This window comes from Ammospiza nelsoni, chromosome 5, assembly GCF_027579445.1.
Source record: "Ammospiza nelsoni isolate bAmmNel1 chromosome 5, bAmmNel1.pri, whole genome shotgun sequence".
Lineage (NCBI taxonomy): Eukaryota > Metazoa > Chordata > Aves > Passeriformes > Passerellidae > Ammospiza > Ammospiza nelsoni.
In genome coordinates, this window is record NC_080637.1 from 50,026,344 (window position 1) to 50,095,776 (window position 69,433).

General features: G+C 50.9%; 4 protein-coding genes across 5 annotated transcripts in view; all 4 read right to left on the minus strand.

Annotated features, from left to right (window-relative positions):
• Positions 1 to 542: 542 nt before the first annotated feature.
• On the minus strand, positions 543 to 10,013 carry MIEF1 (mitochondrial elongation factor 1). Its single transcript, XM_059471932.1, has 5 exons — positions 9,933 to 10,013; positions 8,462 to 8,610; positions 8,144 to 8,324; positions 5,886 to 6,148; positions 543 to 4,828 (listed from the first exon to the last, which is right to left on the minus strand). Exons 2-5 carry the CDS (start codon positions 8,603 to 8,605, stop codon positions 4,022 to 4,024), a joined length of 1,395 nt encoding a protein of 464 aa, XP_059327915.1. The 5' UTR covers positions 8,606 to 8,610; positions 9,933 to 10,013; the 3' UTR covers positions 543 to 4,021.
• A 100-nt stretch (positions 10,014 to 10,113) lies between these two features.
• On the minus strand, positions 10,114 to 10,539 carry LOC132073138 (mitochondrial ribosome and complex I assembly factor AltMIEF1). Its single transcript, XM_059471933.1, has one exon. It carries the CDS (start codon positions 10,324 to 10,326, stop codon positions 10,114 to 10,116), a length of 213 nt encoding a protein of 70 aa, XP_059327916.1. The 5' UTR covers positions 10,327 to 10,539.
• Positions 10,540 to 17,835: 7,296 nt separating this feature from the next.
• Positions 17,836 to 40,747, minus strand: MGAT3 (beta-1,4-mannosyl-glycoprotein 4-beta-N-acetylglucosaminyltransferase). 2 transcript variants are annotated; one of them, XM_059471728.1, is made up of 2 exons: positions 40,560 to 40,747; positions 17,836 to 24,497 (listed from the first exon to the last, which is right to left on the minus strand). In XM_059471728.1, exon 2 carries the CDS (start codon positions 24,494 to 24,496, stop codon positions 22,988 to 22,990), a length of 1,509 nt encoding a protein of 502 aa, XP_059327711.1. In that variant the 5' UTR covers position 24,497; positions 40,560 to 40,747; the 3' UTR covers positions 17,836 to 22,987. The 2 variants fall into 2 exon arrangements, with proteins under 2 accessions (XP_059327711.1, XP_059327712.1); XM_059471729.1 differs by lacking the exon at positions 40,560 to 40,747 and adding an exon at positions 25,158 to 25,223.
• A 21,639-nt stretch (positions 40,748 to 62,386) lies between these two features.
• Positions 62,387 to 69,433, minus strand: part of TAB1 (TGF-beta activated kinase 1 (MAP3K7) binding protein 1) — an 8,775-nt gene continuing 1,728 nt past the window's right edge. The window contains exons 4-11 of the mRNA XM_059471478.1: positions 69,155 to 69,241; positions 68,462 to 68,600; positions 67,882 to 67,995; positions 65,367 to 65,478; positions 65,116 to 65,260; positions 64,514 to 64,736; positions 64,070 to 64,226; positions 62,387 to 63,069 (exon numbers count right to left, since the gene is read on the minus strand). Of these exons, the coding sequence (XP_059327461.1) occupies positions 62,862 to 63,069; positions 64,070 to 64,226; positions 64,514 to 64,736; positions 65,116 to 65,260; positions 65,367 to 65,478; positions 67,882 to 67,995; positions 68,462 to 68,600; positions 69,155 to 69,241 (1,185 nt within the window). The 3' untranslated portion in view covers positions 62,387 to 62,861. The remainder of the gene's footprint in view (positions 63,070 to 64,069; positions 64,227 to 64,513; positions 64,737 to 65,115; positions 65,261 to 65,366; positions 65,479 to 67,881; positions 67,996 to 68,461; positions 68,601 to 69,154; positions 69,242 to 69,433) is intronic.

Here is a 69,433-nt window from a genome sequence, read left to right on the forward strand (position 1 = left end):
TACTCCACCTTCCCAGGCAGGCACATAAAACTGGGAATTACTGTAAAGAACTTCACCATACCAGACATGGGCCCCTGGCAAAGCAGCTTCCTCGCTGCCTCAAGGCTGATGCCTGGATAAGAGAGGCCTGGCACACAAAAACCAGGGTGTGGCTGAACAAGGGTCGGGGAGCCCGCCCAGGAAAGTTTAATATTCCAGAGGCACGGAAGCCTCTGAAGTCTGGGGAGCCACATGAAAAGCAGGTTCCTGTCCGAGCACATCGGGGAGAGGAGAGGCTCAGCACCACAATTACACATCGTCTTGTGACTGCTGTGAAAGCTGCCAGGGCCAGGACGCTGCTGCAGAGCTGATTGCTCCCTCGAGACAAGCTGCAAAGTGCTGAGCGCCCAGAGCTGCAAAGGGAAAGCAAGTGAATCAGCATGGGGCAAGCCAGTCCCCAAGCACTGCTGTGGTGCAGGATTGTATCAGCATGAAGGTGATGCACCGAGATGAAAGCAGAGAGAGAGGTTCCTTTGTTTATAAACATGCCAGAGACAACCAGGTTACTGTGGAAAGTAATTTTATTTCAGAATTCCACACACTCTGTCACAGATCATGCACTTGGACTTTCCCCTTTGCAAATCCACAGCCTCCAGGCCTGGGAGAGATGAGGCATCATCTCTTCACTTCTCACTGCTGTGCCCACATGCTAAGAATGAGGGCCCTGATGGCAGCTTGCCAGGGGGCAGAAAGCAGCCTCTTGTTTCCATAATTGCTTTTAAACACGAGAAAAGAAATCCATCTGACTTGAAAGATTAAGCAGTGGAGCTCAGCAGCAGTGAAACCCACAGCTGAGCAAGTTGGTCCTCACCCTGTGGTTACAGGGAATAAGACAACAATCTCATGGGAAGCTTGTGTGAGCTAAGCTAGAGCAGAACACAGGGAGACATTCTTGGAGCTGAGCAGCCACCAGCCCAATGGGCGTGCCCTGGGCTTCTTACAATCAATCTGTCTGAGCCGCTCTGCCAGGAAGGGGGCCTGGAGCTGCCCTTTCACATTCAGCTTTAGGTTCTCCTGCTCTGTGCTACAGATTTGGCCAGGAAGCAGCCCACCTGCAGGTAAGCCAGCCCTCCAGGCCATACATCAACACATGTACTGCATTTAATACTGAAAGGTGCCAGTTTGAAAGACTCTGCAACATTCTGTTTGACCCAAAGGCTGGGTGCAGCATTAGTGGTTGTTTCCTGCACACTTTGCCTACACCTTCTTCCCTGCTTCTATTGCCTCTTATACCTGACCTTGCTCTTAAAATATTCCTAGTTGCAGTGTCCCTGTGACCCATCACATCTTTGGCCTTTGTCAAGACTGCCACTGCCAGGGCAGCTATTGCCTGCTGTGGTGGCTGCCTGTGGGAAGTGATCCTTTGCCTCCTGAGAACAGGCTCATAGCCAGCTCAGAAGAGGGCAAAAGTGAAGGGAAGAAATTATGGAGATGGTTGATGCAAGTGAAGTGGAGCAGAGTCTACAAAAAAGGCAAAAAGGCAGCTTCAGTCTCCATTTGATACACAAATTGAGCTCAATAGCAGCAAAAAATGGCCATAAAATATTAATTCATTAGGTTGTCAGGAAGAAGTAAAAGCATTCATGTAAAAAATTATATATACAGATATGTATGTGACAACTGTTCTCAGGTCATATCTCACCTTTTCATTTTTGTATCTAGAGTTTTAATCATTTCCAACCACACTGCTGTTAAAATGTGAAGACCACAGTACTGGAGTCAGCACCAAGTGAGGGGTGACATCACACTGAAGAAATGAGCTTTGGGGGAACTCCTGACAACCCAGATATTTTAATATTTTTGTTGACCTTCAAGTAATTAAAAACAAGGGGAATTCCCCCCAGTAGCCTATAGGCTCCAAGTCTCATCTGTCTGCTTTTAGGGTAGAAAGGCTGACATCAGAAAGGCAGTGGGGAGCAAGGGAAGGAAGAGGGGGAAAAAGTCTGGGAACCAGAGTGAAGAGCAATCAACAGTTGAACAACACTGACTGCTGCAAAACACAAAGTCATACAAATGGGATTCCTGTTAACCTTTGATAGACTATAGACTTTATATACACACACAGACTCCAAAGTACACATCTGGCAGTCTAGAAAATACCAGTACCCTAAAGATTAAATAATTTAAAATGCAACGTTGCGTTATCACTGTTTACAGAATGCTGTCTGACACACTGGCTAAAATGGACGGATTGTCCGAGAAATTGCTCCCTCCCTCACCTCACCAGCACTGCCTCTAAAAAAAACCCAGGGTGAAAGACTTCCCTCCGTGCTTCCACTCTTGAAATTCACCTTGAAACTTCTCTTTCAAAGATGGGGGAAGTCCTGAGAGGAAGGGAGGAGAAAAGGAAAAAAAGGATTCCTGCTCCCTCCAAACTCTGCTGCTACAGTACTCCTCTCCACTGGCTAAGGAGGCTGGACAGCAAGGGTGAAAAAAGCTCCTACAGCAGGGAAAAGGCAAACATGCTTCTGAAACAATAGTTATGCTGGTCTTTTGAGATACATACAGAGCTCCACACTCAGGGGGACACCTTCTCTCCCACTTTTTGAAGACAGCAGGTGGCTAAATGCAGAGTATAAAGAGTCTACAGCCTGAGAGCAGCAACAGACAGGAGTGAGCACAACTGCACTGCCAACAGGTCCAAAGAGATGGAATGGGAAGGTATGCCCTCACCAGCTTTCTAAGAGTATTTGTTAAATGGGAGCACTGGAAAGTCAGCACATGGGAATGAGGAAAGGGATGGACAGCCTCAGTTCTGGGGAGGAGACTAAAGCACACAGAGCAGATGGCAAAGCTAATACATCCCTAAATGCCAGCTTTGTATATGTACCCTAATATCACTATATGGGACAGAACCTTGCTGATGTCACCAATTCAGTTCTATCACCTTCACAGCCTTAAGAGCTGGTGAGAATCTGGCTTGTGTGTGGCTCTTCCAAAGCCCTTTGAGGCATGCAATCTTTTTTCCACCTCCAGTAAACCAAAACAGCCATAAGCTCTTGGGGGAAAGATGAAAAAAAAAAATCCCCATTCCCATGTGTGTCTCCCACCCCTCCCCTATGATCACCCTCTCTTCCTCTAGGCCAGAGACAACTGAAGAGCTGCCTTGTTCTCTGCTCCCGAGGCCATTCCCAGGAGATCTGGCTAGGCAGGAACAGCAAGCTCTGCTCCTTCAGCCTCATCACACAACCAGACCACAAAGGCTCCTTCCTCCCCTGTGACAGCCTCAACAATTGTCTGTACAGGACGTTGTGTGGCAGCAGACTGGACAAATTTTGGCCCTTAATCCTGAACCCAGCTTCCAAAGGATGAGAAGGCTCCATGGGAGCAGGAGCTGCGGGAATTCTTCAATTTCAAGCTCTGCAGCCCTAAATATTGCCAGTGTAATCATTATCCACTCAGAAATACAAAAACAACCCTATCCAAAATATCTCACTCAGTCTGCCCTGCATGACTGGGCCAAAAGGACATAAAAGAAAGGAAAGTGAGACAGTGTAGGACAGCAGAGAAAAAGAAACATAGGGCAAAATCAGGCTGGAGGAAATTAAACAACCTCAGTGCAAGTCTGCTAAAGTCATTACTGGATTTACCAGCCCAGTTCCACCTTCTTCAGACCAAAAAGGGTTTGCTGCAGTAAATGTACTACAGAAGAAAGAAGTGCATAGTTTGGTTTATTTTTTTTTGGTAGACACTAAAAACTCATCAGAATTTATGTGAAGATCTCAGAGCTGCAGTTTTAGCCTCTCCTCCCTAGCCAATGGGCACCTATTGGGGCAGAGATGGTGGAAATGGACCAGTAGCACCAAGAAATTCAGTGGGAGCACCAACTCCAAAGCAGGAATTACTAATGAACCAAAAGGGGGGGAGTGGTGAAGAGAGAGAGAGAGAGAGGGAGACAGGGAGAAGTGGAGGAGACATAATTCGCAGTAATCAAAGTCTGCATTGGCTGAACTCTATCAACACTTCCCTAGGTAAGGCCCCATTACGTCTGCAGCAAGACCTCTGGCTCTGACAGAGAGCTGTAGAGGGTGTAGCCCAACTCATCCACTTCTTCAGGGGTGAGCTCTGAGAACAAGTTCACCTTGGGGTTCAGGGCACTAGGGAGGACACCAGCCTCCAGGTGGCGGATCAGCCCCTTCAGGGCCTGCAAGAAGCGGTCAGCCAGCATGTCCTGGGACCAGTCAGACTCCTCCTGGGACAGGTGCAGGATGACGTTGGTGAGCTGGCTGGCAGTGAGGTGTCCCAGAGCCGGGTTCAGCTTGCACACTGCTTTGAAGATCTTGAGGCACAAGCAGCGGCAGCCAGAATCCCCCTGGTCCAGGGCGCGGAGGCGCGCCGTTTCCGCCGGCCGCAGGCTCAGGCGCCACAAGTTGTCGTTCTGGGCCAGTCGGTGAGGTTTGGCAACGAGGACGATGTCCCCCAGTGTCAGGGATGGCAGAAAGTCAATAAAAAGATGCCGATCTGCATCATACTGCACTTCCAGAGTCAAATCTGCTGGGGGAGCTGCCGGACGGATCACGTAGTCCAAGAGACTCCCGATTGCTGGCCAGTTGATGGACCCAGCTACAACTTTTTCAAAGGTGTCTGCTACAGTTTTGGGGGAAAGGTAACCTCCCACCACACAGCGGTCCCAGTAGCTGCTCCCGCGAGGAAAGTACTCTGGGTTTTCTCGACGCACCAGGTAGAAGCCAGGAATGTTCATGATGGTGTCCTCCCCAGGGATACACGACCACAGGTTCTGCTCCAGCATGAGAGGTACAATGAGCTGGATGTGGTCAGCTGTCACTACCTTTCACAAGAGAGAAAAGTCAATAAGAATAAGCTTTCTCTCTCCACATTCATTTTATTCACCACCTTTAGATAGCCTTCTGTCCAAAGGAACCTGGAATGAGGATTCAGCTGTCTCGCTCTCCTCTCTGCGTGGGATTCCCAGCCTCCCTTTGTTAAAAGGCATTCTGAAGGACTATTTTCAGCCATCAGTGGGATAATTCCAAGGTATAGCTGAAGCTAGTGCTTACGTGGTATGTACTATTTAGAAACCTGACATGGACTGCATATAGATGAATCATTCTGCCACATATTGCTTTAAATCTGCTCCTCGATTGTGAGGTGCAGCTGGCCGAGGGCACGGCAACACCACAATTTAAACAGGAGACAGAGTTTCAAGTTTCTTGACAAGCTTCTGTTGCCATGGTTTAATAATCCAATGCTACAGCTAGGTACACTGCCCTCACCTGGTCTGCCACATTGTTTGGAAAAAGGTTGTTAAAGATCCCTTTTCATCAATGTGATTAAGACCCCTGGTCTAATTTTCACTGGACATTCCATGCTCCATTCCAGAGCTCTGACTCAAACAAAGAAGTGTGCCTCTGAATCACTCACTATAGCCATGGGCATCTTGCCATCAGGGAGATATTGTAGCAGGGACTGCTGTCCAATCCAGGTCTGTCATGCATTAAAAAAAAAAAAAAAAAAAAAAAAGGGTAGGAAAGACCTACGTGAATACATGGGAGTTCTAAGGGAGTGTATTTGGATGGTTACAGAGGGATGGAGAGAAAACAGACATGTACCTGAGAAATAGCAAGAAAAACACAACTAAAAGAAGAGACAGAGGAGAAACAAAGAAGGACAAAACAAAAAAGCAAAGACTTTGCAGACAATGACAGAGCAGCCTGGTCATGCCTGTTCAAACAGCACTGTGGAAATCGACGCCTGGCTCCACAGTGGGAGAGGCAGCACCAGGGGCCTTATTACTGAGGAATGCTGTGCTGAGCCAGCAGCGCCACCAGGGAAGGCTGAAACGCCGCTGCGTGGTCAGCCTGCTGCCCGAGGAGCCCAGGAGTTACCTGCAGGTCGTCGTAGAGGCTGCCGCTGAGGTACATGTCCCGCAGGGGCATGTCGGGCAGCTTGGCGCGCAGGAAGCTGCGCAGCTCCGCGCAGATGTCCACGGCCGCCTGCTTGGCCCGAGCCTGCTCGTCCGCCGGGATCGCCACCCGCCGCCGGTAGTACGCCAGCAGCTTCTCCTGCAGCGACAGCCGAAGGCGGGACTTCTTCAGCTCCACCTGACTCCTCTTGGCAGATGGCTTGGCCTTTGTGGGTCGACAGAAGTCTGCAGGACAGAAGGAGAACTGTTGAGGTTGCAGCTCATTTCGCTGCGAAGCGTTGCGCAGAACAGAATCTGCAGCGCGGAACTGCGGCCTCCCAGGTCTCAAAAAGCTCTTGGCAGACATTTTGCAGGCTTCATGAGCTACCACTCCAAAGGGGCGTGCCAATGAACTTCAAAACATACTAGTAAGAGCATCAAAATGCATGAAAACAAGTTACTAGATTTGAAATTTAGCCAGACTAATATTGTGTACAAGGATGTAATTTTAATGGCTACGTGGGTAATAGCTCAATTTCATCAAAAATTCAGTGCTGTTACCAGTTCAAAAGCTTTTAGTGTGACACCAGATCAGTGAATAAAACACTTTTGAACAACCACCATCATCTCTTTGAGTTTTTACCATTGAAACAAATTACCAGCAAAACCCAGTCCTGACTAGCATATCAGAGAAGACTGTGCCACCTGGAAATGAAACAGTTGTTAGGAGCCTGATCAGCAGTTATTAGGATGATTAGCAGTTATTAGGATGATGAGCTGACAGATCCTGGGGCCATCCCAGCTCAGGCCATCATAGCTCCAGTGGTACCCCCACTGAAACTTTCACTGCAAAAAGACCAGAGAGCCCACTCAGAGGCACAATGCAACAACACAAGGTTTACATTGTATCTGCATTACTAAACAATATCTGACCTGCACAGATTCTCTGAGTCTCTTCTTTTCTGACTGGTTTCCCAAAGAAATAAATCGATGCTTCCCATCCATTTCAGATTTCTCTTAACATGGACAAAGAGTTTCAGATATTAACAATGATAATTAAAGGGGAATTACAGATCTAAGAGAACTTTGGAAGGGCTATGACACCTAGAGGGGCACAGGAGAAATCCCCAAGTCAGTGGCCCCATTAAAGCAATTGGCTGTTACCAATTTTTGTTTGATGATTTGGCCACACAACGCATGAGGAATGGCTGACCAAGCTGTACACAAAGCCATCTATCCCAGCCTCAGCAGCTGCTGTCTCTTGTCCCACTGGATTCTTCTGGACAGATTTGAGCTTTTTTCATGTAAAGGAAATAATGCACTAAACCATAGGGAACTGGATTTCCTTGCCTATTTATGAAAAAAATTATTTTTCCATACTGAGTTTTAATTTACTTCTAATTGAAGAATTTAAGACACCATCATCAAAGTTTTTATTACTCAGCCCATATGCTTGAGGACTCCAATCAAAATGTCTAGACCCCATTTAACACAGCTGTCTAGTTTTTAATGTTTCCTCAGCAGAAAAAAACTATTGCCATTCCAAAGACAACTTCCTTTAAAATAATCTGGAAGTCAAGTTAATACCTTGATTCTGATTTTTAGTTTACATCTCCAAGTATAAATCGGGGATAGAAAGTAAAACCATTGAGAACAAAGAACCAACCACATGTAACAAAACATGGCTGGATTCTAAATTACTGATTATCCCACCCAGAAAGAAAACTACAGGACACTTCCTATAGACTATTGAAGAAAAACACAGTGATAAGCAGCACTAAACAGGGAAATGTCGATCCAGAAATTATTGGGAAAATGGTAGCAATAATACAGGAAATGCCATTATAAACTGCTAGTACATTCACAGCTTGAATACTCCCCCCTTAAAAAGATGCAAGCAAACTGGAATGACCCAAAGAAAGGCAGCAGAGTGCTTGAAACGAATGCAATAGCTTTCTATCAGGAAAGATTAGATATTCAGATTAAAAGAGCAAAAATTAGGGAGAATAAAGCTTAACACCATGCAGTCATGAAAGGAATGAAGAGTGCAAATAGATGATCATTACTGATTTGTTCCCAATGTCAGTTCTGATTCTTCAGGTTACCAGTGCACCTGCTTAAAAGAAAAACATAAAAATCCTGGGCCAGACAGGGTATTTCCTTCTTCTGCACTCCATTAAACAAATGCAGGGTTTATAGGCCTGGATGACTGTGATGCAGGAGGATGACCATGCCTCTTACCAGTGTCTGCAGCTGAAGGTTCAGTGGGAAGGGTCTGCAGGGAGCGGCTGAGGCTGCTCTTCATGTCCTGGGTCAGCAGGCGTGAGGAGGAGCCCAGCCAGTTTGGCTCTTCCCAGCTTCTCTTTCCCGACTGGCCCAAGCGAGTGGGGCTGCTGGGAGCGCTGATTGCCCGGTCGTACATCTAAAGCGGAAGGGTTTGAGTCACCGAGGGGCCAACGCTGCCATCGTACCCAGGCCACTGCGGGCACCCTGCTCCCGGAGCCGTGCCGGGTGCTGGCCGTGGCACCCCCTCATTCCCTCGCTCATTCCCTCGCTCACCCTCTTGACGGCCAGCGTGGCGATGCCCAGCATGGCGGCGCCGCCCACGCCCAGCACCAGCCGCGCGTTGGCCAGCACGAAGTCGATGGCGGTGCCGATGCCGTTGTCATCCTTCTTCCCTCTGCGCTGCCCAGCGCCTGCCATCTCACCTGCGAGGGACAGGAGGCACACCGTGGCACAAAATGGTGGCTCACGCCCTCCTCCCACACCTCCCACCCGCTGCTGCCCCAGGCTTTACCACAGGAAGGGACCACCCAGCCCTGCGCCCTCTCCAATTATGTTCCCTCAAATTGCTGCTTGTTCCCAGCAGTGCCAGGACAGCACTGACCAATCAACATCCAGTGCCTCAGGAAACACATCCAAATTTGAGGTGAGGTTTCTAATAATTGCAGAGGTTTAATGAAAGAAAGCAAAATTTACGTCCACAGCGTTTTGCAATAAAATCCTGCATATTAAGCAAAACCCTCTAACTATTGTGGTATTTTTCTTATAATTTGTGCTTCCCAACCAAAGCACATCCAATTTATTTTGTAATCTCTAATGTAACAAGTGTGATTTTGCTTACAGACAAGGCAATACATGGTTGGTCAACTGTCTGGCACAGAGTGGAATCTTCCCCAAGAAGTGACAGGCAGTCTCAGAGCTTCCATTCACAGATTAATTTCTGAACAGTGTCCAACCCCAGATACTTCAAAGACACCCAAGAATCAGCAGCAGAGACCACAACACATCATAAAAATAACAGCTCCCTTGCCTTCATTTGATGTTTATTCCTGCCCTGGAGGCTGGTGGGTTTGACTCTCAGACAAATCATGTCAAACACTGACATGAATATTTTCCTACATGTATACTTCTGTGTCCTCAAATTGCCATTAAATGTGACATTGAGATTTAAATTTAAAGAGTCTGTCAGGCCAACATGGCCTCAAGCTGTGCCAGTGATGGCTCAAGCTGGACATCAGGCGGAATTTCCTCACAGAATGGGTGATGAGACATTGGAATGGGCTGCCCAGCGAGGTGATGGAGTCACCATCCCTGGGGGTGTTTAACTTGGACGTGACAGGCAGTGCCTTCTAGTCACAAGGTGGATATCAGTCAAAGATAGGATTCAATGAGCTCAGAGGCCTATTTCAACCTCAATGATTCTGTGATCCTGTAAAAGACATTTTACCATCACTGTAGCCATAGGGAGATCCCAAGTGAACCTACATGAAAACCCCAAGAAACTCCTGCACTGTGACTTTAGGGCTGTTTTCTGCGTCAGTGTCCAAGGCTCTGAGCCTGCCTGCCTGGGGTGGTTGAAAACTGCCCTGTGTTTTTTCCAAAGCCAAGCCAGCGGGAATGTTCCTGCCTGGGTGAACCAAGAATACATTCACTTGTCATCCCCAAGCAGAACAAACCCCACACTTTTGCAACGCTCACTGTAACAGCATCATGAAGAGCACGGTTTACATCATTGTAAATGACCTACCTGTGACCTAATGCATTTGTGAAGAGAACAGGAGAGCCCTCCTGGTGTGCCTGTGGAAGCACCTTCAGGACTTCTTCAAGAAAGTGGTGGGTAGTGAGTGTTAATCATCTCTTCTGGCGGGCGAGGGGATTTTGGAAAGAAGAGGGAGGTACGTGGGACCGGTGGGAGCTACAGGGAATGGCTAAACCAGGCCCCCGAGGCTGCTCCGCAGGAAAGCCTGCCCCTTCTCCAGCTGCCTTTCCTTGTCCTCCAGCCGCTGCAGCCCCTGGTTCCGGCGGAACTCGCGGCGGATGGAGGCCAGGTAGAAATCCCGGTCGGTGTAGCGCAGGCCGCGGCCGCGGCGCAGCAGAGCCCGGTACAGAGTCAGCACCGCCTCCCGGGACCACGCGGCCATGGGGGACAGCTGTGCGGCGCGGGCGGGCGACCGGCAGAGGGGTGACCGACGGCGGGATCCGGGTCAGCTTCTCCCTCCCCGAGGGCCCCGCCGGCGGCCGCTCGGTGGCGGGCCCCGCTCGGCGCCGGGGCCGCCTGTCCAACGGCGCGGGGTAACGGCCGGTGCGGGCCGCGGGCGCCGCTCAGCCCCGCGGGAGGAGCGCGGCCGCCCCGCTTTCACCGGCTGCGCGCGGGGCCGCTCCGGGCCGCTCCCGGGGTCACCCGGCAGCACCGCGCTTCCGCTTCCGGGCCGCGCCCCCGCGCCCGCCAATGGCAGCGCCGGCGCCGCGGGCAGCGAGCCGCGCGGGCCTGGGGCGGCGGCGGCGCGGCGCTACCGCCCCCTGGCGGCCGGGAGGGAGGAGAGCGGCCCGCGCCCGGCCCCGCCCACCTCGGCAGCCCGGGATGCTCCTGCCGGGAAGGGCCCCGGCAGCCCCTGCTGCTGCTGTCCGGGGTTCCGTGTGCCGTGTGGGGCTCCGTGTGCCCCGTGGGGCTCCGTGTGCCGTGTGGGGCTCCGTGTGCCGCAGCACAGCACGCTGGCCCGAGAGGCAGCGTGTCTGCCGTGCGCCACGGTCACGAATCGCGGATTCCGTGAAGTTGGAGAAGAGCTCTGAGAGCAGGGAGTCCAGGTTCTGGCTGAACAACACCTTGTCAACCACATCATGGCACCCAGTGCCACGTCCAGTCTTTCCGGTGACTCCACCAGCTCCCTGGCAGCCCATCCCTAATGTCTAATGGCCCTTTCTGCAAAGGAATTCCCCCAATGTCCAACCTGACCGTCCCCTGGAAGAGAGCCATGTGTCAATGCTGCATCTCAAGGTACTTCTGACTTCTGGGATGCTTTTTGCAAACTAACTTATCAAATTCAAGCTCCTTTTCTTTATCTCCAAGGAACCCCCAGAGACCAAGGCTTGGTCTGGAAGCCTCAAGGCTCTAGGAGAAGGGCAGTAGCTGGCGGCCTCTCTGGGGTCTGCTTGAGCTGATGGAAGGAAACTCCCAAAGCTAGAACTTTTTGCTCCACTGTCCAGGTGTAAATCCCACTTTTCCATTCTCACCTTCCCTACTATGAGGCATCTCTGGGGCATATATATTTCTCCTTAGCCATCTCCTCCTCCCCAGGTCCTACCTAAATATAAACCATAATGTGCTGTGCCTCCCCTGGAAGGGAGGGCGAGAGAAGGACCAAATGGTGTGTAACAGAGGAGAGCCACATCACTTCACACAATTCTCAGCGACACCAGATATTACAGTGATAGAACTAAACAGGAAGAAAAACAGAAGCTCTGGACTGGCTCACTCCATGTCAATCTCCTCTTGTTCATTTCCTTTCTGAGATAAACAACCCCAATCGTTTTGATCTCTCTGTGAGCGAATTTGCTATGCCCCTAATCAGCCCTTTCTGAGAAGGGCTTACTTGAACTGCAGACAGTATTCCCAGAGAGGCCGTGCTAGTCATTTACATAATAGCATTATCATATTTTCCATATTATTCCCTCCTTCTTCCTTCTGCATGCTAATATTTTGCGTGTGCTTTTTTTTTTAACTTGCAGCTACTTTCAGAGCCAGGGTTTGTGTGACATCCATATTATTTCTTGGGTTGCTAGAGAACATCTGGAGCTTTGTAATTCTTATGTGCAATTTGTTTTCCCTCTTCTGACCTTGCACATATCCAGATGATCCTTGGCAAATATGTGGTGTTCCCCATTTGCCAAATTTGCATTTTACTCAGTCCTTTTTTTATCTCCTCAAGAGTCAATAGCTTTGAGTCAACTTTTAGAAATGTTCGGTATATTGCTCATCTTTATTTCCAGATCATCAGTTCATATACTGGGCTGTCCAAGACCTCAGAGGCAGCACTCACATTCCCTACTCTTAACCTGCTGCCAGAATGAAAATTGATCCTTGACCCCTCCTCCCAGCTTCCTGCCTCCTCCTTGGGTTCTTAATCCTCAGAAATACTTCTCACAAGCGGGCTCTGTCACCCCTGGGCAGGTGTGCTGATCAGCCCAGTCCCCAAAATTCTCGAGTCTGGATCAAAACTTGAGCAGCCATATCAATGGGATAGTACTCCTCTGGTGTACTATCAATGGGAGCTGCCAGGTCAGGCAGAGCAGTGATGGATTTCCCTGCTGCCCTCCTGCCATGGCAGCCAAGGAGTGCCACCTCCACAAGTGCCCGTCCCCAGCCCAGACCCTTGGGTCATGCCTCTTTTGGTGTTTCTCTCTGTTCTTTCCCCCAGGCTGGCTGCCAGCTCCTGGGCCCCTTGCCAGCAGCTGCGTGTGCGCGTTGGGAGCTCCTCCACCCACGCTGTGCAGCGTGTCCGTGTGCCCCAGAGTGCCCCAGCCCCTGGGGGACATCACTTGCTGTGCCCGCTGCCCCACCCGGGCTGCCCACGCCTGCATTGCGGGGCAGGGCCTCAACCTGCCCCCAACCTGCCCCCAACCTGCCCCCAGCCTGCCCTCAGCCTGCCCCCAACCTGCCCCCAACCTGCCCCCAGCCTGCCCCCAGCCTGCCCCCAACCTGCCCTCAGCCTGCCCCCAGCCTGCCCCCAGCCTGCCCCCAGCCTGCCCCCAACCTGCCCTCAGCCTGCCCTCAGCCTGCCCCTTCTCCCTTGCAAAGAGGAATAAGAGGACTAAGGCATCCCCTCCTGTCCCTCGCCTCCTTGGGGGTCTCTGGAGCTGCCACTCCTCTGCTGGTCTTCTCATGCTTGCAGCCAGTCCCCCCACTCAGGCAGCCACTGCCACAGGCTTTGATGGCCACTAAAACCAGCAAATGGCTGCCCCTGAGCCCAGCTTGCAGCCTCTGTTCCTGGCAGCCAGGTGCCATGCCCAGGCCTTCCCCACCACCTGTTCTGCAAGGGCAGCACCATTCCCAACCAGGGAGACATCCCTGTGCTGCCTCTCACCAGGCAGTAAACCCTCCCTGGCAGCAGGGGGGTGAATGTGAGCCTTAGAGCTGCAAATGGCATTTTGGAGGGGCTCTGTAGGGATGGGAAGCCAACTGTGCTTGGAAGCAGAAGGCTGGTCTCTTAGAGGAGCCAGAAAGAAGTTCTAAAATATGAGGGGGAAGGTGGATAGTGACCCACCAATGGTATCTGAGTTTGAACTTAACATCTTTAGTATCTTCTAGTAAATGGACCTCATAGGAGGCCTTTTGGCAGTCTCAGCCCCGTTCAACAGCTCTCTCTTTAGCTGCGGCTCTGTTTCTTTACTTTTCTTGAGCAGTTGCAAGGATTAATGGCATTTGAGATCCTGCTCTCCAGCTGTGACAAGCCAAGAGGGGTGGAGGCCCAAGGGTGGCACTGGTGGCTTCATTCCCTGAAGCCCAAGCAGCTTTGATGCTGAGTGCATGTGGGACGGCAGGTGGTGAGGGAGGAGAGACCACTGGTACACAGCCACCTTTCAAGGGGCATCCCTGGTTTAGAGGTGAAACCCACCTTGTAGTAGGGACAGTAAATATCTGACCTGGGCAGCCATGCTCAGGCTGTGTTTTTGACAGGGGGAAGAAGGGGAAGGTCCCAGCCTTGCTGCAGCTGAAGTGGGGCTTTCCAGACCCCCAGCCTTCCATCCCTGCAGTGCAGGGGGCTGCAAACACCATCAGCAGTGAGTGGTCTCCTGTGTGAAACAGAGCTGCTGTCCCCATGAGGGACTGCACTGACAGCCAGTCAGTGAGGAGGCTCAGCTTTATTACCTAACACATTGAAATTCCTTCTGTTGTACTTTTACAATTGGCCTGTGCCCACCTTCACTCCCAGCTCGACTGTGTTTCTACAAACAAATTTCTCCATGGCTGGGTTTGTTGGGGACTTTTCTCATTATTCCCTGACTGGTAAGATTCCATCCCCCGCCCTCCCCCTCCTCATTTTTCCCTTTGCACCAGCTGCATGCTGCAGGAGGTTTACAGAGCCATTCAGAGACCCTACTTTTGTGAGTGCTGTTGTCCTTGCAGTCTTGCATCCCTATGGCAGCCCCTGTTTTCTGCAGGGGGAGTGTCAGCAGAGAGCAGAGGGCTTGCAGCTGGTGGTACCACCTGCCTGAGACAAGCTGCACATGCTGACCTCAGGCTTTCTTGTGCTCCTTCACCTGCTGTGTGCTGGGATGAGGCACTCTCAGCATGAACATGGGATTTTGGTTTGTGTAAGGGTATCCTGGACTCCAGCATCAGGTATGGTTTGGTCCCATGTACATACAGACCACCTGAGAAGGGCATGGCTGCTTATATTTCTGCTTCTCTTCTTTTTCTAAGCAAAGGCTACAATTGCACACCTTGCCTAAGTAAGTCACAGGCCCTTAGATTTATTTTTGTTCCATTTATCTGGTTTTGGTTTTGCTATGGTCTGACATTCACTTCTGGGTAAGAGTTTGAGATAAAAGCTTTAAAAACACTGCAAAGCAAAAATAAGTGGGTAAATGTTTTCTACATTCTTTTATTTTTGTGTGTATGCCTGGTTCTTAGTAAGTGTCTGAGGGGGAAAAAATATATATATAACTGATGATTTGTTGCTCTCTCTTTGGAAAAAGTCCAGACTGTAGAACAGGGCTAAAATGCCAGGAAAGAGTTTGCTGCATAGAGGCAGGCTTATGTTATTTTATTTTATGCATTCCTTGGATAACATATTTTCTCTAATTTCAGATCCTGGAGAAGTCATTTTAGATCTTTATTCAGTACAGCTTATTTGCTCTTCTTCTCAGTTTTCCTTATTTTTAGAAAGGTGAAGTGTGTTCCCAAATTAAATCGTTGCTGGGATGGACTTCAGCCAAGAGGATCCATTGTTCAAGCCATAAGGCATAGGAAACACAAGAGTAAAACAATGGAGTTTTATATTGTGTTTCATTTGGCAGCATGAGGAGAGATATGGCCTTGAAAGATTTGTATTCTTACATAGCTATAATATATTTTAAAAGACAGTAAGGACTATTTTCACTTCTCACTTTGCTTAAAAAAAAATAAGCACACACAGAAATGCTGAAAATGTTGGGATTGCCAGATGCTCCTTAGCTCCAAGTAAAGGTTCATGTCTGGGGATCTCAGAGATGCTTACAGTAGTGTCCCAAACATTACCTGAAGAGGGCTGATCCTTTACCTTTTTGCTGATATGCTTGTCCCTGCAGCAGCTTCAAAGGCAGAGCTTGCAGCAGCCTGGCCCCAAGCCAGGCTCCTCAACCAAGCATTCATGGGTTATATTCCTTATGTCAGCTTCTCACTCCAGTGATCTGGAGCCCCTCCTCTAGATGGGACAGTTTTGCAGCGACAGAGCAAAGCCCTGCAAAGCTCACTGCCCAGTGGAGGTTTGCCCTCTGTGTGCCCAGGAGCCTGAGGAACACACAGCACCGCCAGGAAGCACAACATGCCTCCCCTCTGCCATGGCCAGATCCTGTCCATGGCAGTGCTCTGGAAAGCAGGGCAGCCAGTGCCTGCAGCTGTGGGCATGTGAGCACGAAGCCATTTGCTGGTGATGCTCTCTGGGGCTGGGGTGACTCTCCCTGGCTGCCCCACGGGCTGCCTGCCACCCAGCTGAGACCTCACCGCTTCCCCAGCTGAGCCGCTAACGCAGCGAGATTTAGCAGCATAATATAAAGTTGGATTAATACTTGAAAATTAACTGTCCCTGCTAAGCAGCACATTAAAATGTGTCCTCACACAGGGAACAAACGTATCCCAGCAACAAAAACAAACAGCTGGCAAAATGGGGTCTGGTATCCCCCTTCCAGCTTTCTGAAAGGTGTCTCAAGTTTATAATGAAGTCACTTTGTTTCCAAGTGCCCTGGTGTTTGGAAACAGCATGTCTATCCCTTTATCAGCTAGCCTGATAGGCACCAATAAGGAATCAGCTGGAGCCAACCCCTGCATGAGAGGGTCCCTCCCAGCCTCCCCACTGAGCAGTGTTGCACAATGCCCAGGATGAGCACAAGACACCCATGACAAAGAGAGAGAGCTTGGGAGAAACCACTGACTTCCAGGCAGGTCACCCAGAGCTCCTCCAGGATGCATCAGCCCATCTAACAGCTGCTGGGGTACTGAAATCCTGCAAAACACGCAGGATTGCTTGGCATCAGATGGCTCGCAGGCTCCTGATTCCATATGGTGCTTTAGGCTCTGTATCCATACCCAGGATGGATGCTTTATTGGTGTGTTGAGAGACCCTCTAACACGGTAAATGGGGCTTTTGGTGGGGCCATGTGCTCCCCACTGCTGCAAATGAACGTCTCCACCCCAGACTGGTTTGTCCAAGAGTCAACCCCTCTCGCTCACAGAGGCACTTGAAGCTCCTGCAGCAGAAGCTCATGCTTTCCAGGGAAAAAGGTCTTTTAAAACCTCACAAGAAACAAAAAGAAATGTCATTTATGTTACTCTTTAAAATAATATAAATGTCAGAAAGGATTTTGTGTTAGAAAAGAAAAATAACATGGGAGAACCTTTGACCTAGTCAAAGTAATTTCTTAAACTGTCTCACTAAGTTGCCATTGGTCTGTGCTTACAGGCTTATACTTCGCCTCTTGAAAAATTGAAATTTCAAGCATGCTGGTCATCAGCTATTTTTAGATTATCCCCTGTTCAGGCACAAAAATACAGTAATCACTAAGAATGCTAAAAATTCTAAATAGAAAATTTTAATTGCTAATTTTTAATGGCAGGTTTCTTTCACGCCCTTTGTTCCAGCGAGGGAAGCAGCAGAATTGCATTCAGCAATGCACAACACAAGCCTCTAGTTTGATGAGACCCTTCCACAAAAGGAGAATTGAGAACATTTTTTTAGACTGGTATGGATGAAAGAAAGACGAGGGAATTCACTGGAGCTAATAATTTTGAGGAAAATAATCTATAATGCTTACAGTCACTATCTCTAAATGGAATCAGGAATGAACCTGAAGCATTAGACACTTTAAAAGGTAAAAATCTAAATAGCTGTAGGTGGCACATGAGCTTCCAAAAGGCCCTTGCCAAAAGCACTGCAGAGGCCAGATGGTTAGGAGGATTCAGAGCAGGACCAGGCTTTGATACCAAGTAATGGGAACAGCCAAAACTACAGCAGACAGGTTTAAAAATAAACCAAAACAAGGAGGTCATGTTCTCTCATGCACCATGCCAGAAGTCAGCCACCAGAGAGGCATTTCTGCAGTGGGAGGTTTAATTTGGGGCTCTGGGGTTTCCAGGGCTTTACTTGGAAAAATGAATACATCCAAAGGAGCAAAGATAGTGTCAAGGGACCATTTTATGAGATGGTTCCCATGTCCACCAGCTCTTCTGAGAGCCACCAGCAGTCACTGTTCGCCACTCATGTGCCTTTAGATGTTCATACTCACCTAACATGCAGATTAGCTCTGACAGGGGACAACAAAATCAGGAATCAGTCCTCTTCCATCTCCCTTCTTGGGAACAGTGTTCTGCAAAGATAGGAAGCTCCCTCGCCCCATTTTCCAAGCAGCCCCCTTGGCCAGGCAATCAGAAATAAAAGCTGTCACACACATCTTGGTTTCTTTTCATACTTTGTAAATTTTTTAAATTTTTTATTATTATCTCCTCCTTTTAAGCATCCCTTTAAGGGTGAAATGAAATCCAACCATTTACAGAGAAAATGATTTCAGAATGTACATTTGATTTATCCTTACAAAAAGTTCATTATTACTTGCTGTTTATAAATTACAGAGTTGAAAGGAGTTTTGCAGATGCTCTTATTTTTTTCTTTTCTTTTTAGTTTTTGGCAAGTCCACGCATTCTTTATCCAAAGCAGGGTGTCCTGGAGCCCCTCCAGGAGCAACACCAGCAGTAGGTCCAGGTGGACCCCAGGCTCAGAAGTGCTGCTGGAACAACTCCAGGATGATACTACATCATCATCCGCAGAGGCAGGAAAAAACAGCTGTTTGAATTCTTAGAGTATTTCAGATCCCTTCTTAATCCATTACCTGTAGTGCCCAAAGCTTTAAAACATCAGTGTATTGCATTAGAAACAGTTCTTCTTTCTCAGTGCTGGATCTGAGCCCCTCCTGCCACTCCCTTACCCTCCTGCTCCCCTTCCCTTCCCATAACAGGAGTGAGTTTGCCCAATGTCTCAGGAATCAGGGGATTAGGGAGGGTAGGGAGAACACAATGATGGAGGGATACAGGATCCATTCTCCCACTCACTTCCCTCCTTTCTCACCAAGGTTAGAGGTCAGTGGAGCCAGGACGAGCTGTCCCTTCCCTCTCCACCACCAGTGTTCACCCATGGAACCAGGAGTGACCCTGGACAGCATCTTCACAGTGCAGAGGCATAGCAGCCACAGAGATTGCCAGCAGGAGCTGGGACACAGGAACACAGCCCCAGGGACACTGAGGAGGGGAAGACACCCCATCCCACATGGAAACAGCAAGGCAGGCAGAGGGGAATGAACACCCATTCTGCTCTGACACTCCCACTCCATGACAGCTGGGTTTCCTTGTTCACCTGTCACAGAGACACAGAGTAGGTTGGCCTGGGCAGCACAAGCACAACACCTCAGCAGGACACAGGGATCAGAGAAAGCAACAGCAAGAGTGGGCTTGAGCATGTCATCCTCCATACCAACCACAGGCACAAAATCACCGTGTCTTTCTGTCACTTGGGTGTGGCACTACCCCCAGATGGGCAAATAGGTCTAACCTGCCCTACTCCCTCTGCTTCAGCAAGCTCAGCTGCTGCAGGTGCACCAAAGCCCACGTCCTTCCTTTCCCTTGGGGCAAAAGAGGAAGAAGCACTCTCCAGTCCAAAGCCATGCATAGGCACACAATCTCTTCCTAGGTGGGAAGCACAAAGACAGGCAGAAAGAAGTGCAAGGCTTGAGTGTGCCACACACTGCTTCACCTATTTCCTGGCCCTCTTTTTACCAATTCAAAGGTAAAAAAGGCTTTAGGAGTGAAAAAGCACAAGGCTGAAGAGGGCTGCAGGAAAAGGCTGGTGATGTTTTCCCTCCAAGAGAACAGGATTCACTGCCCAGTGCCCCCATGGACTGCAACAACCCACAGACATCAGGCTCTGGTAGTCTGATCCCAGCTCCAGCCCAGTGCCAGGACAATGTTCTTGGTCTTTCCCTTCTCAAATCTCAGAACCTGGTTCAGATAAAATGAAGGAGCATCAGTGCTCACCTCAGAGTCCAGCCCTAGGAAACAAGGATCTGACACAAACCTGCCCCCTGCTTTGCCTCTCACTACCTCACACACACACACTTACTTTTGACTTCCCTCTTGTGGCAGCTGCCTGGAGGGGTGGCTGTCCCACCTGGAGCTGGCTGCAGAGGTCCCAGCAGGCAGCACAGGCAAGGCTGAGCAGAGGGCAAGCCACCACCTTGAAAAATCACCGTGTGAAAGCCAGCTTAGTAGTGTCTGTTCCCTCCAGGGACAGGAAGGAAGATTTTTAATGACAAGCACTCTAGCTCCCTAAGGATAATAAACACAGAGTTAGCCAGACAAATTAGACAAACATTGACTGGTTTGGCCTTAAATCAAAAAATGCTTAAACAATTTTTGAGAAAGAGAAAAAATAAGGAATGCATTTCATCTGTAAAGCCCCTTCCTCCCACTACAAGAGAAGTCTGGTTTCAATTTAATTTCCTAAGAATAAGGAAGTGAGTAAGTCCAGGAGACAGGCAGGGCAGGAGTTCTGCTCAAGAGCCCCAGCATTCCTTTCCAGCAATACCTTCTTCTCCAGCCCAAGGGAGCAGAAGGGAGACAAATCAGAGAGAGAAGAGCAGAACGGTGGAACAAATAATGGAGGAGGGAAAGCAACAGGCTGTAGATCAGGAATGGGAGAAGCAGATACTGCAGCTGTGGGCTTGCTAAACTCCCAAGAGACAAAGGCCACACCTCAACACTGAAAACATGACTGCTGTGCACTAAAAATCCCCAAGGATGGCCATGCATGGGAAGGGAAGGGCTGATATCAGAGGAAAAGCTGCTCCCACTGTGGGAGATAAGGAGGTGCAGTCCCAGCACATGTGAACTTGAGCTCCTGCTCAAGTGGGGCTCTGGTGCTGCCAAAGCACCCATGCAGAGACTGGCCTGTCTTTCTCCTCTGTCTCCAGCAAAGCCTGGCAATGACCTTGTGTTATCACCACTGAGACAAAGCAAAGCCAAAAGGTCCAAGAGCAGACCTCAGGCTCCCTCCTCAGAGTAAAAATGAGAAATGGCTTCTTCCTTCCATACTGTGCTGCTGCTGAATTGCACGACCCAACACACCTGCTCTCCTCCAGCTGTCCCTGGGGAAAGCCTCTTCTCCCTGTGCTACATCCTCAGTGCTGTGGCTTTCATCCTGCTCAATACAGGCTCCTCCTTCCTCAGCTGGGACCCCACTTCTCTACCATCTCTCTACACCTAAGACCTCCACACAGTTGCTCAGCACCAGAACCCCATCACTGTGACAGGAGTTCCTCCTGCTACATCAATCAGTCTGGACTTAAAGCCACAACTTCCCTTTGGGGGAAAAGCATTCTCCTAGCAAAGTTTGTCTGTCTACCCAGTTCCCAAAGGGGCTTCTCTGCCTGTGGGGAAGGCACGACAGAACTGAGAACAGTGTTTTTAAAGAAACCAAAAACGGTAACAAAAAAGAGGTTCCTTCAGTTCTTCTAAGGAAGCATTATGGCACACAACATGAGGAAGGAGCTAAGGTGAACTGCATCTCCATTTGATCAGAAAAAGACATTCATCTTCTTATTGCAGTCTCTGCCTTATTAGGCAAGCAAGTTGGTTTTGTTGACAATTTTCTCTTCTCTAGAGAGGGAACTAGGAAGGGAAAAAAGAGAGAGACATAGGTAGGAATGAAGCACAAGGGTGGCACATGCTGGGCAACACAGGACCATGGAACCCTGATAGAATTAAGGGCAATGAAAACCCTCCTGCTTTAGAACAGCTGGCCAGAAGGGCCACACTTCTTTGTGCCAACGCCTTCCTCTTTATCCTGCTCCATGACTTCTGCTTGGAGCATGAGTCAGTCTTTCCACTGCAAGGCTAAGAGAGCAAGTTCATTATGATTTTCACCCTCTGCCCACTATGACCCAGGCTCTGGGCACCCTGTCAAGCCATCTGCTAAGGAAGGGTGGTGGTAAGGGTGGAGACAAGAATATGCCTCCTCAGTGAGCTCAACAACCCAATACAACAGCAGGCAAGGTCCTCACTGCCCATGCCTGAGCAGACACCAGCCCAACCAGCTGCAACCAGCACACTCCTAAACTCCTTCTCCTCTCCACAGCCTTAGTCTGCATGGCCCAGGCTGCAGATGTGGGCTGCACACACTCTAGATTGCACTGTGGTCCCCAAACAGCCTCTTGGCCCCAGGAAGAATTGGCCCACAGCTTGTTTCTTCATGAGCCGCCTTACACCCTAAGGACAGACAGATGGACCTTGTGCCTTGACAGGCTTTGTTTACGCACAACAATCTCTACTCCCTTTTATTACCCCGTGGTAAGAAGGAGTAGCCAGCACGTATAAGAGCAGCCCTGCTACAGGCACAGCCTGTGGGGCTCTAGAGGCAGCCAGAGAGGCGTGCAACAGTCCCACAAGTGTAGCACTGCTATGCAGAGCCAATGCTATCCCTGGTCCTCTCCTATGAATTGCCCAAGAAATCATCCATGCCAACACTGAGATCACAGTTTCTGGATCCCACCATTTTCTGCAAGCACACACAGCCAAGCCCCACTATGTCTTCCTCCCCCCCAGTACTGGTAATAAACACCCAGGTGCACACCAAACCCATGCATGTGAGCACTCATGCACACAGGTAACCATGCACTTGCAAACGTACACTCCCACCATCTGACTGAGTCCCCCACAGCTTATCCCAGCCCCAACAGCAGCCTGTACTGCAGGGAAGACACTCTGGCTTCTGTAGGACAAGTCCATGCAGCGTCGTGGGGGCAGGGGGAAAAATGAGCAGAAAAAACCCTCAAACCCAGCTTTCTCCTCTGCTTCCTAGCTATCTGCTCCAGGATTGGTAGAGTACTGGGGCAAGATCCAGCCCAGGACAGAATGCATTAAGCCTGTGCAAGGGGCTGCATCTTGAGAAGGACACCTTGAAAGCAAAGGATTCCTCTTCCCCAAAATACCCTTGGAATATAGCAGTATTTAAAAAAAAAAAAAAAGCACACTGAGATGCTTTTGCACATTCACTCATCCAAAAAATGCCAGTGACACACATCTGCACACACAACCACTCACAAGAGTTTGTGCCTGCTGACTCACACGCTCAATAAACAGCCCAGGCTTGCATCTATGCTTGCTCCAATTCACAAAGGATGAGGGTGGATGGGAACAGCTGTCCTGTCTCCCCATGGGATCCTCTCAGCCTCCCCCAGAGGAAAATCTGCCAGCTGGCTGCAGAGATTCCCTCCAGCCAGCAGGAGAGGCACAGAAGATGCAAGGAAGTCTTTATGCTTCTACAGAGCGGGTTCTCAACATCTCTCTTCCTCCTGTCCAGGTCTCCCTTCATGTGACTGAGGAATTTGGGTTCCCAGGCATCACCCTGGCATGAAGGGAAGAAGAACAGGAAGTGAGGGAGGGCAGAGAGCCCATAGAAACAGCACACCCTGTCCATAAACAAAGGAAACAAAAGAAGGAACAGATGAAAACACCCGACTCTTTCCCTTTGTTGTGAAGTTCTGATTTCTCACCCAGTGGCCTCACCCAGCACCCTCCACCTTTCGGTAGGGGTTCTCCAACAAGTAGCGGAACCGCTGGTAGTTCTTGAGCAGGTACTTGGGAGCATACATCTGCTCCTTGGGGTCAGCAGGGGGATACTCCTGCATTGTACCATCAAACCAGCCACCAGTCCGGATCAGCTCCCGGATATAATTGAGGTCTCGTTTATCCTCATAGTCACCCCAGCGGGGAAAGTCCCCGTTCTGGGCTGACACCAATTTGAAGTAGATCCCCTCTGGGGTGAAACACCAGGAGCAGTGCCAGCCAGCAAAGTGGAGGGGGCTGCCCAGCGACCACTGCACCAGGATGTGTCCTGTACTGTTCTCGTACTGCCGAAAGCCAGGCATGGTGTAGTAGTCACGGCGTCGCAAACGTATCCCGTCGGTAGCATAGACAGCCTGGAGCATGCCCATGGTGCAGCCCGAGACCACTTCCAAGGTGCCCGGCTGCTTCCAGAAGAAGCCGTAGAGCGACTTGCGCATGTGAAAGGCGAAGGGCTCCGTCCAGCCATCGTAGAGCTTGAGGAAGAGCACGCCATCGCGGGCCGGGATCTCATCAGCATCGTCGATGATGAAGACGTCGTCCGGGCGCAGGTTGCGGAGGCGGGAGATGCCGTCCCGGGTGAGGAAGGTACGCAGGTAATCGTCAGCAATCCAGCCGTCCTGGCGGCCACCGGGCGGGAAGTGGTCCAGGAAAACGTAGAGCACCTTGTGGCGGATGTAGTCAAAGGAGCCGTTGAGGAGCATCTCGCGGAACTTGAGGGGCCGCGGCTCTCCATAGGCCGTGAAGTTGGACTCGCACACCACGAAAGCATCCACCACGTCTCCCAGCTCATGGAAGCGGACGTCCAGCAGGTCGAACTCGTGGTTGACATTGATGGCGTTGATCACTCGCCGGGGGATCTCCCGCGGCACGAGGCGGTCCTTGGTGGGCAGGTTGGAGTACTGCACCACGGTGGGGACGCCGCAGCTGGGGCCGTGCCAGCCCGGCAGACACACGCACTCCACCCACTTGCGCCGCTTGGCCCCGCCGGCGCTCAGCGGCTTCCGAGCCGGCCGCCCCGAGGCCGCGCCATCCGCCCGCTCCTCCTGCCGGCTGCCCGCGGGTGGCTTCTCCAACACCTTGGTCCCTGGCTTAAAGCAAACGCCGCCGGCTTTGGTGCGGACAAAGTATTCCGTGGAGTCTTCTGGCAGCACGAACTCAACCTTGTGCAGCTCTTCGCTGGCTCTGCTGGGAGACAGGGGCTGGAGCAAGGGGGAGTGGGAGTACAGGGGTGTGCGGAGGAACTCTGCACCCCCTGGCTCAGGGCTGACCTGAGGCGTGACGGGGGCATTGTTCCAGAAGAAGCTGGAGACGAGGTTGGGACTAAGTGAAGCCAGCTCCCTGGGGAAGGTGACATAGGAAAGGGCCTTGAGGAAGTGCAAGAAGGAGATGAGGCAGAGACCAGCCATGCAGAGAGTCAGAAAGAGTTTATGGCGTCTCATCTTCATCCTGCGGAAGAGCCACGAAAAGGAAAGTCACATTTAATAGTTACTGAGGTGCAGAAAGTTTACCACTGTTAGAAAAATAGGCTGGGGAGAAATGCTGGTCCAAATTCAGCATGCATCTTTAGAGACTTGACTCCAGGAATTACACCCCCACCCCCTGCCATCTTCATTGGGCCTTTTGCTTCAGCTGGACTACACCAAGCTGAACCTCTGCTAGATTAGTCTCATAAATCCACAGAGACAAGAAAGGCACTGGCAATGGGGTAGAAAGACAGGAAATCCAGAATAACAGGAATTCATGATCTAGTGAACTCACCGCGCATGGCAGATTTGCCTCTACTCACTGATAGAAATTAAATTAATGTAAACCTCCTCAGAGGTGCATCACCAGGGGTTTGGGAGAAAATGAAAAGCCCAGGAAGGGTGAGAGAGTTGGGGGGGGGCATGGTTGAAACATGACCAGCACAACAGAGGCAGTTTTAAAAGACCGAGATCATTAGTCAGACTGCCAGAGGCAGCCTACACTCTCCAGATCTTTACAATATTTGTACAACACACACCCTAAAAAACCACCCTTGTTCTTAGGAAATACTACCCAAGTTCACATGGAGGACAGGAAAACAAAAATAAAATTAAGATCCTGTCACATTTACTCTTCTCCCACCTGTGATTCTCAAGTCCACTGTATCTCCATATGTTGCATTTTGCTTTTCACTTTCTGTAGGCCAGATGCTGAGGTTTTTCTACATCTGCATCAAGGTGACAAAAATAAATGCCTAGCTGTCTCTGCCAGTAATACTGTGCCATCATGATGGATCCATGTCAGGCCAGGAAGAAGCCAGCGGTGCAGAGCCCTTCCCTCCAAACAACATGAGGCATTGCCTTCATCCTCCCCTCCACCACCTCCCCTCCTCCAGTCCAGGCAGGGAACATAGAGATGCTGTCAGGCAGAGAAGCGATTGAAGACTACAATTCAGAAAAAAGAGACCAAAAAAAAAAAAAAAAAAAAAAAAAAAAAAGGAAAAAGAAAGAAAAAACTAATCTCACACAGTGCTTCACCAAGGAAAGGTAGAAAAGGTGTTCATCACCTGCTGTTTAGGAAAAGGCAAGTTGGGGGAAAAGCAGGCATGGGAGAAAGGTCATCTAAAAGTAGCTTCCAAGGCAGAGGCTGTCATGACAAAGAGGCAGAAATCCCCACACATGTGACACGTACCATCTCACCCCCTCCACATGCTCCATTCTGGTGCTTCTCTCCCTGGTGCAGTCTCCCTGGCAGGGCCAAAGTTCCTGAGGCACCATCACTTATAAAGGTTTCACCTGGCACACAGTGGTGCCAGCAACACCTTCACTGGAGGCAGTCCCTGCTCCTGGGGGTCATGGGCAGCTGCCCCACATGTGAGCAGGTGTGGGAGCAGAGGGAAGAACCCAACCAGCTCCTGCCACTTCAGAGGGTATTAGGTAAAATACAGCAAAGTGTGTTATTGAGTAACTTGAGGAGACTTTAATACTGAAGTGAAAAGCCATAAAGCATTTAGACAGATGGCAACTACCCAAAGGGAAACATATCTGGCTTTCCACAGATGGCTCTGACATGGACTTTGGAGGGGCTGTCCAAAGTTGTACCTTACAGCTCAGCAAAGTGTTTCTGTTCACTTGGCAGTCACATTTTTAGTGGAAGTCACCATGCACTGGCATGGTCCCCAGTGATTAGGTGGCAGGGCAAGGAGTCCCAGATTAAGCTCTGACTGAAGGACTGCAACCCTGAAGCTGGTGGAAAAGTTACACCATGGCCTTGGGAGGGGAAAAAATTGAAAGAAAAATAAACAAGAAAAGAGGAAAGAGAGCTCGATTCTATTGGTTAATGTTTAGTAGGGGTTTTGATATACTTTGCCACAACACAAGTCAGCAGCAGGGTAGGGTGCTGGCTCTGGACATCACCTTTGTAGTGGCCCAGCCATTAAGGGGCTGGATATTCTTGCTAAAAGTCATAAAAGATAATCTTGGGGCTTGCTGTCAAGCTTTCTTCATGTGGGCAAAACAAGGGGCTGCAGAAAACGCCATGAGTATCTCTTTCTGTCCATGATTGATTTTTTTCCTTGAGATTGTTAATGCCTTGCAGAAGCAGCAAGATCACTTGTAAAATAGAGGAATATTCAGTGCCTTTTCCTTACACATCACCAGTTTTCAGTCCGTCTTGAAGTGTGGGGAAGAGAAGGGCACAAGGAAGCCAAACTCCCACTAAATTAGCAGTGACTGGGTGTCAGTAGAAAGTGTCCCTCACTGGTAAATGAGTACAGCTTTCTCCTGCCAGGTGTCCTGTGACTTCTCCAAGGCATTACTTCCAGACATCAGGGTGCTCTCTCAGACACTGAAACCAGGGCAAGAGGAACAGCTGGCCTGCTCCAACACAGCAAGCCCAATGACTCCCAGGTAATGCTGGTTTCGCTCCAGGTCCTACAGGACACACAAATGCAGCCAGTTTCCCCTGGGCCAGCCCAGGGCTGAAGGCAAGGGCTGAAGGAATCACACAAGGCACATTACCTTCTCAGATGGCTGTGACGATGCTCTGCATGCCACAGTAAATTCCCAGACAAAAAGCCATAACTCTTGACATTCAACAAACTGCTCTGCTTTCTGAGATGTAGCACGCCGTGTCAACATAGCAGGACGCATGGTTTTAGGAAGCAAAGCAGATTTTCCTCCCTTGCCATTAGCACACATCAGTATCTGTCAGGCTCAGCATGTGGCTCTGCAGCTCTCCAGCCACAGGCACAAGGGGCTCTGGGCAGGGCTGCCTGGGCTCCTGTGCCAGGCTGGGGGGCACAGCCCTCCCTGGCTGCTCTGCATTTGCTCTGCAGTACCCTCTGCTGCTCCTGCTGACATGGCCCAGGAGGCAACTGTCACTGCTCAGTTGGTTTTGTTAGGGAGTGGGAACACAAACCCATTTCCTAACCCCTCCTGGAAGAGGGGAGGGAAGCAAAGAAGCAAGGTGTGTCCTTTTCAAAATCTCTTCCCTGGCATTCTCACATGCCAGGGATTCTTTTGCCAGGGAGTGGAGAACACTCATGCACCCTTGGGTGAGTCAAGACTAAATACCATCAATCATGTATCCCTTCCCATATCCTCTGATCAGCCCTGCAGTGAAAGGCGTGTCTGGTGGCAGCTCGTTGGAGACAAAGGCCAGCAAGGGAGGATTCCCCACCCTCCCCATCCAAAATATTTACATGTGGTGGAAATGAGAAAGAAGGTGCCAGTCAGGGAGATATCTCAGTGTGTCACAGAAGAGCCCAGCTGCTCCAACACAAAGCAGCCATCAGTGACCAGGAACACAGAAAACAGCAAGAAGAGGTATTTCCCTTCTGACAATTTTGACTGAGGAAGGGGGGAAAAGTCAACTTGATCTCTGGGAGAGTGATCAAGTTGCTGTCAGCAGCAAGAAAAGCTTTAATGTTCGAGTAGAAGAAAAAGCCTGAAGTAGTATGGACAGTCAGCTCCATTAAGACAAAGCTCTTTAGGGAGTGCACAGTTATAGACTGCTTCAGCAACACACAGTCCTGGAGAGACAAGCTGAAAGCTTCTTTTTGTTAGGGACCCCTTTGATATTTCCTTGCTTGAAGTTCTTTCTCTACCATGCAGGGGAAGTGCTTTCAAAAAAGGAGAAAAGCTAGAAGTGTTATGCATGTGAGTTATCCCCAGGCACCTGTTGTCATTTCAGTGACCAGTTGATTTATACCATCCTGAAATAACACACTTATTTTTCAAGAATCCAGAGAGAAAGATATGCACTGATAAGAGCTGGCAGTTCACCAGCCCCAATGTTCTCTTCTGGAGAACACTGGCAAGAGGCCACACAACAGGCTGCTGGATACAGGCTTGTTACCCCATCTTGTTAGGGCAAGGGACTCAGACTCCTTAGACCTCTCCCATGGTTACAGGGAAAACGAAGCTGTGGAGAACAAGTCAGAGCAGAAGCTTCTGGTTTTCCCCTGATACCATAATGCTCATCTCCTCTGCCTAAAGTTATCCCATAACACCCATGCAGTAACATATTTGCAGATCACTCAGACACTTCAACACAAAGCAGCAATTCAAATTAGAATCACTTTCACATGGCAGATTAAAAACCCAGTATGACTTCCACCCCCCACTCCACACAGAGGGCCCAACTCTCTCTGCTCCAGCTAGAGACAAATGGAACAGGCTCCACATTTCTGGAGTACAAGGTCTACCTGCCATCCTCAAGCACAGGAACCAAGCAGGCATCAGAGCCACAGTACCTCTAAACACTCTAAAAATCTCAAGTTACTTTTGTCCTGCAAACATCCACAGAAGGAGAAACCATGAAACTTAGTATTTGTCAACAACTCACGCAAGTTCAGGCACAGCAGGACTGCACTTTGCTTAAGGGTAGGAAAAGGAGATTATCCTACATTGCAAGAAGATCTGAGAGAAGCAGGATGTACCAGAAGTTAGCTAGGGTTCAGCATCTCTCACATGAAGGATGCCACGGTGCTTTCAGGGACTGCAAGCTACAAGGACATCAGCAAGAAGCTCTGGCAGCCACAGCACAAGGTGGTTTCAATGTAAGCAAGTCCGTATCAGCTTCCCTGGAAGTTCCAAGGACAGAATAAAACATTCTTCTGCGTCCTTCAGCAAGACCTGCTGCCCACAGCGCAAATGCAAAACAGCAATACCTCACACTCTGCGTTTCCTTTGCAGCCCCAAGGCAACTGACCACAAGGTGCCACTGACCTGGTGCCAGCCCAAGCAGCTGGAGGGAGCCATCCAGCAGGGGCACTCCCCAAGCAAGGTCAGGCTGAGGGACAGCAAGGCTCTCTCCTAAGCACCTTCCCTCCATTCTGCAGACAGGTAAGAAAAGTGGTAAGGTAACCACTCAAAAGTGTGCCACCATGACTGTCATTTGCCCCCCAGAGCTGCCATCCACTCACCACTAATAGGTCTTATCAAGTCAGAAAGAAAACCAGATTGAGGAAAAAAATAGCTAAAGGGTGAATCTACACAAAACTAAGGTTTGAGGTTGGCCAGGGAAGGGTGACAGCACAGCACAAAGAAAGGCACTGCCTCCCCTTCCCAGGGAGGACAGGTACATGATGTACATGTCAACCACAAGCCTCCAGACTGTGTGCAAGACCTTGCTAAGTCTCAACACACCTGCAGCATCTACAGTCAAAAAACAAACAAACCAAGTATCTCTTTTATGCATCCCTCTAGGAGACCCAAGTGCTCCACACCAGCAGCTGCTATCTGCTGCACACAGAAACTAAGATGGATGCAACACAAAGCCTCCAGCTTTTTATGTGCTGTATCTGCTCACCTCCTTACCTCTGCAAGCACAGTATGTTCAGAATCCACACTTCCCATGGACCTCCAACTGTTCCCTCAAGTGTCTCCTCCTGCCTTTCAGGGAACTAAGCCTTGGTCATTTCAGATGCTACACCTCCAGTTGCAACAAGACAGCTGCACACTGTGGGACAAAGCAGCTCTTAACCCTCCACACAGAACACATAGGACCTGGAGATAAAGTGGTCTTTGTTGACAGGATTTTGTCTCAAGACTGATCTTCCAGAAGTCAGCAGAACAGAACAACATCTGAACACCTTCAGAGTCCATCATAAAACCCTCCACTCAGACTGTTCTTACTGTAGCTACCATATTACTAATAGCAGCATAATTATCTAATTCTCCAACCCCCACTTCAAAAGAAGATCTCAGAAAAGACTAGAAAACTCTAGTGAAATCCAGTAATGGCCTACAAGACACCAATTTAATTTTATCCAAGAAGTACATGGACGTCACAAGAGTGCAGTACTGCATACTAAAGGAAACTAAGCTGGATTTCCAACTCCACTGGAATCAATCAAATATTCTTCTCAGCATCCTTCAGATATGCTGGGCTCCCTTGTAGCTAATCTCCTCTCTCTGGCTAAATCCAGTCTCACCATAGGAATTTCCACTGCTTCAGAGATGCTTCTGCTCACTCTAATCCTTCAGAGGTTCTCAGAAGCTGCACCTTCAATTTCCTAGCGTCACTAGTCTGAGTCTTTGTGCTGTAGGAGAAGAGGCACCTCCCTCCCTCACTTCTGCCTGATATCCTGGAAGAACCCTTCCCCAGCCCTGCTTATTGCCTCCTCAAAACATCTGCTTCCACAAGGCGTGCTGGGATGGCCCTGGAGCTCATGTCACCTCTTGGCTCCCAGGCTGGGCCTCTCTGCACATCTGAGGGCGAGCTGAGCGCTGCTCATTGCCCTCACCCAGGATGCCAGGCCCTTCTCCCAGAGAAACACAGGGCTGCTGCTGCTCACTGCTCCAGCTGCACAGCAGTCAGTCACTGCAAAACACAGCTGGTTAGCTCTTCTAGGGAGATACTCCATCATGAGGAACAGGAAAGGGAAAAGGGACAACACTACACCAAAAAGCAATTTATGTCTTCAGACAGACCATGGGGTAATCAAACAAGCATGTAAGATCTCCCTTGGTGCCTTGCTAGGAAGGACAGGTCAAAACCAAATAAAGCTTGCAGAGCCTTCAAGTGAGGCACGTGACAACACAGGCTGTGGTGTCAGAGGTTCTCCCCCCTCACTCACCACCATCACAGCTTACCCATCCCTCAGCTGTCAGTTGTATGAATTCAAGTTGTCAATCACATGAAAGTCTGCTTTTACAGCCATATCAGCAGCAGATCTAGCTGGGTTAAAAATAAACTTGAAGAAAACGCCTAGGCATGGGAACAAGCAGATGACCAGCAGAAACTTTCTAAATTATTTCACCAATTCACTTCTGATCAAAACACAGATGTGGATACATCCTCAGAAACTCAAAATTACAGACCTGTAGCCACTGTTCATCTAACCAAATCTCCAACAAGGCCCCCATTCAACCCCCATGAGCTCACTAATTCTTCCCAGCAGCATCAGAGAAGGAGCACATCTCAAGGAAGGAAGTGGAAGAACCAGCAGCAGCAGGCAACTGCTTTCAATGCAGATCCTGGCAGGCACTCCAGGCAGGTCAAGCAAGGAGAGTACAAGCCACAAATCCTGAGAACGGCTGCAAGATGAACAGTCCAGATTACCCTCAGACCTGCAGGTCCATGGGTGAAGAGCAGGAGCACGTGGCAGACACGCCAGATCAGGCACGCAAACCCTTTGCAAAGGAAAGCAGGGACTGTGTGACAGCCCAAGCAACAGGGAAATGCAGGTTGAAGAGCCCAGAGGAAGGTGAAGTGTGCCCTGTGAGCCCAGAGCAAGGCACTTAAAAGAGGAAAGAGGCAAGAAACACTTGATGCCATGGTGATGGGTGAAGCACACAGACCCACGCAGGCAGGAGAAACCACGTTAACTCCAGCTATTTTTGAAGCGGGTGGCAGTTGTTTGTGCATGCCCAGGATAAAGGGTCTTCAAGATGGATCAAGGAGCAGAATAATTAAACCCCAGGAAGACAATAAATAAAGAGAAGCCATGGAATAGCAGCAAGATCCTAGTGGCCAGGAGAAGAGCTGGCCCTCCATCCCCACCCTCTTTCCTCCCCCATCCATCACCAACTACTTGGGGTTTGGCAGTGCGCTCACTTTCCCACAGTAGCCGATCTATTACTGTTTGGAAGAGCCTCTTCCTTCCCCTCCTCCCCTCCTTTTCAGGCCACAGGGGTCCTGCTTGGCAGCCCCCGGATCCCCCTGCACTCTGAATGTCTGGTGACCAGCCAATCCCATGCAAAGAGCATTAACCCCTCTTCACCAGGAACAAACCCAGAAACCTGACTCCACGCAGAGAGGTTTCTCTAGAATGTCTCTCCCTCCTTCTCTCCTCCCCTTCCCCAACCCCCGCTGCTCACTCTCTCGCCTTTTTCCCCCCCTTTCCCTTCATTTCTCAAAAACTAACTCCAGCCCAGGGAGTGTCACATCTTCCCGAGAATGTTACACAAGCCCATGGGAATTTTTCTTGGACCACGAACAGACCCTTATTTATTTGTCTCTTCTGCCTTTGTTCTTCATTTCCTCTTTCAAGACTTAGGCAAGACCTCGACACAGGGCTGCCTGGATCCCCCGCTGCCACTTCACTTTGTTATTATTTTCAGACAGAAAGGGCCCAGAGGCAGAGAGCTCTTCAGTGCCTTGCCCCGAGGCAGGAGTAAGTCAGCCCAGACTCCCACCTCTGGGGTGGGCAAAGGGGGCTCTGCCTTGCAGAGACAGCCTCCTGCTTGTGTTATCCTTCTGACTGCAGCATTGCAGCCCCTTGGATTTAATCCCCACGAATCAATTCTGCAGTCACAGCTCTGTGCCGATAACAGGCATATGGTACCGCGAAAAGGGGCAGTTTCCCAGAATGAAATCAAAAGCTTCCTAATGCACTTAACTCAGGGTCACATAAATCTCTCTTCTGCCTCCCACAGACAACTGGACCTTGTTTACAGGCATTGCAGCAGGCCTGGGTCTCAACAAAATGTTTACTGCTTCTGCACAAACATTCCCTTTCACTAAGCAAAGCAGTACCCTGATCTCCAGATTACTCCAAGCAGAAAGAACTAGGAGCAGGTCTACAGGAAAAGAAGGAGAAAGTTTGTCTTCATCAGCGAAACCAAATGCCATCCTGGACATCACACAGTTTTGGGGATCACCTGTCTTCACATTCTTCCTTTAGGTTACCTTATTTCTTGAGAAGGATGAGGAGGAATTTTGTGTTTAGCCAGATGGTGATGCCCCTGACAAGAGGTAAAACCATCTGCTGAAAGAATGGGTTCTTTTCAGGCTGATGAGACCAAGAACCAGGCCAGGGCAAGATGGGACAGCACAGCTTGTCCAGGGAACATACAGTGATTACCTGTCCAGCTTTGCCCCAAACACAAAAGCCACACTTGAACACCGTGCAAATAAAAACAGGGAAGCTGAGCATTTCTGCTGAACCGCACAACAGGCAGAGCAGTTTAGTACCACAATCACTTGATTACAGCTTCTTTCTTTCACCACCCTCAGCCCTCTTCCTCCTCTTTAAGGTCTTCAGTAACACAAACATTTATATTGAACTGTGTTTCTGAGAAGTCAGCTGCCACAAACAGGTCAAAAAGGAAGGAAAGGAGAAAGACCGAATTTATGTGTGAGCTCATTATGAAAATCGGTCATGAACAAGAAGGACGTGCAGTGCAGGAGGGGAGTTGTGGTCATGCTGAAGCCAACAGGACAAGCAGGGCAGAAGGAGAACAGCCCACCTGCCACAGTGGGGCAGAGGGACAAAGGGCATTAAACCGTACATAGCTGGGCTACCCAGCTCATCTCCATGATGGTCCAGTGCTGCAAGAGCCTGTAACAAACTGTCCCAGTCAGCTTCTCTTCAGGGTTTAATCACTGAGAAGTGATGGCAATTTCAGCTGCACAGTTTGCTACTCAACCACCTGGTCTACCCAGTGCACAGTCCAATGGACCGTGTCATGACAAATCTAAAAAACACTTTGGCAAGACAAGATGGGTCTTTGAAAGAAGAAAAATGCTTTCAAGCATCTAAATATTTTAGAGAACAGTCCAGAAGATTCCAGCACTGTAACTGAGTGAGGGACCAAATCCAAGCACCAGATTGACTGTCTCCAGCTTGACACAGTCTCTACTGCAAAGACAAGGCTCTGAACTCAGGAACCTCTCACACAATCCCAAGCCACAGAGATGCTCAGCAGTATCACCCACCTGAGCGACACAGAAACCAGACCTGCATTTTCAGGGCTGCACAGAGCCATATGCAAACAAACACAGGCAAAAAGGAAGCCCACTGCACTTCCTCATCACTAAGTGATAGACTCTGGATGCCTGACAAACTCCCCTTCCCTCCCCCCCAGTGCTCACGGGAAGCGAGAAGACTCTGTTCCAGAGCACAACTGCACTATAAATAATTCAAGAGACAGCTAAATTATGCAGAAGCAATCCCATCGTACCCCCGGCCAAGCTGCATGCAGGTGTGGTCAACCCTTCCTCCAGAAGTTGCTGCTCGACAGGGATTCTGAGGCCACAGAGGCTTGGTGCCAGTAGCACACATCCGAGAGCACGCTGGCCACTAGCTCACAGCCAGGCCTGCACCAAGCAACGGCACGAGAGGAGGGATTTGGGGACACAGGGCTGGCTGATGGGCAAACAGCAGCTCCTTTAATCCACCTCTTCTCCAGAGACCTCACACGGCCCCAGCAGCAAGTGTAGAAAATCGTGTCCCCTTGGAGCAAGGCTGCTCAGTAGGTCTTGCCTCCATGGATCGGATTAGCTGGCAAAAGCTGCAGCTGGACAGCATTGGCACAGTGAGGCAGGGAAGAAAGGACTGCTGGGGCAGGTGGGAAGGAGAAAAGGGAACAAAAAACCCCTCTGGAGTGGTAAAGAAAGAAGAGTTTTGCTAACACAAATAACACACAAGGAAGGCTAAGCTGAAAGCAGAGAGAAATACAGTCAGTTCTGCTGCCCCAGTCTTCTGCCTTCAGGAGATCCTGCTTCCTTGAATATCAGGGCTTCCAAAGTTTCCCTTGGAAATGGGGTCATTAAGCAACAGAGTGCAGCTCACGCTGATCACTCCAGGGCACTGCTCTCCTCATTTACCCTGCCCTTTGCTCTGCCTCAGAGCCAGCCCTCATGCCACAAGCTCCACAAAAACACAACTTCCTCACACACAGTGAGCACCATGCACCCTCAGCCCCTGCAGCCAAATCCTTCTTCCAAAAGCCTACCTTTCCTAGCTGCTGCAGCCTCCATGCTCAGCCTGCACAGGCCTCCATCCTCCTCCTTTTCCCTGCTGCCCAGCTAGAAGGGTCTGTGTTAGAGCAAGGAAGAGCTGAAAGCACTACCGGAGCCCTTTCTTCAGCCTCAGCACAACCAGCTTAAAATCTCAGGGCTCCAGCCTACCTTCCCCTTCTTAAAGGGCTCAGCATCTAGGAGAGAGGCTCCTGGTCAGGACTCTTGCCATGCTGTCTGCCTGGCTGTCTGTCCAGCCCTGTATCTGCATGCCAAGCCAGGGGATACCTGTGCTTAGCTCACAGCTGCGAGCCGCTGTGCAGCGGGGCTGATTTGCATCCGTGTTCCTCTCAACCTGCCTCAGGCAGGAGACATGCAGCAATATCCCAAGATAAAAATGACCCCAAAGTCTTGAAGAGAGCACAGAGTTCGTGTCTGCCTCCTAACCCCAGCCCAACCTGTAAAGATTTACTCATTGAAAGGAGAAGGATTCTCTGAGGGAAAGGCAGCAGGAAGCTGGGATTATAGATTAGGCAGCAGATCAAGAAGGAGCCGATACCTGTGGTGAAAAGGGCTGCAGAACCCAAGTGATCACTAGAAAGTTATGGACAACCTCTGGCTCAGCACCCCACCCAGTTGTCCTCCAGGATTTCCAAGACAGCCAGCAGCAAAGCAAGTACAGGGAGCATGGCACTTTGGTTGCTGCTCTCCTGACCAACCCCTGTGACTGCCACTGGGCACAGCACAGCCTTGCTCCATGCCTCAGTTTCCCTGTGTGGGAAATACAAGAGACTCTTCTACTCTAGGTAAGGGCTTACCTAATTAAAAGAAGCTTAATAGATTACTTCAAAGTCCTTGGAGAGAAATTCTGTCAAAACACAAGACAGAGATGATCCTCAGAAAGAAGAGAAGCCCCCTCTGCTTTTCTCTCTTCCAGTCAGCCACATCCACCTCTCCTCTTGCTTGCAATTTGAGCATTGCAGGCTGAAAAAGAATTCTGTCAGTGCTCAGTGTGGTCATACCCCACAGCCATGGCTGATGTTTTGGAAAAAGCCTGTTTAGATACAGACGTGGGCACTCCCCTTGGTGGGGAAACAAGGAGCCTTAGCTGAGGTCATCAAGCTGCCTGCTCAGCTAGGGGGGTTATCTCGGTACAAAAGGCCAAGGCCTCAACAGCAAGCAGCTCACATAAGTCCTGCTGTCCTAAAACAGGTAATAATCCCTTCCAAAACCACCACTCCACAACAAGCCCTTGCCATTCGTAAGGCAGCCAGCCTGATGAAACCTCAAAATGCAGTGCTGCACTCCCTGTCACCTATCAGCTCTACTGAGCCAGTTTCTGAGCACAAAAACACACCCACCCTGCTACAGGTGTTCAGAGGTCTGAGGAGCAGGAGGTACCTGTTGTACTTCAGGAAGAGCTTCGGGAAGTAAAGGGTCTGCATGCCAAGGAACACAAAGAAGTTCAAAAAAAGGTAAACAAATCGTGTTTCTGCCTTCCTCAGATATGAAGCCAGAGTTTATTCCACAGGGATGCAGGCATAGAGTGCTTTTGTAAATCCTACTCCACTACTCCAGCACACAGCATTTCTCTCCAGCATTTCTCCCTGGAGAAGGGGAAACTCAGCAGCTCTGTGACAGCACCTCTGCCCTGGTCCCTGGCACAAGCAGCTGGTCCTGGCACCCCACCCAGCACTGCTGCTGTGGCACAGCCCAGTCCCTGCTAGAAACTCACCTAATGCTATCACAGCACCCCAAACCCGACCCCAAACTGCCCACCGTGCCAGGCTTGGCCCCTCCATGCAGCTCTGTCATGGCTCCTCAAGGCCAGCCTGCATCCCTGACTCGACAGCTTGGTTCACATCTGCACTGCAGATGTGTCACCACCTTTCCAAGAACACCCACAGTTGGGAACAGCAGGCATTCCCAAGACTCCCCACATCCCCCTAGACTGCACTGCCCCACGTGCCTACCTTCCCCAGATTTCAGATCCCACTGTAATGTTTCATTGTAGTGTCCTGATGGCATTTGGTGCTAGTGAAGTGCAGCCTGACCTTTTGTGCAGAACTGATGGGTGACAGCAGCAGAAAACACGTGGGCACAACTACCCACACTCTTCTGCTTCTGTAGTCAGGGCTGGTAACATGAACCAGCCCTTTGAGGCACCTCCACTTGACCCAAAGCCATGAAGGCATCTCTTGTACCAGTCAGTTCGCCCTCCTCTCTGCCAGAGTTACTGACAGCTGTACCAGTCTTCGTTAGCACCACCTCCTCCAGCTACATCCCACTGATTGGGTCACAGACTCCAACAATGTACAAAGGACTCATTTTAGAGCAACTAACCCCACCTAAAGCCTAATCACCATTAGGAATGAATGCTGGCCCAGCCTGCCCCATCTGTCCATCAGCAAACTCCCCCACCTCCTTCCTCCACCTTTATGATCCAGCACAGAGGCTGGGGACTGTGGGGGTGTCAATTTGTGATAGCAGGTGCAGCCTAAAGATGCTGTTCTCAGGAGAGGAGGAAGCTCAGACACAACAAGCTGAAATCTCAGCTACAAACCCTTCCCCGAGACAGAGTTTATCTCTGCTTGCTGACAGGTCAAAGCACGGGAGGCACAGAGAGGAACTTGTCTAGCCTAAGGTGCCCTTCACCTACTGAACATGCACAACAACATCTATGTGCACTGCCCTGAACAACTGCCATACCCATGACTGCTTACATGCTCCACCTTTACTGCAGCCATAAAAATCAGCAAAAGTTCCATGCTAAGTGCATCCAGCAGGACCCATGTGCATTGCTACACGCACCCAGCAAACAGCCACCCACATTTGTCACACAGGCCTCCCTCAAAGGCATGCAGTAAGCATGTTACATCAATCTGGCAGGCCCCAGTGTCACACTACTGCACTTAGCCAGATGTGCGTGGGAGAAGGAGAAAGGTAAACACAAGGCACGCAGGAAGCCCACAAGTACACAAATCTCACAGGTACGCTCCTCAGGCAAAAGCACTGAGTGTCTGCGTCTGCCATGGGCCTGGCCAAGGTTCAACAGGCTCTGTGCTCACCATGACCCCCAGCAAGCCTCCAGACCAGCTATCCCTGTGTCATGTTGGGCACAAGTGCTCCAGGTAAGCTCACAGCTGTGAGCATCTACTGAAGCTAGCATTCCCGCAAGTACACTATTTTCCACCTGCTCTTCCTGACCTCCTTGCTAAGACAATCCCTGCATGCCACACAGGCAACTTTTTTTCCAATCTTAGCAGCATTTTCAGGAAGGGAGGAAAGCAGGCAGGCAACTCAGCCACCAAAACCACTTTGGAAACAAGAGTGTGGAGAGCACTTCCAATGGAGGGGAGCCACAGCAGCATCTAGGACCAGAAGTATACTAGACAAAAAGCAGCAGTCGGGCCACCAAATTAGGATCTGGGCAAGAAAACACACCTGCAGCTAGCCTGAATCCATCCCCTCTCCTAAGGATATAATTGGCATATCCAGGGCATTAATAAACAATGCAGGTATAACTGAGTCCTCAAGAGAGGAATGCTATACCTTGCAGTGGATTTCTTACCCCTACTGCAAAATCACCTGAGAGTGCAGAGGAGCTGTAAATCTTTGAGGGACTTTTACTACACGCAGTAGAGGAGCCACAGCTTCGCTGCTCTTCCGCAGTTTGCCGTGGCTTTCATTCATTGCTTGTTTTATAGTGCTACAGGCAGGCTGGAGACTCCCTCCCCAGGAATAGCTCAAAGGAGCGCTCCTCTCCCGCTCTAGCTCGGAGGACACGTTCCCAGCACTGTACTGGGCTGAAACAAGCACAGGTGCTAGAGCTCTGTTTAGAGGGGCTTTACAAAATGGAGGTTTGCTGGAGCTTAGGGACACCCATACCCTTCCTCCCCTCAGAGATGTCTCCCATTGCCTGAGGATCAAGCAATGAATGGTAGATCCTGCTTGATTTCTGCCCCTCTCTGAGAAGTTGGCAGCAGCCAGGCTGCAGCAACAGGAACTTCCTAAATCACAGTTGCCAGCTGGACCTCAACATCACTGCTGCAGGAGGGACCCACAGAGCACAAGAGACATCCTTTGGGGAAGGAACTTGAAAAGTTCCTGCTGACTCACACCCTGACAAGGTGAGGGACACAGGGGCAAGAGCATGCAGGAATTTGAAATTCAGTTTGCACAGGCTTGGGGGTTCCTGGTGACTCAAGTCATATTTGTTAGCAAGGGTGCCACCGAGTGTTTTCACAGGCTTGAACTTCCCACTCAAGAAGAGAGATGTGGAATTAACTGAAGGAGAGGTGCTCAGCACACACACTATGCTCTGGAGACCGGGCAGGCATGCTCCTGACCCCGACGTTCTGCCCTAGGGTGCAGAGGAGAAATGCAAGATCCCAGCATCATTTCTGGGAAATAGTCGGGGTTCCCGTGCGACTCAGGCACGGCCGGAGGAAACACAGCGTGTGGAAATCCCCGAAGGAAAACCACGAGCTGAGGCACTGAGAGAAGCCTCTCTCCATCCCGCGCCACGCTCCCTCCCTGAGGAGCTCCAGGGCTGCAGCAGATGCCGTGCTCCCCACCAACCTTGTCACGCTCGCCCAGGGAGCAAAACTCTGCAAAGACTGAGGTACACCAGCCAGCCTGTGTCACGCCGGTAGGACACACAGCTATCCCAGCCCACAAACAACCCCAGAGCCCCGCACGAGCGGAGAGAACTTGGGTGCCCGCGTCCCTCTGCGGCCAGCCCCGACCAGAGGACCTGCAGCCATCTGACATGGAGACAGAGCAGGGCACAGGGGACGTTTGACAACACACATTTATTTGTATGGATGTTTCCCCTCCCACGCACGCACTCCTGTTACTCCTTCTCGCTTGCTGCAGGCTTGGCACGCATCCCCAGCCCGTGCCCTCCTCGCAAGCCGAGCCCGGGCAGCAGATGGGCCTTCGCTGCAGTGCCCCGGCCGGAGGGAGGCTGCCTCCATCCCCGGCGAGCCCTCCGCTGCGGGCAGGGGGCTGGCAGCATCACCGCCCTCCTCCCCACAGCCGATGCTCCCTAGCAGGGGATGCCGGGATTATGGGGGGGTGGGGAGGAGGGGGAGAGAGAATAAAAAAATAGCACTAATATAAATAAATAAGGAGCGCGAAGGTGGGGGCTCGGTGGGGGAAGCCTCTCCGGCAGCGCTCGCAGGGGATGACGCCGCACCCCCGGGCCGAGGCACAACTTGCAGGTGGCGGCGGCGGCGGGGGGGACGGACCGATGGGGGTCCCGCCGCCGCTGCCCGCAGCCCCGGGGCGGCTCCCCCGGGGCGCGCTCTGCCCGCCGCCCCAGCCCCGCGGCAGAGCCGCTCGCTCACTCACCCCCGGCCGGCGCGGAGTCGGTGCCCGCCGGGCCCCCGGCGGGGCGAGGCTGCCGCTCGCCCCCAGCCCGCCCGCCGCCCCCCGGCATGGCTCGGCGCCGGCCGCGGCGAGAGGCGAGCCCGGAGCCCGCAGCCCCCCGCCGCCTTCCTCCGCCTTCTCCTTCTCCGCCGCGGAGCGGCCCGGCAGCTCCTCCCGGCCGCGGGAAAGGATGCGCTGCGCTGCGCTGCGGAGCCGCGGCGAGCCGAGCCCCGCCGGCGGCAGCGGGCAGGGCTGCAGCAGCCCCTTTTGTGCCGCCCTCACCGCCTGTCTCCTCCCCCGGCGCGCCCGCCCGCCCCCCCGGGCCGCCGCCGCGGGCCGCCCGCCCCCCGGGGCACGGCCCGGCCGCCCCCCGCCCCCCGCACAAAGGAGCCCCAGGATGGGGCCGGGGGCGGCTCTCGGGCGGGCTGCGGGAGAGAGCGCTGGGCCAGGCGGAGCCCCCCGAGGATGCCGCGGGCCGAGGCAGAGCCGCCCGCAGCCCCGCGGCAGAGCCGCCCCCTCCGCATCGCTCCCGCGGCCCGGGGGGCGGCGAGGGCGGGAGCTGCCGCTGCTTGGCGGGAGGGAGGCAGGCGAGCTGGGGATGCGTGAGCTGCCTTGCCCAGCGACATCAGGAAGTTTTGCTGCGGTGCCAGAAATAGAACCTGCGTCTGCTGACTCCCGGTCGTGCACCCTAACCGCAGAAGCTATCTTTTCTCAATTCAACTTTTCCTTGCCTTCTTCCACGTTGGGCCCATCTTTGGAAAGGAAAACAAAGCCAAGCCAAACCATAATACCACCACCCCCTCCCCCCTGACGGAACGGCACCGCTACAAACATGCTGAAACACAGCCATGGGACCTCACTCCTTGCAGCCAGGAGCGAGCAAAAGGTCAAAGGAAGCAGAATTAGAGTACACCCTTCCTCAACATTTCGTGGGAATTTGGAAAAGCAGCACATTACAAACAAGCCTCGGTGCCAACACCTCTCCAACTTGCCATTTATCGTATGGGCACATGGGGCAGCTCGCTGGGGAGAAGGTGAGAAGTGGCTCTGTCAAATTGCCACCACCTCTTCTGAGCACTTGTGGCTCAAGAGTCTGCCCTGCGCTCTGATCTGCTGCCTGGCCAGCACCAGAGAGGGTTTCCATGCGAAAGGGTCACCCTAATTTTGAGTTTTAATGCTAAAATAGAGAACATGTCAGAGCTCAGGCAAAGAGACAGCATAACTGAAGGGGAATTTTCCCCGATGCAAACTCAGCTAGAAAGATGAGTAAAGACAGCCAGAGGTCAGCTGGATTCAGAAGTGCCTCTAGAGTATTGTAGAAATATTGAGGGAAAGGAATGAGGACAGAGGAGGAAGACAACAATACAGCAAGGGAAGTTCTCACGACATGAGAGGGGTCATTTTGTGGCAGACACAACAGCGCACCAGCACAAGTCCTTGAGGACATGGAAAGGCTCCACCTCGATGACAGCAACATCATATTGGTGGGAACACACTGGGAAGACAGCAGCATCCCCCCATCTCTGTGGGTCCAGGATGAAGTTGCTCTCTGATAGGACTGTGCTCTTCAAGACAGTCATGGGTCCCTAGCAGAGAACTGGGCTTGGAGGGAGTCCCCAGCTTCTACATCCCTATGAAGAATTTGACAGCCATGATTCAACTTGCATTGAGTCCATGACTACTTTTTCTTTGGTTTGGTGGGGTTTTTTTGTTTGTTTGTTTGGTTTTTTGTTTTTGTGGGTTTTTTTTTTTTTTTTTTTTTTTTTTTTTTTTTTTTTTTTTTTTTGAGATGGCTGGCAAGTGACAGCATTAGCCTTGCATGTGTGGGTGATTTCAGCTCTGGGAGTATAAATCCTATTAGGGATGGGCAGCCATCACCAATTCATTTCCCCCAGCCAGTGAACACCCATCAAGAAGGGATGGTTGGCACTAAAGGGAAGAAAACATCACTATTTCAGACCTTCTTTCCTCATAAAACATTATCCCTTTGCTGCAAATATTACCCCTGGGGTGATGTGAAGACAGCTAACACTTTTCCATGTTAATGTGATAAAACGGAAGGCTTACGGGCTCACCCAGAGATTGCAAATGTTCAAGAGCTTCAGACCACAAACCTAGAGGTAGAATAACATCCTGTGCACAGAGAGGCACCTGCAATACCACAGCTCCTTGGTCTTGTGACAGTGTTTGCCACGCTCAGCACTCCTAACTAGGAGAGACAGGCTCCTGTAGCCCCTCTGCTACACCGCGCGACAATGTGAAGGGACTGTGGGATTTTAGCTTTGCCTCTGAATCTTTGTGTGAGGAAAGACAAGATTTTGCTCTTTTTTTCCTGAGGTCAGAGAGGGATTGAGCATCAGAGCAGAAAGATGCAGAGGGCTGTTGTTTCAGCATGTGCTAGTACATTGCCAGATGCATCAGCATGCTGGTATCTCCTCCACACCAGTGCAACTGCCTCTGTACCTCCTCTAAAGGGGGACCTGGTTTCCAAAGCCATGTGGTTCTGGGTTTGCGGGTTCAGACACAGAAGTTGGGGGTTTTATATGTTTTTACTAATGGTATTATCTGCTTTGATGGCACCAGGGTGAGCTGTAGTCTTAGATGTAGTATCCAAGCACCTCATGATTTCTAATTTACTCAGTCATCATCCCTTCTCCTAAAGTTAAAACCCCAAACCTTTGGTGCTGTTTTACATAAAAGAAACAGAGGATTAGAAAAGTTATGTGATTTGCTGGAGGCCAAACAAAGAGGTTGTGGTAGGGTAGAAAACTGACCGTGCTAATCTTGAATTAGCGCTGTAACCGTTGCTGTTTGTGGAGTGTTTTCTCCCTGTTTTGTGTACTTTGGTTTGAGACATGCTGGACAAGCTCCCTTGGGATAAGGAGTCATTTTTAGCCCGATTCCTTACAGAAATGAAGTTCTCACAATCATGTTGTCTATCTGCCTGTCTATCAGCCGCCCACCGTACGGTTTGAATCCACTGGCCAATTTCAACCCAACCCAGCACCAGCAGCAAGGAAGGGATTTTATAGCAAAACAATTCAGATGAGCTCCATGATGAGCCAAAAGAGGGGAGGGAGGAAGGGAATGCTCATGTGTGCCTGTGGGCTGCACGGCATCCAAACACCCCTTTGGCGTGGCTTGTGATGCTCTCCAGGGCAAGAGAGAGGGATTGAGCTCAGGTTGATGTGTGGGGCTAGTAAGGCCAAGAAGTAGCTGAGCACACTGCAGGGATGTCCTGGGCATGCAGCAGCCCCAGGCACGAATGCAGCAGAGATGATCACCCTGCATGTCCTGGGCATGCAGCAACGCCAGGCACGAATGCAGCAGAGATGATCACCCTGCCGCTGGCACAGTAGCTCCTGCTCTCCACGCTCCCTAAGCCCCGGCGGCTGCTCCTCCGGGGAGAACAGCCGATTAACATATTGCAATGAGTTAACCTTAAATGGTCTAAAAATCCAAACGGCTGCATGCAAATGAATTCTGATGGAAGCAGCAAGATAAAACAGCAGCCAGCCACAGCTGAGCCTGTTTACTAACTGAGACACTTTTGTGTGTGCAGCTGAAGCCAAGGTGGTGCTCTCACTCCTGTGATGATTTGCACCTCCTCATTCCATGCTTCTGCCTTGCCAGGTACAAGGCTTTGAAGCAACATATTGTTCTATATGGGTTTCTCATATTTTGGTGGCCATGATGTGTGACATGCCCTATTTTCTTCCTCTTGGGCAGTCCCAAAAGTGGCTGGTGTGGGCAAGACCCTGCAGGCGGGGTGTCAGGCATGTTCTGGGTGTTACAACCCGGCAGAGCTGGTAGCTCCAACCTGCCAGCCAGAGGCAGGGATGGAAAGGCCCTTCTCCATCACTTCTGGGTGAACCTGGTTTGCACCCAAGGGCATGTGCTCAGTTGCTATTAGGCAACTTCTCTTCACCCCGTGGTTAATGCTGGTAAGTGATTCTTGGTCTCTCTGAGTTCAAGTCACTGACATTTGGTTAACTCCTTCGCACTGGGTTACAGAGCAGAGTTAATGGTGGCAGAGCCAAACTTTCACTGTCGCCCTTTCTCCAGAAGAGCCCCAAAAGGTCATGTCTTTCCCCCCCTCCCCTTTGGAATTAGAGTCCTTTTAATGCCCTTTGGGGCTAGACTCTGCAAACAAAGTTCTCCTTTGAGCCAACCAGTCTTGAAATCCGATGCCCTTGTTCACTTTGCGCTGCTGGTGGCAGGGAGGGAACAACAAAGTGACATTTCTATCAGTCACGATGCAAACGGCCTGAGACAATGATATTTATCTCCTCCTTGAGTGCTCTGAGGCCTTGTATCCGAAGAAAATTACAGTCACTGGCAACCACCATTTCCTGCAATCAGGCTGTCGTTGAGCAAGAGGGAAGTTGAACAAGTGCTGGTACAAATACTCCGGGACTAACCCTAATAGCAGGATCCGCCCAGAAAAGATGCCTTGTGTGCAACAGAAACAAACAAATGCCCTTAAACTTGCACTGCTGTTAGGTAACATAAAACTTTGCCAGATAAGGACTGTTTGCTCTCATTTAGGGGTTTCTGGCAGCCCTGCTCCTTGGATTATTTGCTGAAATGCAAATAGCATTTGGCTGTTTTTCAGTTTGCAATCTTAAAGGCAGAGAGATTGCATTTCATCCTCATCTCCTTCTACAGAGCAGCATGAAAAATCCAGTTTTTCTGCAGCTGGGAGGGCAAAGGAGGGCAGTGGCACGGAGACAAAGAGTGTTTGCTGCCACTGGCATCCTGACAGGCCCAGTTCACACCACATGTACCTGCTAATGCCTCTCCAGCCTGCAAGCTCTTTAGCATGGAGCTGTATTTTGTGGTAGAGTTTCAGACCACTTGATGTGTGAGAGCTCCCACCACTGCCTCTAAGAACCACAGAAGTGTTACCAAGTCAGTGGTGGCTTGTTGGAAAGGTGAAGCAAAAACTCGGTTTGCAGCCACTGAATGTGTTTCAACATAAGTTTGATAAAAATCTCCACCGTAAAAAACCAGAAGTGGCTTCAGAGGCATCTCTGCAGCAAGGCAGAGGAGGTTTTTAACAGCAATCGAATATAAGCAGCTCAGGGCACTGAGAATCCTGATGTCACTGCATGCTCCTGTTCTGAATCACCTGCTCTGAGTATGACAGCAAACCCTTCTTGTGGAAGAAATGCTGCCTGGCTGGGTGTTTTCTGGTGTCTTCCCCTCAGGAGCAGCAGCAAACAGAAAAGGAGAATATTGTCTGCCTTCATTTCTCAAGCTCTTTTCTCTGCTTGAGCTTGGGTTAGCCTGCACCTTGTGGAGTGCAGAGGGTCAGTACCTGCCAGCTCTCCCAGTGATGGACACGGGAACCAGCAGGTAAGCACTGTTTGGCTCTGGAAACCAGATAAGCCTGAGGATTTTTTTTTTTCCCCAGTGTGCAGAACTGGATGAAGCAAAGGTGAAGGCGAAGTCAAAAGGAACACATCTCCGTGAATGATGCAACAGCAGGGGCTGGAAGGATTCTGGGAACACGTTGGAAGCCGTGTGTACCCCAAAGGAATGTCTGGGAGCCTTGGGGATACATGGAGCTGTCACTGCAGTCAAGGAGAGGCAGATGCCCTCTTGGAGGCAGGCAGTTTGCTCCTTCCCTCCTTCCCAAGGCTGAGTTTTGCTCTTCACACTTGAGTGTTAATTTGCTTTTACAAACATAATTATCACAACATGAGGGGAAAAACCAAAAAAGAAAAAAACTGGAGAAAAGTGAACTGCACTTCTCTCTCCATGCCCAGCACCCTCAGCTATCACCTGTCACCCCCTCCAGCCCCTGGTTTGCAATTTTGCAGGCACTCACTGTGTTCCTCCCCACCAAACCAGGCTCAGGTTAAACTGACCCACCTCGGTGCTTCCCTGGGCCTGCAGCCTCCCCATCTCACGTGCTCCTCTCATCCCCCCTTGCTGCAGGCCTAGCCTGCTGGTAGCTCCCAGAGGAGAACTGAAAAGTACCATGGGGAGGGCAGAGGCAAAGGGAGTTTTCTCATTTGCCACTTGGGTACAGTTTCCAAATCCTCTAAAATGGAGCTGTGCAATCAGAAAAGGAAGTCCTGGTCCCATGGAGGTGCTGAGGGTGAAGACAAGACCATCACATGCTCTCTCCAGCCTTGCTGTCCTTAATCCTCACTGCAGGGCCTCTTGCAGACCTGAATTCCAGCACCTGCATGTCAAGTTACTCACCAGTCGTGGTATCTCTAGGCATGTTCCCTCCCAGCTTTGTCCCAGGCAGCAGCCACAGCCAAGGCAGAATTTGTCAAGAAATGCTTTCTTTCAAAGGCCCACCCAGTGCAGCACTGGCCATGTCCTTGGGCGTACTGAGATGTGTGTTAGTGTCACTTCACCAGCATGGGCAGGAAGGAAAATGGCATGCTGGGGTGGCTTTGGTCTGGTGCCTGTAATCTAGACAAGTTTGACTTTGCTGTTTGCATTCATTCCAGAAGAATCTTCACCTCCATCAGCTTCTGGGGTGCTCCCCAGTGTGTCTGATGCTGCCCATATCCAATGCTCACAAAGGTGGAAAAGCCCCAGTGACACAAGTAGTGGCATTGCCTCTGACCCAGAGCCTGGTCTGATCTCAGTGATTAATGCAGTCAGTACCTTCTGGGGCTGAGGGAGGAAACTTGGGAGAAGGGGGAAAGGTGCTGTCAGACTGGACATGGCCACATCCCAGAGCCCACATCCTTGCCATGGTGTGAAGGCTGAGCCACAGCAGAGCTCTGGGCTGTCCCTGCAGCTCAGCTTTTGGCTGCACAGCCCCTGGCTGAGCCAGCAGCTGTGCTCAGCTTGCAGCCACAGGGATGCCAAGAGCTGCCTGGGCTGCACATGAGTGAGACAGTCATGAAGGCACGGATGGAAAACAGTGGGGGAAACCACAGGAAGCTCCCTGTGAAGCAGCATGGTGAAGCAGCAGTTAACTCTTCTGTGCATGCTGTGGGGGCCTAAGGTGTTCACCAGCAGCGGGAGAGATTTGGCCTGGGGCACCCAGGCAGGGATGCTTGCTGGGCCTTTTCTGTGGGACTTGGCCAGGACCAGAGAGGCTCACCTCAACCTGTGGATTTTCTCTGGCTGCCTGTTTCTTCGGGATGGCCCCAACACCTCTGAATTGTGACTCTTCCTCCCATAAATCAGAGACAGGAGAAGCACATTAAACCATAGCCATCTCCATACACTTGCAGAATTGCTCCTGGCACAATGTTTTCTGGAGCTAGCTTTGAAACATTTCCCATGGTGTGGTTTCCACCACAGCCTCCCTGACAGCACATCTTTGCCTTGAAGGGCTCAGGCAAGGCCGCAGTCCAGCCATCCCTTCTGCTTTTCCTGCCCTCCCCTCTTAGGCCTTGATGTTGTTCTGAGCATCTTTTGATTTGGCATCTTTTCCAGCATCTTGTTGTGATCATATCTATCAGAAAGTCACAGGCTGGACTTTAAGGCACGCAGACATGCAGAGACATGGCAAGTGGCTTTGGGAAGGAGTGGGGGTAGGGCCAGAAGTCCTGCAGCCCCTGATAAGCACAGCCCCGTGCCAGGTGAGGCTGGCTCACACTGCAGCCGACCTCCCCTGGGAGCACAGCAGCTCCCCTCACCTTCCCCCATCCAGCCTCCAGCACAGGCAAAGGCACCGTGGGACCTGCAGCCAGATGAGTTAAACTGCTGCTGACTGAATGGGGGATTGATTTTCCCAGCCCCTGTGGCTGATGCAAGCGTGTCCAGATGGGTAACTAAAGAAAGCAGGCTTGAAACCAATTTTATTGCGACCAGGTGCCAGCTGCATGCATTGATAAGGCCTTTGATAACATTGTGGAGAGGAGTTATCAGTGTTGGGTGGGGCTGTCCCAAAGGTACTGCTCCTTCTCCAGGGGCAGAGGGGACATGGACGCAGGTACCAGGAGGTGCTTACAGCGCCCATAAGACATCCCTTAAGGCCCATAAGACATCCCTCACATGTAGTGAGGAGCCAGGGCAGCCCCTCAGGACACGAGGGAGACCTCAGCCTGCCCACACTGTGCTGGCAGGCTGCTTGCCTCACCCCTGCTTGCACCCCAGTTGTATCCACCCACAGCTCCTCCACCCTTGGCGAGGAGGGGGACACAGAGCAGTGACATCCTGGAAATCCAATAGCTGCCTTTCCCTTCAAAGGGGACTCCCAAGGAGGGGACTGTTGTCTGTGTCTGGAGCTGGCAACTACAACACGTGTGCCATTTGCTCCCCCCTTGTGTGCCTGTCCTATCTACATCTCATTTTATTGCTCTTTTCTGAATTACTTGTGAGTTACAGAGGTTTATCAAAGCATCCAAGAGAAAACCGTTTAAACTGTCTTAGGAGGGGTGACAGGCACAGGCAGGAGAGCCAACGGAGCCACCTTCAGCCGGACTACTCTGACCCTGCAGTTGCTTAGCTGGCAAATTGTGACTGCATTGTTTTAATAGTGGTGCCCTCCTGGCTGCACTGAGTGAGCCACACGTGTGAGGCGTGAACCAGACCAGCTCTCCCAGGCTCATTAACCTGCCTGAGCCATTAAACCCTGCTCAGGGTGATGGTTTATTAGCAGGGCTAGTGTGGCTGTGCTGCCACGAGCTGCACACTCTGCCTGGCCTGGCAGGCTCTCAGACCCACAGTCTCTGCCTGCACGGGGGCTCGTGACCCCACCGGGCCCTCAATGGAGACTTGCTCATCTCCCAAGCCAGGGCAGATTCCCAACTGCCCAGAAACACAAAATTCAGAAAGCAGAATGAGACCTGGAAAGGAAATGACACTGAAAGATCTGATTGCCTCTGAGCTGCCTGCAGCTGAGCAGGGTTAAAAGGTAATTGAGCCCAACTTGCTGTCACCATCAGCCTCCTCACGAGCAGGCCTGGCCTCCTCCTGGGCACTTTCAAAATTGCTGGGTCAACCAGTGACCTGCTTTGCCAAAGTGGCTCGGTTTAACCACAGGTGTTTCATGGCCAGCCCTTGCTTGCCCAGCTCCTGCTGCCTGTGCCAGTGCAGGCAGAGCTTCACGTGGGCTGGTTGGGAGCACCAGCGCTGTCCTGGCCAGGGAGAGGGAGGGAGCAGTGGCTTCATGTCAGGGTCAGCTGCCAGCTGATCCCTGTGGGTCACTTAGGGCTGCCATGGGGGCTTGGGTAGGTTTGCATGCTCCTACACAGGGCTGCCTTTGTCTCGCCTCCTGGATGTGGTGTCACAATTAACTGCTGTGTTTGGGGCACCTCCATGGAGGACGCGAAGGAGGCTGCTGCATGTGCCCCTCAGACAGGCTCCTGGGGGAGAAATACCTGGCCAGGGGCTGTCATGTCACCAGACATGAGCTGGGGGTCAGGAGGACAGAAGGTGCTTCACTCTTGCCCTCTGGGTGCATCCCACACTGGCACTGCCAGGCTGCCACAGGGCCTGGAGTGCACCGAGGCAGTTTCCAAGCCTGAGGTCTCATCACCAAAAAGCTCCTGAGTTTGCAGAGGGCTGTGTGCTCCCATTTGTGGTGTTCCTGCCCTGCCTGGAGAAGGGCTCTGAGGTGTGAGGACAGCATGGTGCCAGCAGCAGAGGGGCACATACAGAGGGAGCCGGGTGGGTGCCCAGGCTGCTGTCAGGGCAGGGCAGGGCAGGGGGCTGGTGTCCTCTCCGCATCAGCGCCCGGGTAACTTTAGCTCCAGGCCACCCCTGTTTGTCTTTGCTCCTTGCATGTTGTGAATAGATATTAGCTAAGCTCAATGGGCTCCTCGCAGGTCTTGGAACCAGATGATTCAAGCTGGGATTTGTTCTATATCTCGGGTTTCATGTGTTTTCTTTAGCTGCATTTTAATTGTGGAGGGTTCGGTTCCTTTTGTGATTCATGAGATGCTTTACCAAGGTGCCATTCCTTCACAGCTGCAAATATCCCAAATAAATCCCATTCCTGGAATATGTGAGTGTGAAGAGGAAGTGCCCTACTACATAATAGGTCAGGTTTTTATCACAGCTCTTCATCTGGAAAACCGTTGGGAACGTGCCCACAGAAAATGTCTGGCGCTAGTCTGGAAAACAACATATAATGTCAGCAGAGCCCTAAAGACAGGAATATAATGCAGTTAAACAAAACCTGGATTGGGTTTAGCTCACCTTTATTTCCAGCTTCAACCAACAAACCTCTTCTCTGACTGCAGCTGAGCTCAGGCCCTGCTGGTAATGGGAAACAAAAATCCCCTTTTCCTAGCTGCCCGATTTTTTGAGGGTCATTCCTGACAGGCTGCAGTAACCCTTGAGGTGTTTTATACATCCTGAGCCATGGGGGGCCAGGAAGAGGCTGGTGGCCAAAAATGAGTTGGTCCTGTCCTATGTGGACTCGTCAAACCTCATGCAGTGAATTCCCATTTCCTGCTGCTTCCTGCCCTGACAGCCATTTGTTCTCACCAACTGCAGCAGTTCTGTTTGGGCAGGAGAGGGGCTAGAAGGAACCTCCAAAGTGGATCCTGCATTTGGAGGACCCACCCCTCAGAACCAGCACCTTTTCCATCTGTGTTGGGAGCCCTCCTGCCCTGCGAGGGCAACAAGAATGCTCAGCGGAGTTACTGACTTCTTCCCTTGGCTCTTCTCCCATGCCAGGGCCAAAACTTCTCTGTCCCTGCTTACCACAGGGTGGAGAAAGCAGTAATACAAGTTGTGGGCACTCCCTGTAAGCAGACCACAGCGTGTTTGGACCATCAGCCAGAGTTTCAGATGGCTGCACGGGGTCTGCATCCCACCCGCAGCCTGCGAGCCTGCCCGGGCAGGTACAGCTGTTACCGGCACTGTCACACCTCCAAGGACTGGTCTGACAGGCTGCTCCTGCCTGTTGCTAACTCCCACTCCCAAATTAATTTGGGGAAACTTGCCACAGGCTGCCCCATCTCACAGGTGCCCCAGAGCTGGGTTTCCCTGCTGTGCTTACACACTGTTGGCCGAGGGCCAAACCGCTATGAGAATTATTGCTTTCCTTCCTGCTGGGCTGTTTCTGCAGCATCTGATGTGACACCAGCAGTGTCACAGCCTGGGGGGAGCCAGGGATGGCCCCGTCCCCGTGGGTCTCCCAAGAACCACCTGTGCAATTGCACCTGACCTGGGAAACCATGGCTGGAGAAGAGGGCAGTGCATGCCTGGGGTCTGGAGGATGAGCTGCCCCTGCTTCGCCCACCCTCGCTGCCGTGCCCACCTCAGGGAAGGAATCCCTCCTGAGGAAGGCAGTGAGTGAGGGGGGCTCTGCACACCCCTGTGCCTGAGGTGCTTCTGTCAGCCTGCTGGATCCTGGCTGATGCATGGCTGCAGGCAGCAGATTTGAGCAGCATCTCCATGCCAATTTAAATAAATAAATGAGTCTGAATGCTTCGCCTTGCAGAATGGCATCTCATTCAGCTGTTCAAGCATCAAATACCTCCGGGATTCTTTGGGTCTCAGTTTGCAGAACTATTTCCCTTTCAAGTGCTCTTCTATTTTTCTTTTTACTTATTTAAACCTGTTTTTCCTGTAGTGAACAATCCTTGCACGTGAAAGCAGGCAGCTTTTAGATGTTGCGGAGCTTTCCTTCAGACTGAGCAGGGATCAGCGGACTCTATTTAAAAAGGTCTTCCCCGGCCCTTGCAGCTGGTGGGGAGGCAGAGTGATGTTCTGTGGTTCAGTTTTAGTTTGAGTTCCCCAGGGTTGCCAGATTGCTTGCAGGAAGCTCGTTGCTCACAGCCAAGGCTGAGTAGATGTGCTGGTGCTGAGGGGAAGCTTTTGCCCACCCAGGGCCAAGTGGCAGCTGTGGGAGCTGCTGCTGCTGGTGGCTGCAGCCCCCTCCTCAGCCCTTTAGATGCGTCTCAGAGGCTGGAGGGTGGGGAGAACATGTATGTGTCTGAAATACCACAGATGCCTTGAGGACAGAACAAGCTCAGGCCTGGTGAAGTTGCATTTAGTGTCAGTGGGATGGGGGAAATTGATGAGGTGGGGAGAAGGATGAGGAAATGATGTCTGTTGGCTGCACCCCCTCTGCTGATCCCGTTTTCTTTTCTGGGAGCTCTGGCCCTGGGGGTTGCAAAGAACCACTTGGATAGGCTACCTGAGGCACCTCAGAGGCTGGGAGAACAGAGCACAGATAGAAAGAAGCTGGTATTATTTTCTCCAAACACAAGAATATTGAGCAATGCAATTCATGTGTTTGAACACCTGGGCGTGACACACAGCAGAGCTTCCTCAGAAGCACAGGAGTTTCCGTGTATAATCTAAAACAAACACCTTCTAGCCAATCTCTAATCAAGGCATGATGGATCAATGAATTAGGGTAGGGGCTTAGTTAAATAAGCAAGATCTGTGTTGCTGTTGTTGGCCATGGTGGTGTTTCTGACTACTCCATGCCACCCACACATCCCTCAGGCTGGTCACCCTCTCCTGCCTTCAGGGCATCTGCTCAGTGTGGTGGCCAGCATGGCCCATCACAGGTATTTAGGAACAAGCTGAGGAGTTTCAGGGCAGGACTGGCACAAAGGCTCAGGCTCCAGGCACAGTTTCCTCTCGCTGGCACTGCATCCTCGAGCTTTTGCAACACGCTTTGTGTGCAGCACTGCTGCTCCTGCAGGGCTGTGCTGGCCTTTGCACCGGCGTGGGAGGAACTGCAGGGGTTTGTCCTGGTGCCTCTCTGAGGGTGTCTGCTCTCCCTCCAGCAGCAGTCACCATGGGCACAGTGCTGCACGTCAGCCAGGTCCCAATGAAATGGTTTGGCCTCGTGTTTTAGACACGTTGTGTAAACACAGTGCAAACTCTCAAACTCTGCTGTATCCCCTCAGCTCCTCCATCTTCCTGCCAGCTCTTCATAAGCCCAGCTGCCTTCCCTGTGCTGCAGATAATGGAGAATTGACTCTGTCCCTGTTGTGGATCCTCCCTGGGAGCTGTGGGGAGGCTACACTCCTCAGGGGGCTGATTTCCCCTGGTGTCTCTCATTTCCAGCCAGCCTGTGTGCTCAGTGTACCCAGAACAAGGGGAGCAGCAGTGTCTCTCTGACATGCCTTGGTTAGCCAACGGTGGCACCTGCTCCCCTGTGGGAATGCCATGCTGCTGGAGTGATAAACTGGAGGTATTTGGGGATTCCAGAGGAGAGCGAGGGAGCTGGGGATGAGCAAGGCATTGCTGTGCATCTCTGTAAACAGACAGCCCCAGCACATGGGAGCTGAGTTCAGAAGACTGGGGAGCCCTGCTCTTAGTTCTGTGGAAATAGGGGTTTCTGATGGGGTGGTTTGCAAATCTTTTCTCAGATGTCAGCCATTAGAAGGGGACTAAATTTCATAGTCCTCAGCCTCCCTAAGTCAGTGTTAACACATTGCAGCTCTTGCTGTGTGTTGGCAAGAGCCAGCCCTGGGATCTGTTTGATGGGAGGAAGCTCAGGGCACCTTGGCCAACACCACAGGTGGCCAGGACCAGCAGGACAAGCAGCTCAGCACAGTCACTCAGTCCCTCCTCAGTCTTCTATGCCAGCACTCTCCCTCTCTACCCTCCACTCTTCAGCCCTTTCCTACCCTCAGTAGGAACCCCAGTTTTGCCCACATCATCACCCTGCCACTACCTGTGCTGGCTCCTCTCCAGTTTCCCCCATGCTCAGAGATGTGTATCTCACTCTGCCCCTCATGTGCACGGTCCCTGTGAGTACCAGCTCAGCAAGGCCAAGCATGGTTTGCTGCACCTTGCTGCTGTTGCCCAGGCCCCCTGCACTTCTGCAGTTGCCATCCCCAGCACAATCCCCACAATTTTGGTGGGAATGGCTCCAAACCCCAGTGCTGCTAGCAGCTCTGCTGCGCGTGACTCCATCCGCCAAACCCAGCTGGGGAACTGATCTGGCTGAAAAAATCCTTTTAAATTTATTTTTTCCCCTGGGTTATTTTTTAATCCAGATGAGATCCTCGACCTGGTTTCCTCTGGCTCCTCCAAAAGAGCCAAAGGGCAGCCTGGGGGTAGGCAGGAGGATGGGGACACTGCAGAATTCAGCCCACCAGCGACAGAGCTGCAATGTCAGCAGCCCAAGGCAAGTGCAAACACCAAGTTCTGGAGCCACTTCCTTCCCTTATTCCCCACAGATCAGGAGTGATGCCTTGCCACAGAATAGCCAGTGCCCAGGGAGCACGGCCACTGCTCTCAGCTCACAGGAGCTGGCTCAGATTAGAGATTCCTTCTCCTCTGCTGCTGAAGCCCTTTGAAATGTGTTTACATACCAGGCGGGAATAAAAAGTCAGAATTTTATTGGTGCTTGGCCAGGGAATCATTCTGATTTGAAAACCCTCTTGTGACTTGGTTTTTTTGATCATGCTAGCAAAAATAAATGGAGGCACTGAAGTGGGCATGGAGAAATGAGCAGATCAGGATGCTTGGCCATCCCAGCTCCACAGGGCTTTCTCTCCAGAGGTTGTTCGACCTGGTGTCACACCAACCCCTTTTGGTTTTGATGCCCATCATATTTTCCAAATGTTGTCCCCACCGAGTCCGTGTGCCAGAGCCCCTTTTGTGCTACCTCCCTGCCACGTGCCCATGCCAGATGATCTGCTTGACACGGTTTGGTGAACATGCCTCCTAATGAGGCCCTCACAACCCCAGCACTGCTGCCTGGGAGTGTTTCTGCAGCGACACTGCTGCAGTTCATGCCTCTCAGAGCTATTTTCCACCACAGGGACTTCATCAGCACCAGATAAGTTGGGAGCCTGGAGCCCTTTGCCATCCTCCTTTGAACTCATTAGTGAAGATGCCAAGGCTTGACTGGATATTTAGTTTGCTGTCCCTTCCTTAGGCCTCTGTGCCCTAAATAGCACTCAGCAGTCATTTATCATCACAGTCCAGGTCCTCCAGACAGCGTGCTTTCACATAGCTGTATTTATAGCCTTGTCAATTTTCATTCTCTTTTTCAGAAACAGAAGTACTGATATCCTCTGCTGAAATTTCCTGTCGAAGCTGCCACCCACCTGTGGTTCAATAAACACCAGCCACCTCTCAAGCAAAGTTTGTCACAACATAATCTTCCCTCATCCCTTGACCTCCACTAGCTATGGCTGCTCTTCTTCTGGAAACCACCCTCATTTCTGTGCTACTGGGCACCAAATTGGCTTTCCCAGAGGATGCAGAACCTTAGTAACCCTTGGACCTCACACCTCCCCCCTGTCACAGAGCCATAGAATTGTTTAGGCTGGAAAATACCTCCAAGATCAAGTCCAACCATCAACCCAGCACTGCCACGTTTGTCACATGTTTTGATTTGTGTCATGGGGTTTGAGTGCCCTGAGGACAAGAGAGCCAGCGTGTGTCCATCTGGCAGTGAAGTGTGGGAGAGGCTGTGGCTAAAGGCTCAGTGCAGCAGAGTGATTCCCAGCTTCCCTGCGAGGAGGATCCTGCGAGGTCCGCAGCCGGTTTGGCCAACAGCCCACAGGGCCATCCATTTCTCCAGGAACCACAGCTCCAATGCTCTGGCTCGAGAAATCAGTCTAATTAGAGAGGAGTGAAATGCTTCTCCTGCTTGGAGAGTCTCAGGTCCCCAGCCCACTTAGAGCTCCACACAAGACCATTAGCAGTGTCTCCCCGAAGGACGCGGTGCCCAGCAGCTGTGGCCAGGCTGTCTGCAGGTGCCAAGCACAACAATGAGCAGCAGCCCATGGTGGGGCTGGCAAGGGCAGCTGCATCTGAGGCACATTCAGCTGCCCACCTTGATTCCAGGCACGGCGTGTCCTCCTGCAGCCCTCCAGGGGACACTGCCAGGGCCAAGGAGATCACAGCAAGGGCCCCTCGGTGCCAGGCAGCCGCAGGACCTGGGTGACTTACCAAAACTGAAGTCCCGTGGTGAAGAGCACCAGATAATATGTGCCTCAGCTAAATCACTGAATATTGTACCTTATTTCTGCCTAAGTGCTATATCTCTTCAGGTTGTTTTCATGCTGAATCGAGCTGCAGTTCTACAAACACAGAGTCACTTCATGCAGGTGAACAGCCCTTTGGAGCTTGGGAGGGAGGCTGCCACGTTCCTTGCTTGCTGCAGCAGGCACAAGCTGCTTTACTAGGTCTTAATTGCATCCTCGCTATCCAAAATTCTTAAATTTGCCACTAAAGGCAGACAGAAACAAAAATGTCGCACTTTTGCAGTTCAGATATTTGCAAGCATGAATAATGCACTCACATACTCATTTACTAATGGTTACACTTCTCTAATTTCTTTTCCCCTCCAGACATTTGCAAAAGTGCTTTTCATATTCCCATCACACCTTTAGCAAGCAGTAAGCCATTCTATGTTTTGTTGCTCTTATCTCTTCCCTGAAAGCTTTTATTGACTGCATGTTGGTTTTGTCTCCTCACCTTTCCAGTTCTCATCTAGCCTTTTTTTTTTCTCTTTTCCTTTTTTTGTTATTTTGCTGTTGTTGTTTCAAGCCTTCAGATCTCCAAGAAGTCCCTTGTGGAGCTATTTTGGTTATTCCTCAATGCAGCAGCTGAGAAATCCTGGAAGAGCTAATGACAGGAACAACAACAAAAAGCAGAGTTGGCTCCAGAATGCATTGGGATTAAGGGGTGGGGAGTTCAGTAAATTATTGAACTACCTGGATGAAGAATTCATATCGAAACCTAGTTTGCCTTAGTGCCTGACTCTCATCTGCATTTAAGAGCTGTAAGTGTTTTAGGGATGAGCTCTGAAGCTGCTTCTCTGTATGTTTCTTGCTTCAAAGAGAGGGATGAGCCCCTTCTCTCCTTACATGAGACGTGTCTGCAGGACTGGGGCCATCCTCCACGCTGAACCAACGAGCAGCGCCTGGCAAGTCCATTCAGAGATGAGTTTCTGTTTCTGCCCCCACACCCACCCTGCAGCAGCACCCACAGCACACCTTTAGCCAAGGCTGCACGGGGTGACCCAGCCAGTTTGCTCCACTTTGCCTAAAACTAGGCACAGAGGTGTCCCTTTCCTGGGACGGTGGCCCTCGCACGGCAGGTCTGGAGATGGGCTGGAGACAAAGCCCCGGGGCTCTGCCCTGTCCCTGTGCATGGGATATCCCTCTCCCTGGCTGTGTGAGCAGGACCCTGCCTGGCTGCCTCAGAGGCATGGATGCACTGGGTTTGGCCATTGTGCTGGGCAGGTTGGCAGCCAAGACAGGCGCCGAGGGGCTCCGGCACCAACACGGCAGGAGGAGCCCCGAGCTCACAGGCAAACAAGAGCAGCTACCTGCTGTGCTCCAGCGCCAGCTGGAGCTGCTGCAGTCAGGGACTTTCCCAATCTCTGAGGCATGAAACCACTAACAGCTCTGTTTTGATCCCACTACTTTGAAAGAAGCCCTGAATTTTCCAAAGCAACCAACTCTCATCAGAGTTTGGAGGCTGCCGCCTTTGCCCGTTTTCGCTTTGGTTGGGAACGCTCGGAGTTGTGTGTCTGGAAATGCCCAACTGCTTCAAGGAACCTCAGTTTTGGATGGCTGGCCTTGTGGCTGCCTTTGGAACAAGCCACAGTGGCTTCCCAAGATATTTTGGTGGGTGATGGCCACCTTAATGCTGTGGTAACCACAAGGGTTTTGTGCAGAAGCATTTCTGTAACTTCTCAAGTGGGAGATGTAGGGTTGTCTGCCCTCCCTGAACCTCTCACTCTCTGAGTCGTGGCTTTCCTTGTTACCAGGCCTTTGGACATTAAAGCAGCTGGTTCACTGAGGACCTTGCTCTGCAGAAAGGGCCTGGTGTTGTTCTCCACCATCAATTGTTTTTTGTAAGGAAGAGAGAAACTCTTCGGCCAGCTCAGGCAAAACTAGCAGAAGAAATGCAGGGTTTCTGGGTCGTGCTGTTTTTGAGAGATGAGACAGAAAGAAAAAGCTGCTTGGAAGGCTCTTGAAACACCTAGCAGTGAGAGGGCCAATGGCCAAGCATTGCACATCCCAGAAGATTGAATCCTCTTTCCCATGCTTTGGAAACACCTTGAACCTTCTCCCAGGCTCCTGCTGTTTGCACCCCAGTGAGCCCATGGGTGAACTGCTGCCTGCTTGGGGGAAGCATAGAGAGGAAGATTCACCTCAAGCAAGAAGCTGTAGGGCTGCCTCTGTCCTATCTGCCCTAGCTCTCTGGAGCATTTCCAGCCTTTTTCTTTCCATGCTCCACTGGAGTCTAATCCTGCATGCAGAAAATTCCTCATGCATTTTGCTCTTATTCCTTCAGGGCATCTGTTTTCTCTTTCATTCTGTCTGGCTGCTCAACAGCCTGAACTCAGTTACTGTAATCCCTCCATCTTCAGTGATGTTCTCAGCTCCACATAATAAATATTAACAGCTTACACGTATCTTTGGGTTCTTATGCAAGGGCTCCAAATAGCTTTATGGTTCATAGGCACATGGGGCTCACTTTATTCACCAGCAAAATGCAGCCACCGATGAGGCAGCAGTTGTTTAGCAACCTACAGCGACAACACACAATAGTTAAGAAGGAAAGTGAAGATAAATATCGTATCCATTTGAAACTCCAGGAGGGGATTGGAGTTGGCAGAATATAAGTATTCATGCTGAATTTTTGCCAGAATGCTCTGAATAGAATTCCTGTGCTTACAGTAAGAGCTATAGGATTTAAAATACCTAACCTATCCCTGGTGGTTTATTTACAACTCACTTTAAGGGCATAGATGTTTTAGGGTGCCAGTGATGCTCTTCTCTGGAGAAAGGTGAGTCACTTGAGTAATGAACTGCACAGGATTACTCTAAAGCCCTTCCTCAGACATTCTGAAGAAGGAAAAATCAGATTATTTTGTGTGTAAACAACTATCTATTATCTGTCAAATTAAACAATATTTATGTCTTGGAGGCAGATTCGCCTTTCAGCTATGGCTATCTCCACCCTGAGAAGACACCAGGCCAATTGTGGCATTTTTTCAATGGTGTCAAAAACTCTTAGGTCTCCTAACACTAAAAGCCTTAATGTGGTGGGGGGGAAAAAAAGGAGGAGAGGGAAGAGGAACACATTCCTTCCTCTTCCGAGCATGGTGGCTGAGGGAGCAGGGACTCTGGCTGAGGGTGCTGCATTACCCTTGTGTGATCCAGGGAGCATTGGTGGCATCAAGTGGCACTTGTTCACCATATGCCTCTTCCCTATTGGAAAGTTCAGGTGTGACAAAAGCAACAAAGTGAATGGGGAAAAAATAACCTGTCTTAGCTTCAACTGATGCCTTGGCTGCTGAAGAAAACCCAAACCCTGTGTGACTTACCCACAGGCCATGTAATGGAGCTGAGCACTAACTGCTGGCCATGACCCTTTCCAGCTATTCTCTGCTATTTAAAGATTTTGTTATAAATGGGTGTGCTATTCAGCTAATGGAGAGCTTAAAATAAAGAAGTCCCTGGTGATCCTTTAGCCACAGAGATGCTGAGAACCTCAGTTTTAGGTGGCATCCAAAGGCTTGTCTCACTGGCCTGAGCACCTCCAATGACCCTCAGCCAGTGACCAGAGCTCAGGGACATGCAAAGCATTCCTGCTACTTCCGTTCTAGGGATAGAACTTCTCATTTTGACCCTTGCCTTGCAGGGGGATAGCTCTTAAAAATAATATTAGCTGCCTGTAAGACAAACTTACCCTGCTTATTCAGATCTTAATGTGCTAGCTTCTCTCCAGCAGCCCTGTGAAGCATAGCTGGACTGTTTTTCTCTGTCTAGGTCTTTACATTTCTAGTGGTTTTGAATTTCACTGCAATGCAAAAAGGCCCCTGCTCTTGTTTCTAGGGATCGCTCTGGGTCTGTCCTCTTCCAGCCACTCCTTCATTTTAAAGGGGCAGGGGAGAGGAGGTTTTTCCACTGTTGTTACAACCTGCATGTTTCCCCTTGCTCCCTGGGGACAATATTAAATACCAATATTGGCTCACAAGCCTCTTGCCCCTGTACACTATGTTCAGTCTGTTCCTTTGACCTGGACTCCTAAGCCATGGCTCACAAAGCATGCACAGAAAACCTGCCTTCCTCATCTCGCTCCCAGAGGCTGTACAGGCACAGCTTAGTGTGATCCACCCTCTCCTACCCACTTTATTTTTTTGTACTTCCTAAACTGGTAATGATGCCTAAGGATCAGTTTGTTTTGCGTGATCTGCTTTATATAAGTGTGTTGGCAATTCTTAAACTTTTATCTGGAGCATCCACTTGCTGGAGTATTTCCCATTGGAACAGTTCTCAGTATAAGTTCACAAATACCAGAGATAATGGGATGGGGGAATAAGCAAGAAAAACTTGTTTATACAGCTATTGAGATCTGTGCCAGGTTAGGAAACACAGAATACGACAAAACCTTTTCAACTCCATTTTAATCCATACTAGGATCACACTGTCCTGTTAAATAGCCACACAACCATCTGGAGGACTGGGCCCCCAGGTCAAATGACATTTTGGAGCAGCCCTGGACAGCAAGGCCAGGCTGGGCTCAGATACCTGAACTCTCTGCTCCTTGCAGGGCACAGGCAAGGGCAGGGGACAGGGCTGAGAGACTGCCAGCCCCTGTGATGTTCAGCCTTGGGGACAAGGCACCAAACCTCCCGCCACTCTGCTGCCTTTGCCCGCACGCCACTGAACGTCACTGCCCTGGCAGGGCTGGCAGGGTCTCGACAGGAGGTGCCTGTGCTGGCACGTTGAGCACACCCATTCCTCCTGGGAACGGCACGGGGCAGAGAAACGCAAGCGTCTGCAGGCAGGCCGGCAGCGCAGGGAGCCCCGCGGGCACAGCCGTGCCAGCCGCAGCCGGAGGGGCACAGGCGGAGCCGCGCACCCACACACACACCCACACCCACACGGGATCCCTGCTGTGCCTTCCCAGGAAACGGGCATTTCCCACCGCTCTGATCCTGCCCACATGTTTCTCAGTGAGCTCGGGTCTTGCCTCTGGGCACTCAGTGCTGCTTAATTTATCCAAAGGGATAAATCCTCCTCTCCTACTCTCCAGGCTGGCATGCCACAAGTGCCTCAAACCTGCACACCACACCTCAGGGCTTGGCTACACACTGGCCTTAATGACAGCATCCCGTGCTGCATCATCCTAATCCCCTCTCATTCCACTTCTTCCTAAAGTGACAAGGCTGGATGCAAATATAAACGCAGGGAAGAACCCCGGCCAGTTCTGCCTCTTGCCCCTTCTCCTCTGATCCCCTCTAGCCCTCTCCTGGCTTTGCCTGGTGCCTCACCGCAGTGCCCCAGAGGTACCAGGTGCCGCGGGTCAGCCCCCAGGCCTCCGGGTTTGCAGGGAGCTGGGAGGCTCGAGGGGACGGCTGGAGGCGGGAGGGAAGAGCCTCGCTTGCCGCCTGCCGTCAGAAATCTGAACTGAAGAGGAGGATTGCCGTGATCCCGACGCCCCGGCCAGCAGGGCCAGGCCGGGCTCACGGCGGTGCGCAGGCAGCAGGACCCTCCTCTCGCTGCACAGCTCCCCGCTCCGACACGAGGCTGCCCATCTGCATCTTCCAGGCACCATGAGAGCTGTGACCTCCAGCTGTGCACCACCAGCTGCCTGTACAGGGAAACTTCATTACAAACTCCACCTGCCCTCTACACCTTTCCAGATGGCCTACTTTAAGGGGAAAAACATGCATTTTACCTACAAAAAACAATAACCCGTATTTATGGTTTGACTCTAAGCCATAATTCAGTGCCAAAGCTCAGCAAGTAAGTAAACAAAGAGCTTATGCCTTAAAGTCACCTGCAAGGCTTCAGGCCACTTTTTCAGCAGAAGCTTTCCTCCTGCAAGGTGCAAGACTCAGTTCAGGAGGAACAGAAGGTTTCACCAGGAGGAGCTGTCACACCCACACACGACATTATAAGGAAGAGAGCAAGCCACACGGGTGCCAATGACTGTAGCTATAAGTTATTTATTCTGCAAAATAGAGGTATCTTCTATGGAGTTGAACACTGGAATCACAGCATTATGAATTGAGTTGTGGAAACATTATGACAGCACACACACACACACGCAGGCACACACGTGTGCACCTACACACGCGCACACACGCAGCCTTGGCATGGGCCCGGCTCCTGCAGCATCCACAAGGAGCCCTCTCCACACCTTTATTTGCTAAAACCTGCAGTGAGGGCTGCATTCAAAACCCTTTCCCCTATTCACAGGGCTTCCCAGGGCTGGGCAGGATTGGGAGCAGGGCACAGGCAACACGTGTGTAGTGCACAAGATCCCCTGCTCAGTGTGCAGCACATCCTGGACAGGAGTTAGCTGTGGGCAAAAGGCAGCCCTCAGTGGAACACTCTGACCCTTGCCTCAGTCTCTGCTCACACAGAGGAGCACAGGGTGTCTGCAGGAGGCAGACACAAGTTAGGACACAGTCAGTGCTCCCTGCTCGCCATGGTCCATGTTCCAGAGCCGGTAAAACTCTGCGAAATCCACGTAGGGCTCCACACGGCCATCCTCGTCGGGCTGCAGCGAGTGGGCAGGGCGGGAGCGGAACAGACCTCCGTCCGAACTCGAGCTGCTGCTCTGCGTGTGAGTGTTGGTCGACTGCAGCGTCACCGTTGGGCTTTGGCTAAGGGGGCAGAAAGAGAGAACATAAACATCTTTATTCTACTCCACCTGATGCACTGGCAAGAAAAGCACCAGAACAAGCACCAGTTTCTCCACAGATCAAGCTGTCCTAGCAGACAGGTAAAAAGTTACAGTCACTTGCTCTATGAGAGCACTCAAAGTGTTAAGAACTGATTGGAATTGACAAACATCAAAGGAATCTGATTCACATTAACTGGAAGGCCTTAAGTACAACCAGGCATCTGAGGAACAGAGAGGAAGCAGAAAAACCAGGCATGCACTCCGCTGGCCTCCCCATACCCAGAACAGTATGAGCTTTACGGGAAGAGTCTGGCAGCGAGGAAAGCTATTCTTGCATGACCTGTGCTGCAGCCAAGGCAGCTCCAGTGCGTCAGCCTCATTGTTTCTGGAGCTAGAGCACAATACCCACAGCGCTTCTTCACTGAGCAGTGTGTACACACCATGCTGTGCCAAGGGCTCAGCCTAAACCACAGCCACTAACTAGTATGACCCTGCAGACTGGATCCAAAGGGGACCAAATTCTAACCTTTTTTATCCTAGGCAGTGCCTGTAAGCAAATCAGCTTCAGCAATGCAGCCTCTCCAAGAGCCTTACAGGTGACCTGCATAATCCCTCTTCCTTGCTGCAATGAAGGGCACCCACACTCCCTCTGTGCACAGCACCCAACACACTTGGCACAAGAGGTCCAAAGAGAAGGGCTGCTCATTGCCAGAATGCCCTCCATGAACAGCAGCAGATGCTGCTCCCAGGGCATGTTGCCAGAGCTGGCTTCAGAGCTGTTGCTTCACTCATTCCCACTCCTCACGCAATCGCCTTCCAGCTAACACGTTATGTTGGCTGTCAGTGCTCTAGTGGGGGGAGCACACTCCAGATAAGGGACTGACTGACTGACAGGTAACTGACAGCTGTCTCTGCTTTTCAACCACTTTATGCAGTGTGAGGTGCAGGGAAAACTGGGTAGCGAGAGAGCAGGACTTTACTTAGTGAGGGTGGGAGTGGCTTCGTCCAGAGTTGAGCTGCTGTGAGCACCATTGACCATCTGGCCTTGAGAAGGCATGACAAGAGACAGCGTGACACTTGTCTTGCTTGTGCTTTGGGAGCTGGAATATGGCACAGAGACTGGGTACACACGGCCTCCTAAGAAGGGAAAAAACAGAAGCTATAAAATGCAATTCAGACATGAGCAACTGCAGGTGCAGCACAGCAGCAAAAAACCCCAAGAATTTGTATCAAAGTGCCCTTGATGCTGTACTGTATCCTGTCAAATTGTCACAGATTCCACAACTCAAAAGCCAATAATCTTGTTTAATAAGAAAATTCCTTCTACACCAACTACCTCCTCTCCCAGTGTGAGGTGAGGGCTGGATCAATCAAGAGATCTTATCTTCCTCACCCCATTTTGTTTCATTCTCTCCCCAACACACCTTGCGTTGGTGTCAGCGTGGGCTGGCTCATCTCACCCAGGGGGTACCCAAAATTCCTCACAAGCAGCGTCATGTCTTCGTGACGGGGACAGAACTTGGACCGCTCCCCACCACTGGCGAAAGTGTCACAGTGAATGCGCTTAACCCGGTCCACCACTGCTTGTGCCACAGCATCCAGCGACGTCTGCTTGGCAAACTCTGTGGCTATCATGGCTGCAATTTCCTGAGCAGAGAAGGGGGAAAAAAAAATCACCAAAGGAAAGATTTCTAGGAGATTTTGGAGGAAACCTTTTCCTGCCATCTGATCTAAGAGTTTTTATGGCAACTGATCTGACTGTGATGCTTACCTGCTGATAATGTGCCTTTGTGCCTTGAGTCATCCCACTCCCTTTAATGAGCTACTCCTAAGGGACAGGCAGCTGCCAAGAGGAATGGGCTTGGCAAAGCAACTCCCACATTATTAGACTGGAATGGGGTGGCACAGGCATTCAGCCTGTCCAACAGTGACAGCACAGATGAGGAGGACAGCCTGTATGAGAGCAGCTGACACCACTGGAGTGAGTCAGTATCCACAGGAATGTTTCCCTTGTGAGCAGGCTCACCTGGTTGGCCTGCCCAGGCCCATGGGCTGCCTCCAGTGCTTTGTAGAGCCCTTCGGACATGAGCACCAAGAAGCCCGTCACCCCATCCAGCGAGTGCCCTCCGTGGATTTCAGGCTCTGCTATGATGGGCTTAGATTTAGCAGCACTGGAAGGAGACAGTAATTTGGCATTTAATGGTGACATAGGAGCTCAGAAGGGAGTGATCATGAAGAAAAGGAGGGCTTGAAAGCCCACAGTTGAGTTTTTCTGACCTGAGCAGTTCAATATCGGTATAGCCGTACTTGACTTTGTAATCTCCAATGCGCCGAGTGCTTTCCTGCCCACGAATAGTTCCCACTTGTTTTATTTTCCCTGCATCCAAGCCTGTCAGATTGAAAACCAAAAATGCTTAATTAACTTTGTGAAACTTGCAGAACTTCCTCTGAGAAAAGAAATATCCACAGTTACACAGAACTGTAAGACAAAACGAGACACTGAAGAATCATCAGGAGCTAACTGGAGCAAAGGAGTAACTGTGTTTGAAGGGACACCTTCTCCTTAGTTCCCAGCTGGGAAGAAGAGAGAAGGAGGGAGACACACACAGCAAAACAGGCATGAGCTGAATGCAACAGCTGGCCCTGAGACAAAGTCCACATCCTGGTCCAAAGGCACCAGCAGCAGCTGGCCTGGCTGCACGGGCATTTGCTGAAAAGGCAGGGGAACACCTGTACCTGCCAGCTCTGGACTGTGTGATGGGAGGAGAAGGCAGGAACAAGGACAATAATCGTGAAGGATCCTGCTTTTTCTTCCAGCTGTAACTGACCCCTGCTCCTAAGCTCCACATGGCAATTCCACTAACACATGAGACTAAAGAGAGAGACTGTGGAGTCTCCCTCACTGGAGATATTGAAGAACCTGTACAACGTGCTCAGGGATGACCCTCCTTGAGCAGGAGCTTGGACCAGATGATCCACTGTGGTCCCTTCCAACCTTACCCATGCTGTGATTCCGAGAAAAGGAGAGCTGTCTACAAGAGGCACTGAATTTGCTCAAGTGCTCAAATTGATGTGGCTACTCCTAAAATAACAATGATCAAGCAAGTATTTCTATAACTAAACTTATGGTGATACAGGGCCTAGGAAGTAATCCCACCTTGAAAAAAGTTCTAACAGGGACCATCTGAGTGCTGCTGCTGTTTGAGGCAGGACTCGTAGCAGAGATAATCCACTTACCTGTTCTGTTCTGGCAACCCCCCTTTCCTCATACCTAGAGCTATCAGCCAGAAAACACTGAGATTTAATCTAGGGATGACTGTCCTGAGTACAAGGGGAAGGCAGGGGTCCAGCTGAAACTCCCCCTTTGAGTCAAACCAAGCCTTGCTGCACAGATGGCTCCACACCTACCCCAGCAGTAAGACACAAGTCCTCCATCTGCTGCAGACCACAGCTCACTCATCAACATGGCCTGGCTCGTTTGCCAGCTCCTGGCAGGGAGGTACATGCCACTGACAGACACACACACAGGGAGGCTCACAGGACACCAAGAGAAGTCATGTCTAAATCACAGCAACTCTCCCAGGGTACTGAACAAGCTGGGATGTGCCAGCTGAAGAATCACAATATCACAAGACCTCTCCCACCCCTCCCCCAAGACAGGGGTGGCACAAGCACCATCATGACAAATGCTACCTCTTATCACTGTGCTTCAACCTAGCCCAAAAACAACCTCCCTTGGGCCCCTAAACAGCCTGTGCACACTGCCTTTTTCCACAAGATCTTCCTTCTGCTGGGACTGTAGGCAGGAGCACCAGTGCTGCACCATGTTAAGGCTGGTACATCTAACAGATCCCTGTTCTCCTATGGACTGCAGGTAAGTTCTGCATTTTTGGCACTAAAAACACTCAAAAAGTCTCTTTCCCTGGATTCTTGTATTCAGTGTTCCATTTCACAGCACATATCCCTAGTGCAGGAGTAGAATGGGAATGAAAGAGAAATAGAATAAAAGACCTAGTAGCAGAAATTACCACATCAGGAGCCTCACCCGATAAGAACATATCTGCCAGGTGAATCTAATGAAGAATGCCACCTTAGATCTGCCTAAATAAAAGTACAGGACCCAAGTATCTCAATAAGAAGAATTTGGTACTGGCAATCATACAAGTGGTCTGGGTTAGCTCTAGACCAAGAAAGCAAACATGTCAAACACTGTAAAGGAAAAGAGAAATTGCCTAAAGCAAAATGTCAGCATTAAGAGTTCCGTAGTTATTGATGTGATAGAAGTAAATGCCAGTGCTTGGCCTGGCTCTGTCTGAAGTGAAGCTGCTTTTTTTCAGCAGCAGCTTGTACAAAGGCAAATTGAAATGTACCATCCTGAGGGTGAGGCATAACACAGAACTTAAAGCAGCATAAACTGCGGTTTGCCTCCACAGGAGCCATCATACTTTGTCTGCTTCACTCCTACCCTCCGGCTCTGTGCTTCCACTCCTGCCTTCCTATCAACTGCAGCAACAGCTGGAGGGCAGATCAATGCCACTCTGGCAGCTGGACACAAAATTAACACTCAAAACTTGAAACAAAAGCGTAGTTTTCTGCTGGGTCAGTGAGATGAGCTTGCTCACCCTGTAGCCGCAGAATGGCTAAAAGGCCCAAAAAGAAGGCCCTGACCTTGTCACCTGAAAACATAGTAAGCTTCTTTTTGTGGTTATTTATTGTTCCTGTGGCTTGAGTCAGTCTTGGTACCCCAGTCATGCGATGTTCTCAGCTAAGAACATGACACCCAAACACTCACCCAGCTGAGAGAAGCGAAAGAGCTCATCTTCATTCTCTGTCGTGTGGTCCACGTTGAGCTGAGTCACCTGCAGCCCATCCACCGTGGACTTGCACAGGAGTGCCCGATTGGTACCTGCAGTGGGAGCAGCGAGATCAGGCACCAGATAGCTCTGCTGTTAACAGGGACAACACATCCAAAGGGAAAAGGAGCAGAGACAGGAATAAAGACAGAAAAGAAGAGAAAGGCTCATGTACTGTCTCATCATGATCTCCAAAAAGCAGCCTTGCTAGCAGCATAGTAAGGGCCTGCTAGGCAGCTCTCCATCCAGACCTGAGCTGCTACCTCCCAGGAAGGTTCTCTATTTCACAGTGAACTTGCACTCCTCCTCCCAACCCGCTTTCCCTCTGTTCTTTGGCCACACGTACCAACATCTGCAGGGATGAAGAGTCAGGCTGATTTCAAGTGCTTGTGCAAGCAGCAAGCATACTGCTGCTTGGCCACACACCAAAGAAACTGCGCCCCACATTCAAATGTCTCCCTGGAGCCCCTGGCATCCTCAGGAATGCTGAGACTGAGCCACTGACAAAAACCAACTCACCCACATTGGCGATGTAGAGTTTGTTGTTGAGAACGACAGCCACAATAGCCATGGCTCCTCCAGAGATCTCCTGCTCTACAACCTTCAACCTCTCCACAATCTTCTGGTACTGAGGAGGGAGCTGGTGGTGAGGGACACCCTGGAAGCCAAAATGAGGGGGAAGCTTAAACTCACAGTCCACAACACAGAAATCACAGCTGGAATAAAAATTCTGCGGGGAGGGGACTCATCTTGAAATGCCTTGGCCTTGTGTCATACCTGTACAAGACATAAAATTTTCTGTTCAATCCTATCGAATGACACAGCTTTGATATAATTCTGGAGAGGACAGTCCAGTACACTTGAAGCCCATACTTGCCCAGATGCCATGCAAATGTGAGGCCTTTCCTCTCATCTGCATGGCTTTGTCCTGGAAGAGCCACATGCAGAGGCTGCACTCCTCTCTGTGATACACCCAGCTCCTTACTCAGGTGACCAATGTCAGGTCTGAGCAGTGCCAGTACCAACAGTGGGAACTCCGGGAAATGGACCAAGGCACTTGCTGCTCCTCATGCAAGATTCCAGAAGAGAACCATGGAGAAGTAACTTTCACTTACAGCCTCCCTTGGATCAAACTGACTAATGTGCCCAAACCTCACCCAGCAAGCTGGAATGTGGGACCTCCAGCAAGCTCTGCTCTTAAGGTCACATTACCTCTGGTAGCTGAGACTGTAGGCTGGCCTTCTCTGCTAAGGCATCATCAATGGACTCCAGGAAACTTCTTTCCACCACATCAAAAGCCTAAAAAAGACCATAAAGAGAAACAAAGCACTTATTTGATGCCTACAGACTTTGGGGTACTCATCCTCACCTCTCTAAGACCAGCTCATAAGAGTGGATGATCACTGTACCTACAGACTTTCAAGGACCACTACAGCACATTGAAACAATTGTTTCAGCACAACCAGTTAACAGCTTGTAAAAACAATCTGC

Bases quoted from the DNA above. Each gene is read 5' to 3' on its own strand.
- LOC132073138 (XM_059471933.1), bottom strand. From the start codon at position 10,326: ATGGCCGCGTGGTCCCGGGAGGCGGTGCTGACTCTGTACCGGGCTCTG.
- MGAT3 (XM_059471728.1), bottom strand. From the start codon at position 24,496: ATGAAGATGAGACGCCATAAACTCTTTCTGACTCTCTGCATGGCTGGT.
- MIEF1 (XM_059471932.1), bottom strand. From the start codon at position 8,605: ATGGCAGGCGCTGGGCAGCGCAGAGGGAAGAAGGATGACAACGGCATC. The intron at 6,149-8,143 runs GTAAGAGGCATG...TCTGTCCTGCAG, and splicing joins ACCTTCAGCTGCAGACACTG to ACTTCTGTCGACCCACAAAG. The intron at 4,829-5,885 runs GTAACTCCTGGG...CTCTTGTGAAAG, and splicing joins GCCTCTACGACGACCTGCAG to GTAGTGACAGCTGACCACAT.